Source organism: Scyliorhinus torazame, chromosome 22, assembly GCF_047496885.1.
Source record: "Scyliorhinus torazame isolate Kashiwa2021f chromosome 22, sScyTor2.1, whole genome shotgun sequence".
NCBI classification, from domain to species: Eukaryota; Metazoa; Chordata; class Chondrichthyes; order Carcharhiniformes; family Scyliorhinidae; genus Scyliorhinus; species Scyliorhinus torazame.
In genome coordinates, this window is record NC_092728.1 from 55,594 (window position 1) to 126,275 (window position 70,682).

Here is a 70,682-nt window from a genome sequence, read left to right on the forward strand (position 1 = left end):
ACTCCCCAAGACATCGATACAGAACTCCCCAAGGCATCGATACAGAACTCCCCAAGACATCGATACAGAACTCCCCAAGGCATCGATACAGAACTCCCCAAGACATCGATACAGAGCTCGCAAGGCATCGATACAGAACTCCCCAAGACATCGATACAGAACTCCCCAAGACATTGATACAGAACTCCCCAAGACATCGATACAGAACTCCCCAAGACATCGATACAGAACTCCCCAAGACATTGATACAGAACTCCCCAGGGCATCGATACAGAACCCCCCAAGGCATCGACACACCGCTCCCTCATTGCACCGACGCAGGACTCCCTCGTTGCACAGACGCAGGGCTCCATCATTGCACCGACGCAGGGCTCCCTCATTGCACCGACGCAGGCTCCCTCGTTGCACCGATGCAGGGCTCCCTCATTGCACAGACGCAGGGCTCCATCATTGCACAGACGCAGGGCTCCCTCGTTGCACAGACGCAGGGCTCCCTCATTGCACCGACGCAGGGCTCCCTCATTGCACCGACGCAGGGCTCCCTCGTTGCACCGATGCAGGGCTCCCTCATTGCACAGACGCAGGGCTCCCTCGTTGCACCGACGCAGGGCTCCCTCGTTGCACCGATGCAGGGCTCCCTCATTGCACAGACGCAGGGCTCCCTCATTGCACCGACGCAGGCTCCCTCATTGCACCGACGCAGGGCTCCCTCGTTGCACAGACGCAGGGCTCCCTCATTGCACAGACGCAGGCTCCCTCATTGCACCGATGCAGGGCTCCCTCATTGCACAGACGCAGGGCTCCCTCATTGCACAGACGCAGGGCTCCCTCGTTGCACAGACGCAGGGCTCCCTCATTGCACAGACGCAGGGCTCCCTCGTTGCACAGACGCAGGGCTCCCTCATTGCACCGACGCAGGGCTCCCTCATTGCACCGACGCAGGGCTCCCTCATTGCACAGACGCAGGGCTCCCTCGTTGCACAGACGCAGGGCTCCCTCATTGCACAGACGCAGGCTCCCTCATTGCACCGACGCAGGGTTCCCTCGTTGCACAGACGCAGGGCTCCCTCGTTGCACCGATGCAGGGCTCCCTCATTGCACAGACGCAGGCTCCCTCATTGCACCGATGCAGGGCTCCCTCATTGCACAGACGCAGGGCTCCCTCATTGCACCGACGCAGGGCTCCCTCGTTGCATAGACGCAGGGCTCCCTCGTTGCACAGACGCAGGGCTCCCTCATTGCACCGACGCAGGGCTCCCTCGTTGCATAGACGCAGGGCTCCCTCGTTGCACAGACGCAGGGCTCCCTCATTGCACCGACGCAGGGCTCCCTCATTGCAGAGACGCAGGGCTCCCTCGTTGCACAGACGCAGGGCTCCCTCATTGCACCGACGCAGGGCTCCCTCGTTGCACCGATGCAGGGCTCCCTCATTGCATAGACGCAGGGCTCCCTCGTTGCACCGACGCAGGGCTCCCTCGTTGCACAGACGCAGGGCTCCCTCGTTGCACAGACGCAGGGCTCCCTCGTTGCACAGACGCAGGGCTCCCTCGTTGCACAGACGCAGGGCTCCCTCGTTGCACCGACGCAGGGCTCCCTCGTTGCACCGACGCAGGGCTCCCTCGTTGCACCGAAGCAGGGCTCCCTCGTTGCACAGACGCAGGGCTCCCTCGTTGCACAGACGCAGGGCTCCCTCGTTGCACAGACGCAGGGCTCCCTCGTTGCACAGACACAGGGCTCCCTCGTTGCACAGACGCAGGGCTCCCTCGTTGCACCGACGCAGGGCTCCCTCGTTGCACCGACGCAGGGCTCCCTCATTGCACAGACGCAGGGCTCCCTCGTTGCACAGACGCAGGGCTCCCTCGTTGCACAGACGCAGGGCTCCCTCGTTGCACAGACGCAGGGCTCCCTCGTTGCACAGACGCAGGGCTCCCTCGTTGCACAGACGCAGGGCTCCCTCGTTGCACCGACGCAGGGCTCCCTCGTTGCACCGACGCAGGGCTCCCTCATTGCACCGACGCAGGGCTCCCTCATTGCACAGACGCAGGGCTCCCTCATTGCATAGACGCAGGGCTCCCTCGTTGCACAGACGCAGGGCTCCATCATTGCACAGACGCAGGGCTCCCTCATTGCATAGACGCAGGGCTCCCTCATTACACCGACGCAGGGCTCCCTTGTTACGTTCCACCATATCATTAACACAACCCCTGCCCCTGCCGTGGTGCACAGAGCTGCCATGGCCCAGCCTGCCCATGCTGCTCTCTTGAGCTGTGGTGAGAGAACTCACTCGCGGTGAATTGTAAGCCACGGGCGAGCAGGTTACTGTTCATGACTCAAATCTGCTCTAAGCGACTGTCCTACTGAAGCATCTTCGGTTTCAGTGTCGAGCCTTTCAACAAAAATCAGATATACTTTATAATAAAACACAGACGGGCATCTTGTGTTCAGGTGGCTGTGTTCAATTCCGGCTTTGGGGGGGGTGGGGTGGGGCAAGGCATTCGCGAGGAGGGGGTGGAGTGCAGCGCCGATCCCTCAATACCGCTCTGGGCGAGGACAGGCCACACAATGCGGGCTTGTGTTCCCTCGAATGTCGAAGATTTAGGAGGATGACAGAGGGGAAAGGGTGGTGGAAAGGGATAGAACACGTTCGTGAAAATAAACGATCTCTGATGCACTGGGATGACTTCCAGTTAATGTCTTTCTGAAGTTCAGGCTTTCGTTGTGGTACTTCCTTCGAGGCTTGAGTTGGTTTTCTCTGGCAAGGTTGTCTACCTTCTCTGCACACTCAGCATCAGTTCAGCTTCACACAAAGGATGTGCCAGGCGCTCACTGCTTTCAAAACAAGAGAGCAGTTCTTTCACTTCAAGCAGGCGAGAGGGAGAGTTCCTTTCACTTTCAAGGTCTAATCACTTCCGCTAAGTTCTCTCAGAAGGCAATCACTGACCGTTGTCAGGTAGAACACTATCCCTGGCCAACGCACCGATTGCCGGAAACGGCTTCCTCCAAAGTTGGTTCCATACCATTTTTGGCTCATTTCTGTAATACATTAGTCATTGGTACTGCTATGGCACTGAAGTTAGGTTCAAACTTTCTATAGAACCCGCACGTGCCTAAGAACCTCATAATCTCCCGTTGGGAATGGGGACATCTTGTAACTCCTTTACCTCGGCTGTTCTGAGTGCCACTTCTCCCTGTCCCACAATGTGCCCTAGGTAGGTGACCTTTGGAACATGAAACATATAATGCAGAAGGGGGCCATTCGGCACATCGAGTCTGCACCGACCCACTTAAGCCCTCACTTCCACCCTATCCCCCTAACCCAATAACCCCTCCTAACCTTTTTTTGGTCACTAAGGGCAATTATTGGGTATCCCTAATTGCCCTTGGGAGGGCAATTAAGAGTTAGCCACATTGTTGTGGGGTCTGGAGTCACATGTAGGCCAGACCAGGTAAGAACAGCTGACTTCCCTGTAGAATTGAGGCCCGGGAGACAGACCCAGAGTTACATCGATTAGCATAGTCGGCTCTCAAAGAACTTGAGGCCGAGGGGGAATTATCAACCCTGGTGACCAGTAGTAAAAAAATTCAATCCCTTGTCCCAATAGCTTGGACATTCATGGCCCCGAACCATGATTTTAGGAGTCTGATGATATCTAAATTATGAATTATACTCTGGAAAGTTTTAGACATAGAACTCTAGTCAGATTGTACTTCTTAATGGTAGGCCTCAGCGCATAAGAACTGCATCAATTTTCCACTACTACCTCAGCTGTAATTGTTCTTAAAGGTAAAGCTTCCCAAAATCGGGTGGTCATATTCGTGGCCATAAGAATGTACTGATGCCCTACCTTCATTTTAGGCAATGGTCCCACGCAATCTACTAGGTCAAGGTAATGTTGCCATTATAGAACATAGAACGATACAGCGCAGTACAGGCCCTTCGGCCCACGATGTTGCACCAAAACAAAAGCCATCTAACCTACACTCTGCCATTATCATCCATATGCTTATCCAATAAACGTTTAATGCCCTCAATGTTGGCGAGTTCACTACTGTTGCAGGTAGGGCATTCCACGGCCTCACTACTCTTTGCGTAAAGAACCTACCTCTGACCTCTGTCCTATATCTATTACCCCTCAGTTTAAAGCTATGTCCCCTCGTGCCAGCCATTTCCATCCGCGGGAGAAGGCTCTCACTGTCCACCCTATCTAACCCTCTGATCATTTTGTATGCCTCTATTAAGTCTCCTCTTAACCTTCTCTCCAATGAAAACAACCTCAAGTCCATCAGCCTTTCCTCATAAGATTTTCCCTCCATACCAGGCATCATCCTGGTAAATATGACCATAGGCTGCTTTCCTCTTTGAGGGGGAGAGGTGACTGGTGGTGATTTAACCTGAGGATCACCACACCTCAGGTGAGGGACATGGTTGAGAAGGCAGGCCTGCGGACGAGGAATGGATTATTGGCCATCAGATCGTGGTACTGCCCAAATATCATGGCGAAGTTCTGCGGATAGCACGAGATAGCAATTGCAGGACGCCTGGGAATTGGGAAAACTCAGGCCTCAGTCACCCACTGCTGCCTCATGAATAACTTCAGCCAGGGCATCAGCACATTCTCATGGCCACGAATGTGACCACCCGATTTTGGGAAGGTTCAGCCAGTATGGGAATTGAACCCGCACTGTTGGCCTCGCTCTGCGTCACGAACCAGCTGTCTAGCCAACTGAGCTAAATCTGACAGGTTCTACAGAATGCCTGATTTTTAAAATAAATTTAGAGTACCGAAGTCATTTTTTCCAATTAAGGGGCAATTTAGCGTGGCCAACCCACCTAGCCTGCACATCTTTGGGTTGTGGGGGCGAAACCCACGCAAACATGGGGAGAATGTGCAAACTCCACACGGACAGTGACCCAGAGCTGGGATCGAACCTGGGACCTCGGCGCCGTGAGGCAGCAGTGGAAAAATGCCTGTTGACTGAGGCCTGAGTTTTCCGAATTCCCAGATGTCCTGCAATTGGTATCTCGTGCTATCCACAGAACGTCAATACGCAGTACCACTATTTGATGGACAATCGTCCATTCCTCGTCCGCAGGCCTATGTGGATGTCTCCACTTCCTCATCAGAACTCTTAATGTAACTGCCCTCTGGAATCCCCTCAGCCTCGAGCTTTGTGAGAGCTGACTGTTCTAATCAATGTAACTCTGGGTCTGTCTCCCGGGTCTCAATTAATGATGCCCTACTAAACACTTCTTCGGAATTACCCTCGTCCTCCAGGATAGTTTTGGCTATTCTACCATATGATGGTGGGGTGACTTTAATCTCTGGTGGTGAACTTTGTCCAGCCATTGCCCTGGTCACCACACATGATGAAAAAATGTCTGAAAAGTGTTCCTCCAATTGTTCTGTCTCCTTATCTTCCCTCGGACTCTCTGTAATCATGGGTAGATACAACCTTCACTCCTGCCAATCATTCCCCAAAAGTAAGCTTACTCTGTCTACTGGTAACTTCTTAACCACTACCAACAACTACTGGACCTGACAAATCACACTCCAATTGTACTTTATATAATGTAACTGGAATATATTCTTCACTTATCCCATTCACTAATACCTCAGCTTTCATTGAACTCTCCAGAGTGAAAACCAAATCCCTCTCCAGTAAGAGAGCTTGTGTAGTACCTGTGTCCCTTAAAATTGTTATACGTTTGGCTACATCATTTGATGAGTATGGGGTGATTGTCCCTTTAGAAAAAAACCTTGCATATGCCCCATCTATCTCAATCAATATTTGCCACACCTGCCCCCACAGCAGTGTTTACCTCAGGTCTCCTAGTTCTAGCTAGAGCTAGTTTGTCCTGTAGTATTCTCTACTTTCATTCCCTTTTCAGAATCCTCCTGATAAACCCTCCAACAAGTCCCACGGGCTTTCCTTGCAACTTCCAACATTCTGAATGAACGTGTCCCAAATATATTGCAATAGTAACGTTTAGGCCTTTGAGTCGCACCTCCACCCTCAATCTCCTTCCTAGTCTGAGGAGGAGATCTCAGAGCATTCCCAGCTATCCATCCTTCCCTTGGCTACCTGCTTTCCTTTCAATCTCCCACTTTCTGTCCTTTTCAAAATTATGGAGTTGATGGAACAAAGGTTTAAATTTATGGATCAGCTCAAAATCATCAGCCATCATTGTTGCTCGTCTAGCAGCCATAACCCGTTGGTCTTCAACATGGGTTCTTCTCACAGAAGGTAATGAATTCTTAAATTCTTCCAAGAGAACAATCTCTCCGAGCCTCATAGGTAGTTTTAATTCCCAATGCTATTAAAATTGAAACTTTTGCCTATATGCCTCTGGAACGGATTCACCCAGAATAGTTTTTTTTAACCTCATCGTAGTTCTTAGACACCCCTCTGACAGGGAAGCGTAATCATCCTGAGCCCGCCCCATCAATTTATTTTGCACTTTTCCTTCAATTTGAGTTGCTGTTTTCTTAAATGCCATGAAGAATGCCTCTACATCCTGTTCCTCAAAGATTGGCAGGGCCTGTACATATTCAAACATATCTGGGCGGCACGTGGTGCAGTGGTTAGTACTGCGGCCTACGGCACTGAGGACCCGGGTTCAAATCATAGAATCACAGGGCAGCACGGTGGCGCAGTGGGTTAGCCCTGCAGCCTCACGGCACTGAGGTCCCCAGTTCGATCCTGGCTCTGGGTCACTGTCTGTGTGGAGTTTGCATATTCTCCCCATGTTTGCGTGGGTTTTGCCCCCACAACCCAAAGATGTGCAGGGTAGGTGGATTGGCCACGCTAAATTGCTCCTTAATTGGAAAAAATGAATTGGGTACTCTAAATTTATTTTTTTTAATCCCCCCCAAAAATCATAGAATCATAAAATCCCGGCTCTGGGTCACTGTCCGTGTGGAGTTTGCACATTTTCCCCGTGTTTGCGTGGATTTCACCCCCACAACATAAAGATGTGCAGGTGAGGTGGATTGGCCACGCTAAATTGTCCCTTAATTGGAAAAAAAATAATTGGGTACTCTAAATTTTAAAAAAATATTTAAACATTTCTCTACCAGGATTTGGACTTGGAAGGTTCCTCCTCCCACTTGACTTTCTTCAATTCCTCCTTAACTCCAACTTTTAAAGTTTTTTAAAAATAAATTTAGGGTATCCAATTCGTTTTTTTCCAATTAAGGGACAATTTAACGTGGCCAATCCACCTACCCTGCACATCTTTGGGTTGGGGTGAAACCCACGCAAACACGGGGAGAATGTGCAAACTCCACACGGACAGTGACCCAGAGCCGGGATCGAACCTGGGACCTCGGCGCCGTGAGGCAGCAGTGCTAACCACTGCACCACCGTGCTGCCCATCCAACTTTTAAAGTTGATGTTCTTTCTCATCTTTCCATTTCTACATCAAGTTTCCTCATTTCAATGTCCTTCAGAAAGCTTTCTTTTCCCACATCTCCATTTTAAAAAAATTCCGCCTCATGCTTGAACTGCAACCGAATTCTCTCCAGATCGGTTTCCCCACCAGAAAGTTGCTCTGATATTACACCACCTGGACTACTGTGTTTCTAATATACCGAAGCACTCAACTAATACATCTCTGCCTTCTTAGCTTCAACCGTACCTCTAGTTTAATTCACTTGCCAATTCAGTTAACTTGTTTTTTCGATGCCCCTTGTAAACCAAAGGCAGACTGAAGAAAACCCAAAGCAGCTTCCAGAGCCATCCTGTGATGCTATTGCAAAGCTGGTGCCTCATTAATATAGACTGCACCCCAAATGGTCGCTATCTGCGGTGTTGCTCTTTATAATGAGTGGAATACTATCCCACCAGCATCACCAATAATGTTGCCAATCGGCACCAGAGACGCCAATAATATTGCCAAGTCTGGGGTATCTACTTTAGTCAGATATTAGTCCGACCGTTATTAATGAGGATATTGCTTTCAGAGTCGCCAGGTATCAAATGATACCACCACAAGGTTCAACCGGATATCGATCAAAGACCCAACAACCAGTCAGTTCGTTCAAGTTCAATAATAGTTTATTTACACACGAGATTAACTCACACATGCAACATAAAAACACCACAAGCTAAATTATACCTAACACTACAACAACCTGTACTTAACGCAGCCGGCTTTGTCAGAGGAACAAGGCCATTGTTCGGATCTGGAGTGGCTGGGTTTGAAGAAGTAACTTCGGCTCTGCTGGGCTCATCCGTCTGGTAGCGGTCGTTGATCTTGAACCTGCTTCTGGTGGTGGTGCTGAAGGTGGCTTCAGGTGCAGGCCGGGCCGAAGAGTGTCGGTGTGCCAGGGCCAAAAGAGATCGAACACATGGCAGTGTCTCTCTTTATCCTTTGGGGGGTTTCATGCTCTTATGGGCGGTCCTTAGCTTTGGACCCAATAATTCGTCAGCTTCAATTACCGCCTTCGATTTGAGCCAAAAAAGGGGCGGGTGCCTTGATGGCTGGGCGTGTCCTGAGCGGTCACTGACCTTGGCTGTTTGGGCTTCCTGGGTGACGGGAGTGGCGCCGATGTGTCTGTATCTATCTGATACCTGAGTACCAGCCTTTTTTCCTGGGGAAATGGGCCATTAGAATGTAAATTGGCTGGGGGTTTCGATTGTGTCTGGTTCTCTAGTGACAAATATACATTTAAGCTCTGAGTTCGTCTGGATCCTGCATTGGTCATTTTTCCCTTGATTCTTTGCAAGTGGCCATATTTCCCTTTGTGGGTGGTATTCCCAGGTGGCTACAACGATTCCATAGATCCAGGACGAACCCCCAAATTATGTCAGGACCCTCTGGGCGAGTGAGCGTTCAATTACAGCCCCACTTAACCCCGAGTTACAACACAGGTGAAATTAGATTTTATTTAAAATAACCGAAGTCCCTGATTGAGCCAACAAACTACAGTCACCTGGTTTGTAACTTTAAAAAACACGTAACCTTTTATTATACACAGTATTATAAGAACTAGGAACAGGAGTAGGCCATCTGGCCCCTCGATTCAATGAGATCATGGCTGATCTTTGTGGACTCAGCTCCACTCTCCGGCCCGTACACCATATCCCCGAATCCCTTTATTCTTTAGAAAGGTATCTATCTTTTTCTTAAAAACATTTAATGAAGGAGCCTCAACTGCTTCACTGGGCAAGGAATTCCAGAGATTCACAACCCTTTGGGTGAAGAAGTTCCTCCTAAACTCGGTCCTAAATCTACTTCCCCTTATTTTGAGGCTATGCCCCCTAGTTCTGCTTTCCCGACCAGTGGAAACAACCTGCCCGCATCTATCCTATCAATTCCCTTCATAATTTTATATGTTTCAATAAGATCCACCCGCATCCTTCTAAACTCCACTGAGTACAGTCCCAGTCTACTCATTCTATTATAATAAATCTACTCTACTAAGTCTATTATAATAAAACGGACAGAAAATGTAACCAACAATCTATGACCACTTTCCCAGCCCCCTCTTTCTAACGCGCCCCACTCTCTACACACCCACACAGACAAACAACACAGAGGAGAAAGAGTTGTGGAAGGGGAAAGAACATTTTAATAAGAATAAAAGGATAAGGATCTCAGATGCATTGGAATGACTTCCAGTTAATGTCTTTCTGAAGTTCAGGCTTTTGTTTTGGTACTTAGACTTGAAGTGGTTTTCTCTGACAAGGTTGTCTACCTTCTCTGCAGACTCAGCATCATTTCAGGTTCACAGCAAAGAATGTGCCAGGGGATCACTGCTTTCAGAACAAGAGAGCCTTTCTTTCACTTCAGCAAGCGGGAGAGAGAGAGTTCCTTTCACTTCCAAGGTCTAAACACTTCTTCAACGCTCTCTCAAAAAGCATTATGCAGGAATCAATCACTGACTGTTGTCAGGCAGAACACTGTCCATGGCCAGCCCTCTGGTTGCCAGTTAACATATTGAACCGAGTCCCTCCAAGCCTAAGATCCACTCGGTGCTGAAGAGTCTGGCTTCTCCTTTCCAAACACAAACCCTGGGAACACCGTGTCCTGGCAAGCAGGCCGTTTTAACAGAGTCTTCTGCTTAAAGGCACATCCCGATAATGGGTCCACAGACTCAAAATGATAAAAGAAAGGAAATGAAATGTGAACAAAGGAAATGGAACAATTTGATTGGATTGAAGAGAGAAGCTGTTTCCTCTGTTTGGGCGTTTGAGTCCAGCACAAGTGGAGGGGGCAGAACCTTAAAACGGGAGCCAGGCTGTTCTGTGGGGATGTCAGAAAGCTCTTCCTCACACAGAGCAGAAATCTGGAACTTACTCTCCCCAAGTAGGTGTTGATGCTGCCGGAGGGCGTCAATAGGAGCACAGTGGTTACTGACCCTCCGACCAGGGCAGCACGGTGGGTAGCACTGTTGCTTCATAGCGCCAGGGTCCCAGGTTGGATTCCCGGCTTGGGTCATTGTCTGTGCGGAGACATCACATTCTCCCCGTGTCTGCGTGGGTTTCCTCCGCGTGCTCCGGTTTCCTCCCACATGTCCCGAAAGACGTGCTGTTAGGTAATTTGGAGATTCTGAATTCTCCCTCTGTGTACCGGAGTGTGGCGACTACGGGATTTTCACAGGAACTTCATTGCAGTGTTAATGTTATGGGCCAGGGTTTACAGAACACCAAAGTCTATCATGGAATTCACCTGACCCACAACTTTTAATAGATTGTGGTATGGGGAGCACAAGGGCCTACTTTACAGGTGTGATGCAACAGAGATCTAAAGTACTTTTAAAACAAAACAATGTTTATTTATGAATCCAGTTAACCCTTTATAAACCCACAGTAAACATCTTAACAACTATCAGCACCAATAATCCCCACAGATGCAATATTCTATAAGTAACCCTTCATAACTTTCCTAACAACATCCATAAGACCAAAAGACCCTTTTTGCAGAAGGACAGCAGGTTTAAATTCTCTACAGGAACAGGTATTACTTTGAAATCCTCAAATGATCTGGAGACAGTCTTTAGATTGCAGAGAGAGATCCTTATACAGCTGCTTGCTTTGCCTGCAGCTATCCAGCTCTGAAAACGAAATTAAAACACACTGTAGCTACCTGCTCAAAAACGAAAGTGAAAGACAGCCAGCCCAGCTCCACCCACACACTGACATCACTGCAGCTATTTGATAAACACCTTAATAACTACCCAAACAACATCCAGAAGACAAAAGAAACACCTTTTAACAGAAGCACATTAGGTTTACATTCACTACTGAGAACATTTATAATTCTGAATTCACCAAATGATCAAGAGATAGTCTTTTATGGCAGAGAGAACCGCAGTACACCTGCTTGGTCTGGCTTCAGCTCCAACACTCAAAACGAAACTAAAACACACCCTGCAGCAAACTGCCTAAAATGAAAGTAAAAAGCTGACAGACAGCGCAGCTCCTCCCACTCCCTGACATCACTGTAGTAGTAAACACACATTTCTTAAAGGTACTCTCACTACAGATATTTATATACACACCCATTTATAAACACCCATTTCTTAAAGGTACTCTCACATGACAGTGGGCACTGGGACACTGTGCAGCCATTCTCCAGTCAGAAGCCTGGATAATGCGCGCCAGCAGGCAATTTGACAGCAGGAGGCATCACAGGAGAGCTGCATCCTGCCCTTGGCCCCGCTGTCCATTTCCCTCATGCAAGCAGAGTGGCAAATACCAACGGAACGTGCTGGGAATTCTGAGCAGGTAAGGCAGCTACTGCAGTGAGTGAGAGAGAGAAAAAGCAGAGTTAACGTTTGTTTTAATCGTTTGATGGGTTTTAAGTGCACCCGGCAGCAGAGAGGGCAAAAAGGAAGGTTTGATAGGAGAGCTTAACCTACTGACAGGGATGATGCTGCCAAGCGAAAGGAGATGCTGACGGGATGCATGAAAGGGGACAGAGGAGGTGCGAATGGCGTGCTGCAGAACCATCGCCATCAGCTTCCAGCCGTCCGGGGCGGGGGCAGGAGGCAAGACCCAGATTCGGAGCACAGACTGTTGAGTCCGGAAGGGCAGTGACATCCCTCCTCAGAGGGTGGGGCGCTGTTCCTGCAGCTGACACTGAGCTTGATCAGCGCGGCATGGCAGAACAAGGACAGAGAGGTCGGAGCGAGGAACAAGGTGGTGAATTCAAACGGTGGGTGACGAGCTGGCAGGGCGGGGCGGGGGGGGTGACTGGTCACGCTTGGGCACGGAACAGATGCGTCCACTAAACGGTCGGCGAGTCTGTGTTGGTACCCTCCTTCCACCCCCACCCCCAGTGTGGAGGTGGATTAACTGAAAGCAGCCTCCACCCCCAGAGGGATCATTTGGGGCCATGGATGGTGAGCAGGGAGGAGAGGGCAAGGGGCTGCTTCATGACCTGATGAGTGGAGTGGACGTGGATGGAGGGGTTGAGAGGCAAATATTGGCCCCACCACACTGGGGGCAACCGCACACACTGGTCTTTTTCAACTATACAGATCAGAGAGGGAAGAAAAGGTCCTCGGGTACTGACAGTACTGACTCTGTTACAGCGCGGCGCTCCCTAAGTCCTGACCCTCTGACAGTGCGGTGCTCCCTCAGCACTGACCCTCCGACAGTGCGGCGCTCCCTAAGTCCTGACCCTCTGACAGTGCGGTGCTCCCTCAGCACTGACCCTCCGACAGTGCAGTGCTCCCTCAGCACTGACCCTCCGACAGTGCGGCGCTCCCTCAGTACTGACCCTCTGACAGTGCGGTGCTCCCTCAGCACTGACCCTCCGACAGTGCGGCGCTCCCTCAGCACTGACCCTCCGACAGTGCGGCGCTCCCTCAGCACTGACCCTCCGACAGTGCAGTGCTCCCTCAGCACTGACCCTCCAACAGTGCGATGCTCCCTCAGTACTGACCCTCTGACAGTGCGGCGCTCCCTAAGTCCTGACCCTCTGACAGTGCGGTGCTCCCTCAGCACTGACCCTCCGACAGCGCGGCGTCCCTCAGCACTGACCCTATGACAGCGTGGCGCTCCCTCAGCACTGACCCTCCGACAGCGCGGCACTCCCTCAGCACTGACCCTCCGACAGTGCGGCACTCCCTCAGCACTGACCCTCCGACAGTGCGGCGCTCCCTCAGCACTGATCCTCCCACAGTGCGGCACTCCCTCAGCACTGACCCTATGACAGTGCGGCGCTCCCTCAGCACTGACCCTCCGACAGTGCGGCACTCCCTCAGCACTGACCCTCCGACAGTGCGGCGCTCCCTCAGCACTGACCCTCCGACAGTGCGGCGCTCCCTCAGCACTGACCCTCCGACAGCGCGGCACTCCCTCAGCACTGACCCTCCGACAATGCGGCACTCCCTCAGCACTGACTCTCCGACAGTGCGGCGCACCCTCAGCACTGACCCTCCGACAGCGCGGCACTCCCTCAGCACTGATTCTCCCACAGTGCGGCGCTCCCTCAGCACTGACCCTATGACAGTGCGCCGCTCCCTCAGCACTGACCCTCTCACAGTGTGGCGCTCCCTCAGTACTGACCCTCTGACAGTGCGGCACTCCCTCAGCACTGACCCTCCAACAGTGCAGTGCTTCCTCAGCACTGTCCCTCCGACAGTGCGGCGCACCCTCAGCACTGACCCTCCGACAGCGCGGCACTCCTCAGCACTGATCCTCCCACAGTACGGCGCTCCCTCAGCACTGACCCTATGACAGTGCGGCGCTCCCTCAGCATTGACCCTCTCACAGTGTGGCGCTCCCTCAGTACTGACCCTCTGACAGAGCGATGATCCCTCAACACTGACCCTCCGGCAGGATTAGCGTGTGTATGTTTTTCCTGCAGTAATATATATTTCTGATGTTGGTGGCTGCAAAAGGTACAATTAAGATGTTGTAAACGTCGCTAGGAGCTGGGGAACCTTGCACAGACTTAATCTGACACGGCTGGTAGAACAAATGGAGGAGGACTTCAAGAGGTGGGACATGCAGCCTCTATCGCTGGTGGGCAGGGTGCAAGCAATTAAGATGATGGTCCTCCCGAGGTTCTTATTTGAATTTCAATGTCTCCCTATACTAATCACCAAGACCTTTTTTAATAAAATAGATAGGAGCATCACGAGCTTCGTGTGGGCAGGGAAAGTTCCGAGAGTAAGGAGGGGGTTCCTTCAGCGTAGTAGGGATAGAGGAGGACTGGCACTACCAAACTTGGGTGATTACTATTGGGCCGCCAATGTGGCAATGATACGTAGATGGATGATGGAGGGTGAGGGAGCGGCGTGGAAAAGACTGGAGAGAAAGTCCTGTAAAGGGACGAGTTTAGAGGCGCTGGTGACGGCGCCGCTACCGATCTCACCTAAAAAGTTTACCACGAACCCAGTGGTGGCGGCAACACTGAACATATGGGACAGTGGAGGCGACAGAGAGGGGTGCGGGGAGCCCTGGTGGGGTCCCCTATCAGGAACAACCATAGGTTCGCCCCAGGAAGAATGGATGGAGGATTTCAGAGCTGGTACCAGTTGGGAATTAGGAAGGTGGGAGATTTATTTATAGATGGGACTTTTGCGAGCTTGGGAGCATTGGAGGAAAAGTATAAGTTGCCCCGGGGAAATTTCCTGCGATATATGCACGTGAGGGCGTTTACTAGACAACAGGTGAGGGAATTTCCGTTGCTCCCGACACAGGGGATACAGGACAGGGTGCTTTCAGGGGTGTGGGTCGGAGAGGGAAAGGTGTCAGAGATTTATAGAGAGATGAGGGACGAGGGGGAGGAGTCGGTGGGTGAACTAAAAGGAAAGTGGGAAGAAGAATTAGGGGAGGAGATAGAGGAGGGTATGTGGGCTGATGCCCTAAGCAGGGTAAATTCCACTTCCTCATGCGCCAGGCTTAGCCTGATTCAATTTAAGGTGCTACATAGAGCACACATAACGAGGGCAAGATTGAGCAGGTTCTTTGGAGTGGAGGACAAATGTGGGAGGTGTGGCGGGAGCCTGGCAAACCACGCACATATGTTTTGGGCGTGCCCGACACTGGAAGGGTATTGGAAGGGAGTGACGGGAGTGATTTTGCAGGTGGTGAAGGCCCGGGTCAAACCAGGCTGGGGGTTAGCTCTATTTGGAGTTGCGGAAGAGCCGGGAGTGCAGGAGGCGAAAGAGGCCGATGTTGTGGCCTTTGCGTCCCTAGTAGCCCGGCGCAGGATCCTACTCATGTGGAAGGAGGCGAAACCCCCCGGACTGGAGGCCTGGGTAAACGATATGTCGGGGTTCATTAAACTGGAGCAGATAAAGTTTGCCCTGAGAGGATCGGCTCAAGGGTTCACCAGGCGGTGGCAGCCATTTCTCGACTACCTAGGGGAACGTTAGAGGGAAGACAGATGACCAGCAGCAGCAACCCAGGGGGAGGGGGGAGGGTTTAGTTTAGTTTAGGTCAATAGACAATGGGGTTTTGTTACCTGTGTATTGTAAAAAATTTATGTTTTGTTATTGTTTCGTTTGCTTTGTAAGAGGGAAAAATTGTTGTTTGGAAAAAATTTTCAATAAAATATATTTTAAAAAAAAAAGATGTTGTAAACGTGAGGTCATCATTATTTCAAGCCACATTTATATTTCCAAGGAGAGGCCTAATGGTTATGATTTTTGGGAAAAGGTAATTGGAGACATTGGCCGGAATTCTCTGGTACTCGGGATTCACTTTTCATGTTGGCAGTGCACTCACACTATCGGGTTTCGATGTGGCGTGCAGTGGCAGTACCTGCAAACGGCACATGGATGAGAAACACGTGGATGGGGGACCGAGGAATCTCGCCCATTGTGTTTAAACTTAAATAGGTCATGGGATTTGAGTGTAATAACAATGTTGTATGTAATGGGAGGAGCCAGGTCTATAGCAGGCAGTTTTTAGTTTTGGCTGGAAGCTGAGAGCTGAATTGCAGCTTCTGCAGAAGGCAGTCAGATTCGGCATTACTCTGACAGAATATCTCTCTCTCTTCCTCTCCAAGCAACCTTTCAAAGATCTCCGTACCTAGAGATCGTAAGTAATCCTGTGTTTGCGAGCTTCATTTAAAAGTGGGTTCTGGCCCTGTGATGGATTTTGCTTAAACGAGGTTTTGGTTAGAAATTAAAGTGTCTCTTTTTATGGTTAAGCATTGTTCAGCTGGTAATTGTAAGCAATATTTCTATGATGTTAAAGTAGACTAATACTGTGTTCATGACAATGTTTGTTTTTATATGACATATCCCGATTTTCTGAGTGGAATCACTCCTGGAGTGAAGTATCCTTCTCATAGAACATAGAATTTGCAGTGCAGAAGGAGGCCATTCAGCCCATCGAGTCTGCACCAGCTCTTTGGAAAGAGCAATCTACATAAGCCCACACGCCCACCGTATCCCTGTAACCCAGTAACCCCACCCAACCTTTTTGGACACTAAGGGCAATTTATCTTGGCCAATCCACCTAACCTGTGCATCTTTGGACCGTGGGAGGAAACCGGAGCACCCGGAGGAAACCCACACAGACACGGGGAGAACGTGCAGACTCCGCACAGACAGTGACCCAAGCCGGGAATCGAACCTGGGACCCTGGAGCTGTGAAGCAACTGTGCTAACCACTGTGCTGCCCCCCCCCCCCCCCTCTCCTCACAGTCTTGCAAATTTTTAAAAAAGTGTTTGGGATATCCTGTCCGGCAATTGTCGGTTACTGGTCTGTGATCCTTATAGCCTTCCTCCATGGCTCAGAGACATGGACCGTAGGTACGGCAGGCACCTTGAAGCCCAAGGAGAGGTGCCACTTAGCGCAGGCCCATACCAGACGCAGGAGCTGTCGTGAGCCAATCGGCCCGTCGACTCTGCTCTGCCATTCACCGAGGTGGGGCTGCGGCTGGGGGTGGGCTCACTCCACAGCCGGGAGGCAGCGCAGGACGGGATCCCTTTGGCCCATCTGTGCCACCCCACCAGAAGAACCCGTCCATTCTAAAACCAATTTTCCGGCATTTTGGATTGGAGTTGTTTATTGTCACGTGTACCGAGGTACAGTGAAAAGTATTTTTCTGCGAGCAGCTCAACAGATCATTAAGTACATGAGAAGAAAAGGGGATAAAAGAAAATACATAATAGGGCAACACAACATATACAATGTAACTACATAAGCACTGGCATCGGGTGAAGCATACAGGGTGTAGTGTTAATGTGGTCAGTCCATAAGAGGGTCATTTAGGAGTCTGGTGACAGTGGGGAAGAAGCTGTTTTTGAGTCTGTTCGTGTGTGTTCTCAGACTTCTGTATCTCCTGCTCGATGGAAGAAGTTGGAAGAGTGAGTAAGCCGGGTCGGAGGGGTCTTTGATTATGCTGCCCGCTTTCCCCAGGCAGCGGGAGGTGTAGATGGAGTCAATGGATGGGAGGCAGGTTCGTGTGATGGACTGGGCGGTGTTCACGACTCTGAAGTTTCCTGCGGTCCTGGGCCGAGCAGTTGCCGTACCAGGCTGTGATGCAGCCCGATAGGATGCTTTCTATGGTGCATCTGTAAAAGTTGGTAAGAGTCAATTTGGGCAGCACGGTAGCATTGTGGATAGCACAATTGCTTCACAGCTCCAGGGTCCCAGGTTCGATTCCGGCTTGGGTCACTGTCTGTGCGGAGTCTGCACATCCTCCCCGTGTGTGCGTGGGTTTTCTCCGGGTGTTCCGGTTTCCTCCCACAGTCCAAAGATGTGCAGGTTAGGTGGATTGGCCATGATACATTGCCCTTAATGTCCAAAATTGCCCTTAGTGTTGGGTGGGGTTGCTGGGTTATGGGGAAAGGGTGGAGGTGTGGACCTTGGGTAGGGTGCTCTTTCCAAGAGCCGGTGCAGACTCGATGGGCCGAATGGCCTCCTTCTGCACTGTATGATCTATGATCAATGTGGACATGCCGAATTTCCTTAGTTTCCTGAGGAAGTACAGGCGCTGTTGTGCTTTCTTGGTGGTAGCGTCGACGTGGGTGGACCAGGACAGATTTTTGGAGATGTGCACCCCTAGGAATTTGAAACTGCTAACCATCTCCACCTCGGCCCCGTTGATGCTGACAGGGGTGTGTACAGTACTTTGCTTCCTGAAGTCAATTACCAGCTCTTTAGTTTTGCTGGTATTGAGGGAGAGATTGTTGTCGCTACACCACTCCACTAGATTCTCTATCTCCCTCCTGTATTCTGACTCGTCGTTACTCGAGATCCGGCCCACTATGGTCGTGTCGTCAGCAAACTTGTAGATGGAGTTGGAACCAAGTTTTGCTATGCAGTTGTGTGTGTACAGGGAGTAGAGTAGGGGGCTAAGTACGCAGCCTTGCGGGGCGCCGGTGTTGAGGACTATTGTGGAGGAGGTGTTGTTGTTCATTCTTACTGATTGTGGTCTGTGGGTCAGAAAATCGAGGATCCAGTTGCAGAGGGAGGAGCCAAGTCCTAGGTTTTGGAGCTTTGATATGAGCTTGATATTTGACCCGGTGCGTTGCGCTGCTGCGAGTGCTCACACTTATTAGGCTGGGGGAAAGGTACGAAAGTGGGGGAAGACTGTGGGAGGGGGGGTCCAGTGGTGTTGCTAGGCACCAGATAAAATGCGAGATTTTTATTTCTGCTTGTGTGGGTTTCGCCCTCACAACCCAGATTGAACACGCAGAATTGCCCCTTAATTGAAACAAGTGAATTGGGTACTCTAAAATTTAAGAAGAAATTGGGGTTTATTTGTGGCGCTCCCGGGAGCCGGGACTCGAACCCGCGGTGCAGAGCGATGATGGCCCCGCCCCCCCTCGGCTCGCCGCGGGGAGGAGAGGGAAGGGGCGTGACTCCACGGTGATTGATGTGATGTTGGACCAATCCCGTGTCCCAACCCGTCGGCTCCATGAAGTCACAATGCGGAGTGGAGGGCGGGGCCACGAGTCCAATGGTTTATTCAAAGCGGCGGGTCGAGGTTGGTGATGGAATGTGATTGACAGGAGGGGGTGGGAAGCGGAAAGGGAGCTGGATCAATCCAGGGAGAGGGCGGGGCACGTCACGAGATGCTCACGTGATGATACCCGACGCCTGAGTGGGCGGGGCGCGCAGATGTTTGATTGACACCGGCCCCCCCTCCTACGGGGATGGGGGAAGGAAGGGAGGGGCAGATATGCGCCTCTGGTTGGGCGGCCGAGCGGCAGGACGTCACGGGGCGGAGACGGGACTGATGATTGACCGCGGCTGCGCCCAACCAGGAGCAGCGGCGGCGGAGGGGGGCGGGGAGAGGGATGATGGGCAGGCGGCCCGCCGGAACAGAGCATGCGCAGTCGAGGCGCCGGCGGAGCATCCACAAAATGGCGGCGGGAGTTTGGCTGGTGGCGGCAGCCCTGGGGGCAGCGCTGGGCCGGGGCAGGGGCACCGACCAGGTCCCGGTGCTGGCCTGGTCCACCGAGAGGTGAGTGCGGAGATCCGGGGGCAGAGTGAATCCCCCTCTACACTGTCCCCATCAAACACTCCCAGGACAGGTACAGCACGGGGTTAGATACAGAGTAAAGCTCCCTCTACACTGTCCGCATCAAACACTCCCAGGACAGGTACAGCACGGCGTTAGATACAGAGTAAAGCTCCCTCTACACTGTCCCCATCAAACACTCCAGGACAGGTACAGCACGGGGTTAGATACAGAGTAAAGCTCCCTCTACACTGTCCCCATCAAACACTCCAGGACAGGTACAGCACGGGGTTAGATACAGAGTAAAGCTCCCTCTACACTGTCCCCATCAAACACTCCCAGGACAGGTACAGCACGGCGTTAGATACAGAGTAAAGCTCCCTCTACACTGTCCCCATCAAACACTCCCAGGACAGCTACAGCACGGGGTTAGATACAGAGTAAAGCTCCCTCTACACTGTCCCCATCAAACACTCCCAGGACAGGTACAGCACGGGGTTAGATACAGAGTAAAGCTCCCTCTACACTGCCCCAACAAACACTCCCAGGACAGGTACAGCACGGGGTTAGATACAGAGTACAGCTCCCTCTACACTGTCCCCATCAAACACTCCCAGGACAGGTACAGCACTGGGTTAGATACAGAGTAAAGCTCCCTCTACACTGCCCCAACAAACACTCCCAGGACAGGTACAGCACGGGGTTAGATACAGAGTAAAGCTCCCTCGACACTGTCCCCATCAAACACTCCCAGGACAGGTACAGCACGGGGTTAGATACAGAGTACAGCTCCCTCTACACTGTCCCCATCAAACACTCCCAGGACAGGTACAGCACGGGGTTAGATACAGAGTAAAGCTCCCTCGACACTGTCCCCATCAAACACTCCCAGGACAGGTACAGCACGGGGTTAGATACAGAGTAAAGCTCCCTCGACACTGTCCCCATCAAACACTCTTAGGACAGGTACAGCACGGGGTTAGATACAGAGTAAAGCTCCCTCTACACTGTCCCCATCAAACACTCCCAGGACAGGTACAGCACGGGGTGAGATACAGAGTAAAGCTCCCTCTACACTGTCCCCATCAAACACTCCCAGGACAGGTACAGCACGAGGTTAGATACAGAGTAAAGCTCGTTCTACACTGTCCCCATCAAACACTCCCAGGACAGGTACAGCACGGGGTTAGATACAGAGTAAAGCTCGTTCTACACTGTCCCCATCAAACACTCCCAGGACAGGTACAGCACGGAGTTAGATACAGAGTAAAGCTCCCTCTACACTGTCCCCATCAAACACTCCCAGGACAGGTACAGCACGGGGTTAGATACAGAGTAAAGCTCGTTCTACATTGTCCCCATCAAACACTCCCAGGACAGGTCCAGCACGAGGTTAGATACAGAGTAAAGCTCGTTCTACACTGTCCCCATCAAACACTCCCAGGACAGGTACAGCACGGGGTTAGATACAGAGTAAAGCTCCCTCTACACTGTCCCCATCAAACACTCCCAGGACAGGTACAGCACGAGGTTAGATACAGAGTAAAGCTCGTTCTACACTGTCCCCATCAAACACTCCCAGGACAGGTACAGCACGGGGTTAGATACAGAGTAAAGCTCGTTCTACACTGTCCCCATCAAACACTCCCAGGACAGGTACAGCACGGGGTTAGATACAGAGTAAAGCTCCCTCTACACTGTCCCCATCAAACACTCCCAGGACAGGTACAGCACGGAGTTAGATACAGAGTAAAGCTCCCTCTACACTGTCCCCATCAAACACTCCCAGGACAGGTACAGCACGGGGTTAGATACAGAGTAAAGCTCGTTCTACACTGTCCCCATCAAACACTCCCAGGACAGGTACAGCACGGGGTTAGATACAGAGTAAAGCTCGTTCTACACTGTCCCCATCAAACACTCCCAGGACAGGTACAGCACGGGGTTAGATACAGAGTAAAGCTCCCTCTACACTGTCCCCATCAAACACTCCCAGGACAGGTACAGCACGGGGTTAGATACAGAGTAAAGCTCGTTCTACACTCTCCCCATCAAACACTCCCAGGACAGGTACAGCACGGGGTTAGATACAGAGTAAAGCTCCCTCTACACTGTCCCCATCAAACACTCCCAGGACAGGTACAGCACGGAGTAGATACAGAGTAAACCTCCGTCTACACTGTCCCCATCCATCACTCCCAGGACAGGTACAGCACGGAGTTAGATACAGAGTAAAGCTCCCTCTACACTGACCCCATCAAACACTCCCAGGACAGGTACAGCACGGGGTTAGATACAGAGTAAAGCTCCCTCTCCACTGTCCCCATCAAACACTCCCAGGACAGGTACAGCACGGGGGTAGATACAGAGTAAAGCTCCCTCTACACTGTCCCCATCAAACACTCCCAGGACAGGTACAGCACGGGGTTAGATACAGAGTAAAGCTCCCTCCACACTGTCCCCATCAAACACTCCCAGGACAGGTACAGCACGGGGTTAGATACAGAGTAAAGCTCGTTCTACACTGTCCCCATCAAACACTCCCAGGACAGGTACAGCACGGAGTTAGATACAGAGTAAAGCTCCCTCTACACTGACCCCATCAAACACTCCCAGGACAGGTACAGCACGGGGTTAGATACAGAGTAAAGCTCCCTCTACACTGTCCCCATCAAACACTCCCAGGACAGGTACAGCACGGAGTTAGATACAGAGTAAAGCTCCCTCTACACTGTCCCCATCAAACATTCCCAGGACAGATACAGCACGGGGTTAGATACAGAGTAAAGCTCCCTCTACACTGTCCCCATCAAACACTCCCAGGACAGGTACAGCACGGGGTTAGATACAGAGTAAAGCTCCCTCTACACTGTCCCCATCAAACACTCCCAAGACAGGTACAGCACGGGGTTAGATACAGAGTAAAGCTCCCTCTGCACTGCCCCATCAAACACTCCCAGGACAGGTACAGCACGGGGTTAGATACAGAGTAAAGCTCCCTCTGCACTGCCCCATCAAACACTCCCAGGACAGGTACAGCACGGGGTTAGATACAGAGTAAAGCTCCCTCTACACTGTCCCCAACAAACACTCCCCGGACAGGTACAGCACGGGGTTAGATACAGAGTAAAGCTCCTCTGCACTGCCCCATCAAACACTCCCAGGACAGGTACAGCACGGGGTTAGATACAGAGTAAAGCTCCCTCTGCACTGCCCCATCAAACACTCCCAGGACAGGTACAGCACGGGGTTAGATACAGAGTAAAGCTCCCTCTACACTGTCCCCATCAAACACTCTCAGGACAGGTACAGCACGGGGTGTGATACAGAGTAAAGCTCCCTCTCCACTGTCCCCATCAAACAGTCCCAGGACAGGTACAGCACGGGGTTAGATACAGAGTAAAGCTCCCTCTACACTGTCCCCATCAAACACTCCCAGGACAGGTACAGCACTGGGTTAGATACAGAGTAAAGCTCCCTCTACACTGTCCCCATCAAACACTCCCAGGACAGGAACAGCACGGGGTTAGATACAGAGTAAAGCTCCCTCTACTCTGTCCCCATCAAACACTCCCAGGACAGGTACAGCACGGGGTTAGATACAGAGTAAAGCTCCCTCTACACTGTCCCCATCAAACACTCCCAGGACAGGTACAGCACGGGGTTAGATACAGAGTAAAGCTCCCTCTACACTGTCCCCATCAAACACTCCCAGGACAGGTACAGCACGGGGTTAGATACAGAGTAAAGCTCCCTCTACACTGCCCCCATCAAACACTCCCAGGACAGGTACAGCACGGGGTGTGATACAGAGTAAACATCCCTCTACACTGTCCCCATCAAACACTCCCAGGACAGGAACAGCACGGGGTTAGATACAGAGTAAAGCTCCCTCTACACTGTCCACATCAAACATTCCCAGGACAGGCACAGCACGGGGTTAGATACAGAGTAATTCTCCCTCTACACTGTCCCCATCAAACACTCCCAGGACAGGTACAGCACGAGGTTAGATACAGAGTAATTCTCCCTCTACACTGTCCCCATCAAACACTCCCAGGACAGGTACAGCACGGGGGTAGATACAGAGTAAAGCTCCCTCTACACTGTCCCCATCAAACACTCCCAGGACAGGAACAGCACGGGGTTAGATACAGAGTAAAGCTCCCTCTACACTGCCCCCATCAAACACTCCCAGGACAGGTACAGCACGGGGTTAGATACAGAGTAAAGCTCCCTCTACACTGTCCCCATCAAACACTCCCAGGACAGGTACAGCACGGGGGTAGATACAGAGTAAAGCTCCCTCTACACTGTCCCCATCAAACATTCCCAGGACAGGCACAGCACGGGGTTAGATACAGAGTAAAGCTCCCTCTACACTGCCCCCATCAAACACTCCCAGGACAGGTACAGCACGGGGTTAGATACAGAGTAAAGCTCCCTCTACACTGTCCCCATCAAACACTCCCAGGACAGGTACAGCACGGGGTTAGATACAGAGTAAAGCTCCCTCTACACTGTCCCTATCAAACACTCCCAGGACAGGTACAGCACGGGGTGTGATACAGAGTAAAGCTCCCTCTCCACTGTCCCCATCAAACAGTCCCAGGACAGGTACAGCACGGGGTTAGATACAGAGTAAAGCTCCCTCTACACTGTCCCCATCAAACACTCCCAGGACAGGTACAGCACTGGGTTAGATACAGAGTAAAGCTCCCTCTACACTGCCCCCATCAAACACTCCCAGGACAGGTACAGCACGGGGTGTGATACAGAGTAAAGCTCCCTCTACACTGTCCCCATCAAACACTCCCAGGACAGGAACAGCACGGGGTTAGATACAGAGTAAAGCTCCCTCTACACTGTCCACATCAAACATTCCCAGGACAGGCACAGCACGGGGTTAGATACAGAGTAATTCTCCCTCTACACTGTCCCCATCAAACACTCCCAGGACAGGTACAGCACGAGGTTAGATACAGAGTAATTCTCCCTCTACACTGTCCCCATCAAACACTCCCAGGACAGGTACAGCACGGGGGTAGATACAGAGTAAAGCTCCCTCTACACTGTCCCCATCAAACACTCCCAGGACAGGAACAGCACGGGGTTAGATACAGAGTAAAGCTCCCTCTACACTGCCCCCATCAAACACTCCCAGGACAGGTACAGCACGGGGTTAGATACAGAGTAAAGCTCCCTCTACACTGTCCCCATCAAACACTCCCAGGACAGGTACAGCACGGGGGTAGATACAGAGTAAAGCTCCCTCTACACTGTCCCCATCAAACATTCCCAGGACAGGCACAGCACGGGGTTAGATACAGAGTAAAGCTCCCTCTACACTGCCCCCATCAAACACTCCCAGGACAGGTACAGCACGGGGTTAGATACAGAGTAAAGCTCCCTCTACACTGTCCCCATCAAACACTCCCAGGACAGGTACAGCACGGGGTTAGATACAGAGTAAAGCTCCCTCTACACTGTCCCTATCAAACACTCCCAGGACAGGTACAGCACGGGGTTAGATACAGAGTAAAGCTCCCTCTACACTGTCCCTATCAAACACTCCCAGGACAGGTACAGCATGGGGTTAGATACAGAGTAAAGCTCCCTCTACACTGTCCCTATCAAACACTCCCAGGACAGGTACAGCACGGGGTTAGATACAGAGTAAAGCTCCCTCGACACTGTCCCTATCAAACACACCCAGGAGAGGTACAGCACGGGGTTAGATACAGAGTAAAGCTCCCTCTACACTGTCCCTATCAAACACTCCCAGGACAGGTACAGCACGGGGTTAGATACAGAGTAAAGCTCCCTCTACACTGTCCCTATCAAACACTCCCAGGACAGGTACAGCACGGGGTTTGATACAGAGTAAAGCTCCCTCTACACTGTCCTCATCAAAGACTCCCAGGACAGGTACAGCACGGGGTAAGATACAGAGTAAAGCTCCCTCTACACTGTCCACATCAAACATTCCCAGGACAGGCACAGCACGGGGTTAGATACAGAGTAATTCTCCCTCTACACTGTCCCCATCAAACACTCCCAGGACAGGTACAGCACGAGGTTAGATACAGAGTAATTCTCCCTCTACACTGTCCCCATCAAACACTCCCAGGACAGGTACAGCACGGGGGTAGATACATAGTAAAGCTCCCTCTACACTGTCCCCATCAAACACTCCCAGGACAGGAACAGCACGGGGTTAGATACAGAGTAAAGCTCCCTCTACACTGCCCCCATCAAACACTCCCAGGACAGGTACAGCACGGGGTTAGATACAGAGTAAAGCTCCCTCTACACTGTCCCCATCAAACACTCCCAGGACAGGTACAGCACGGGGGTAGATACAGAGTAAAGCTCCCTCTACACTGTCCCCATCAAACATTCCCAGGACAGGCACAGCACGGGGTTAGATACAGAGTAAAGCTCCCTCTACACTGCCCCCATCAAACACTCCCAGGACAGGTACAGCACGGGGTTAGATATAGAGTAAAGCTCCCTCTACACTGTCCCCATCAAACACTCCCAGGACAGGTACAGCACGGGGTTAGATACAGAGTAAAGCTCCCTCTACACTGTCCCTATCAAACACTCCCAGGACAGGTACAGCACGGGGTTAGATACAGAGTAAAGCTCCCTCTACACTGTCCCTATCAAACACTCCCAGGACAGGTACAGCATGGGGTTAGATACAGAGTAAAGCTCCCTCTACACTGTCCCTATCAAACACTCCCAGGACAGGTACAGCACGGGGTTAGATACAGAGTAAAGCTCCCTCGACACTGTCCCTATCAAACACACCCAGGACAGGTACAGCACGGGGTTAGATACAGAGTAAAGCTCCCTCTACACTGTCCCTATCAAACACTCCCAGGACAGGTACAGCACGGGGTTAGATACAGAGTAAAGCTCCCCCTACACTGTCCCCATCAAACACTCCCAGGACAGGTACAGCACGGGGTTAGATACAGAGTAAAGCTCCCTCTACACTGTCCTCATCAAAGACTCCCAGGACAGGTACAGCACGGGGTAAGATACAGAGTAAAGCTCCCTCTACACTGTCCCCATCAAACACTCCCAGGACAGGTACAGCACGGAGTTAGATACAGAGTAAAGCTCCCTCTACACTGTCCCCATCAAACACTCTCAGGACAGGTACAGCACGGGGTGTGATACAGAGTAAAGCTCCCTCTACACTGTCCCCATCAAACACTCCCAGGACAGGAACAGCACGGGGTTAGATACAGAGTAAAGCTCCCTCTACTCTGTCCCCATCAAACACTCCCAGGACAGGTACAGCACGGGGTTAGATACAGAGTAAAGCTCCCTCTACACTGTCCCCATCAAACACTCCCAGGACAGGTACAGCACGGGGTTAGATACAGAGTAAAGCTCCCTCTACACTGCCCCCATCAAACACTCCCAGGACAGGTACAGCACGGGGTGTGATACAGAGTAAAGCTCCCTCTACACTGTCCCCATCAAACACTCCCAGGACAGGAACAGCACGGGGTTAGATACAGAGTAAAGCTCCCTCTACACTGTCCACATCAAACATTCCCAGGACAGGCACAGCACGGGGTTAGATACAGAGTAATTCTCCCTCTACACTGTCCCCATCAAACACTCCCAGGACAGGTACAGCACGAGGTTAGATACAGAGTAATTCTCCCTCTACACTGTCCCCATCAAACACTCCCAGGACAGGTACAGCACGGGGGTAGATACAGAGTAAAGCTCCCTCTACACTGTCCCCATCAAACACTCCCAGGACAGGAACAGCACGTGGTTAGATACAGAGTAAAGCTCCCTCTACACTGCCCCCATCAAACACTCCCAGGACAGGTACAGCACGGGGTTAGATACAGAGTAAAGCTCCCTCTACACTGTCCCCATCAAACACTCCCAGGACAGGTACAGCACGGGGGTAGATACAGAGTAAAGCTCCCTCTACACTGTCCCCATGAAACACTCCCAGGACAGGAACAGCACGGGGTTAGATACAGAGTAAAGCTCCCTCTAAACTGTCCCCATCAAACATTCCCAGGACAGGCACAGCACGGGGTTAGATACAGAGTAAAGCTCCCTCTACACTGCCCCCATCAAACACTCCCAGGACAGGTACAGCACGAGGTTAGATACAGAGTAAAGCTCCCTCTACACTACATTAAACACTCCCAGGACAGGTACAGCACGGGGTTAGATACAGAGTAAAGCTCCCTCTACACTGTCCCTATCAAACACTCCCAGGACAGGTACAGCACGGGGTTAGATACAGAGTAAAGCTCCCTCTACACTGTCCCTATCAAACACTCCCAGGACAGGTACAGCACGGGTTTAGATACAGAGTAAAGCTCCCTCTACACTGTCCCCATCAAACACTCCCAGGACAGGTACAGCACGGGGTTAGATACAGAGTAAAGCTCCCTCTACACTGTCCCCATCAAACACTCCCAGGACAGGTACAGCACGGGGTTAGATAGAGAGTAAAGCTCGCTCTACACTGTCCCCATCAAACACTCCCAGGACAGGGACAGCACGGGGTTAGATACAGAGAAAAGCTCCCTCTACACTGACCCCATCAAACACTCCCAGGATAGGTACAACACGGGGTTAGATACAGAGTAAAGCTCCCTCTACACTGTCCACATCAAACACTCCCAGCACAGGTACAGCACGGGGTTAGATACAGAGTAAAGCTCCCTCTACACTGTCCCCATCAAACACTCCCAGGACAGGTACAGCACGGGGTTAGATACAGAGTAAAGCTCCCTCTACACTATCCCCATCAAACACTCCCAGGACAGGGACAGCACGGGGTTAGATACAGAGTAAAGCTCCCTCTGCACTGCCCCATCAAACACTCCCAGGACAGGTACAGCACGGGGTTAGATACAGAGTAAAGCTCCCTCTACACTGTCCCCATCAAACACTCTCAGGACAGGTACAGCACGGGGTGTGATACAGAGTAAAGCTCCCTCTCCACTGTCCCCATCAAACAGTCCCAGGACAGGTACAGCACGGGGTTAGATACAGAGTAAAGCTCCCTCTACACTGTCCCCATCAAACACTCCCAGGACAGGTACAGCACTGGGTTAGATACAGAGTAAAGCTCCCTCTACACTGTCCCCATCAAACACTCCCAGGACAGGAACAGCACGGGGTTAGATACAGAGTAAAGCTCCCTCTACTCTGTCCCCATCAAACACTCCCAGGACAGGTACAGCACGGGGTTAGATACAGAGTAAAGCTCCCTCTACACTGTCCCCATCAAACACTCCCAGGACAGGTACAGCACGGGGTTAGATACAGAGTAAAGCTCCCTCTACACTGTCCCCATCAAACACTCCCAGGACAGGTACAGCACGGGGTTAGATACAGAGTAAAGCTCCCTCTACACTGCCCCCATCAAACACTCCCAGGACAGGTACAGCACGGGGTGTGATACAGAGTAAAGCTCCCTCTACACTGTCCCCATCAAACACTCCCAGGACAGGAACAGCACGGGGTTAGATACAGAGTAAAGCTCCCTCTACACTGTCCACATCAAACATTCCCAGGACAGGCACAGCACGGGGTTAGATACAGAGTAATTCTCCCTCTACACTGTCCCCATCAAACACTCCCAGGACAGGTACAGCACGAGGTTAGATACAGAGTAATTCTCCCTCTACACTGTCCCCATCAAACACTCCCAGGACAGGTACAGCACGGGGGTAGATACAGAGTAAAGCTCCCTCTACACTGTCCCCATCAAACACTCCCAGGACAGGAACAGCACGGGGTTAGATACAGAGTAAAGCTCCCTCTACACTGCCCCCATCAAACACTCCCAGGACAGGTACAGCACGGGGTTAGATACAGAGTAAAGCTCCCTCTACACTGTCCCCATCAAACACTCCCAGGACAGGTACAGCACGGGGGTAGATACAGAGTAAAGCTCCCTCTACACTGTCCCCATCAAACATTCCCAGGACAGGCACAGCACGGGGTTAGATACAGAGTAAAGCTCCCTCTACACTGCCCCCATCAAACACTCCCAGGACAGGTACAGCACGGGGTTAGATACAGAGTAAAGCTCCCTCTACACTGTCCCCATCAAACACTCCCAGGACAGGTACAGCACGGGGTTAGATACAGAGTAAAGCTCCCTCTACACTGTCCCTATCAAACACTCCCAGGACAGGTACAGCACGGGGTTAGATACAGAGTAAAGCTCCCTCTACACTGTCCCTATCAAACACTCCCAGGACAGGTACAGCATGGGGTTAGATACAGAGTAAAGCTCCCTCTACACTGTCCCTATCAAACACTCCCAGGACAGGTACAGCACGGGGTTAGATACAGAGTAAAGCTCCCTCGACACTGTCCCTATCAAACACACCCAGGACAGGTACAGCACGGGGTTAGATACAGAGTAAAGCTCCCTCTACACTGTCCCTATCAAACACTCCCAGGACAGGTACAGCACGGGGTTAGATACAGAGTAAAGCTCCCTCTACACTGTCCCTATCAAACACTCCCAGGACAGGTACAGCACGGGGTTTGATACAGAGTAAAGCTCCCTCTACACTGTCCTCATCAAAGACTCCCAGGACAGGTACAGCACGGGGTAAGATACAGAGTAAAGCTCCCTCTACACTGTCCACATCAAACATTCCCAGGACAGGCACAGCACGGGGTTAGATACAGAGTAATTCTCCCTCTACACTGTCCCCATCAAACACTCCCAGGACAGGTACAGCACGAGGTTAGATACAGAGTAATTCTCCCTCTACACTGTCCCCATCAAACACTCCCAGGACAGGTACAGCACGGGGGTAGATACAGAGTAAAGCTCCCTCTACACTGTCCCCATCAAACACTCCCAGGACAGGAACAGCACGGGGTTAGATACAGAGTAAAGCTCCCTCTACACTGCCCCCATCAAACACTCCCAGGACAGGTACAGCACGGGGTTAGATACAGAGTAAAGCTCCCTCTACACTGTCCCCATCAAACACTCCCAGGACAGGTACAGCACGGGGGTAGATACAGAGTAAAGCTCCCTCTACACTGTCCCCATCAAACATTCCCAGGACAGGCACAGCACGGGGTTAGATACAGAGTAAAGCTCCCTCTACACTGCCCCCATCAAACACTCCCAGGACAGGTACAGCACGGGGTTAGATACAGAGTAAAGCTCCCTCTACACTGTCCCCATCAAACACTCCCAGGACAGGTACAGCACGGGGTTAGATACAGAGTAAAGCTCCCTCTACACTGTCCCTATCAAACACTCCCAGGACAGGTACAGCACGGGGTTAGATACAGAGTAAAGCTCCCTCTACACTGTCCCTATCAAACACTCCCAGGACAGGTACAGCATGGGGTTAGATACAGAGTAAAGCTCCCTCTACACTGTCCCTATCAAACACTCCCAGGACAGGTACAGCACGGGGTTAGATACAGAGTAAAGCTCCCTCGACACTGTCCCTATCAAACACACCCAGGACAGGTACAGCACGGGGTTAGATACAGAGTAAAGCTCCCTCTACACTGTCCCTATCAAACACTCCCAGGACAGGTACAGCACGGGGTTAGATACAGAGTAAAGCTCCCCCTACACTGTCCCCATCAAACACTCCCAGGACAGGTACAGCACGGGGTTAGATACAGAGTAAAGCTCCCTCTACACTGTCCTCATCAAAGACTCCCAGGACAGGTACAGCACGGGGTAAGATACAGAGTAAAGCTCCCTCTACACTGTCCCCATCAAACACTCCCAGGACAGGTACAGCACGGAGTTAGATACAGAGTAAAGCTCCCTCTACACTGTCCCCATCAAACACTCTCAGGACAGGTACAGCACGGGGTGTGATACAGAGTAAAGCTCCCTCTACACTGTCCCCATCAAACACTCCCAGGACAGGAACAGCACGGGGTTAGATACAGAGTAAAGCTCCCTCTACTCTGTCCCCATCAAACACTCCCAGGACAGGTACAGCACGGGGTTAGATACAGAGTAAAGCTCCCTCTACACTGTCCCCATCAAACACTCCCAGGACAGGTACAGCACGGGGTTAGATACAGAGTAAAGCTCCCTCTACACTGCCCCCATCAAACACTCCCAGGACAGGTACAGCACGGGGTGTGATACAGAGTAAAGCTCCCTCTACACTGTCCCCATCAAACACTCCCAGGACAGGAACAGCACGGGGTTAGATACAGAGTAAAGCTCCCTCTACACTGTCCACATCAAACATTCCCAGGACAGGCACAGCACGGGGTTAGATACAGAGTAATTCTCCCTCTACACTGTCCCCATCAAACACTCCCAGGACAGGTACAGCACGAGGTTAGATACAGAGTAATTCTCCCTCTACACTGTCCCCATCAAACACTCCCAGGACAGGTACAGCACGGGGGTAGATACAGAGTAAAGCTCCCTCTACACTGTCCCCATCAAACACTCCCAGGACAGGAACAGCACGGGGTTAGATACAGAGTAAAGCTCCCTCTACACTGCCCCCATCAAACACTCCCAGGACAGGTACAGCACGGGGTTAGATACAGAGTAAAGCTCCCTCTACACTGTCCCCATCAAACACTCCCAGGACAGGTACAGCACGGGGGTAGATACAGAGTAAAGCTCCCTCTACACTGTCCCCATGAAACACTCCCAGGACAGGAACAGCACGGGGTTAGATACAGAGTAAAGCTCCCTCTAAACTGTCCCCATCAAACATTCCCAGGACAGGCACAGCACGGGGTTAGATACAGAGTAAAGCTCCCTCTACACTGCCCCCATCAAACACTCCCAGGACAGGTACAGCACGAGGTTAGATACAGAGTAAAGCTCCCTCTACACTACATTAAACACTCCCAGGACAGGTACAGCACGGGGTTAGATACAGAGTAAAGCTCCCTCTACACTGTCCCTATCAAATACTCCCAGGACAGGTACAGCACGGGGTTAGATACAGAGTAAAGCTCCCTCTACACTGTCCCTATCAAACACTCCCAGGACAGGTACAGCACGGGTTTAGATACAGAGTAAAGCTCCCTCTACACTGTCCCTATCAAACACTCCCAGGACAGGTACAGCACGGGTTTAGATACAGAGTAAAGCTCCCTCTACACTGTCCCCATCAAACACTCCCAGGACAGGTACAGCACGGGGTTAGATACAGAGTAAAGCTCCCTCTACACTGTCCCCATCAAACACTCCCAGGACAGGTACAGCACGGGGTTAGATAGAGAGTAAAGCTCGCTCTACACTGTCCCCATCAAACACTCCCAGGACAGGGACAGCACGGGGTTAGATACAGAGAAAAGCTCCCTCTACACTGACCCCATCAAACACTCCCAGGATAGGTACAACACGGGGTTAGATACAGAGTAAAGCTCCCTCTACACTGTCCACATCAAACACTCCCAGCACAGGTACAGCACGGGGTTAGATACAGAGTAAAGCTCCCTCTACACTGTCCCCATCAAACACTCCCAGGACAGGTACAGCACGGGGTTAGATACAGAGTAAAGCTCCCTCTACACTATCCCCATCAAACACTCCCAGGACAGGGACAGCACGGGGTTAGATACAGAGTAAAGCTCCCTCTGCACTGCCCCATCAAACACTCCCAGGACAGGTACAGCACGGGGTTAGATACAGAGTAAAGCTCCCTCTACACTGTCCCCATCAAACACTCTCAGGACAGGTACAGCACGGGGTGTGATACAGAGTAAAGCTCCCTCTCCACTGTCCCCATCAAACAGTCCCAGGACAGGTACAGCACGGGGTTAGATACAGAGTAAAGCTCCCTCTACACTGTCCCCATCAAACACTCCCAGGACAGGTACAGCACTGGGTTAGATACAGAGTAAAGCTCCCTCTACACTGTCCCCATCAAACACTCCCAGGACAGGAACAGCACGGGGTTAGATACAGAGTAAAGCTCCCTCTACTCTGTCCCCATCAAACACTCCCAGGACAGGTACAGCACGGGGTTAGATACAGAGTAAAGCTCCCTCTACACTGTCCCCATCAAACACTCCCAGGACAGGTACAGCACGGGGTTAGATACAGAGTAAAGCTCCCTCTACACTGTCCCCATCAAACACTCCCAGGACAGGTACAGCACGGGGTTAGATACAGAGTAAAGCTCCCTCTACACTGCCCCCATCAAACACTCCCAGGACAGGTACAGCACGGGGTGTGATACAGAGTAAAGCTCCCTCTACACTGTCCCCATCAAACACTCCCAGGACAGGAACAGCACGGGGTTAGATACAGAGTAAAGCTCCCTCTACACTGTCCACATCAAACATTCCCAGGACAGGCACAGCACGGGGTTAGATACAGAGTAATTCTCCCTCTACACTGTCCCCATCAAACACTCCCAGGACAGGTACAGCACGAGGTTAGATACAGAGTAATTCTCCCTCTACACTGTCCCCATCAAACACTCCCAGGACAGGTACAGCACGGGGGTAGATACAGAGTAAAGCTCCCTCTACACTGTCCCCATCAAACACTCCCAGGACAGGAACAGCACGGGGTTAGATACAGAGTAAAGCTCCCTCTACACTGCCCCCATCAAACACTCCCAGGACAGGTACAGCACGGGGTTAGATACAGAGTAAAGCTCCCTCTACACTGTCCCCATCAAACACTCCCAGGACAGGTACAGCACGGGGGTAGATACAGAGTAAAGCTCCCTCTACACTGTCCCCATCAAACATTCCCAGGACAGGCACAGCACGGGGTTAGATACAGAGTAAAGCTCCCTCTACACTGCCCCCATCAAACACTCCCAGGACAGGTACAGCACGGGGTTAGATACAGAGTAAAGCTCCCTCTACACTGTCCCCATCAAACACTCCCAGGACAGGTACAGCACGGGGTTAGATACAGAGTAAAGCTCCCTCTACACTGTCCCTATCAAACACTCCCAGGACAGGTACAGCACGGGGTTAGATACAGAGTAAAGCTCCCTCTACACTGTCCCTATCAAACACTCCCAGGACAGGTACAGCATGGGGTTAGATACAGAGTAAAGCTCCCTCTACACTGTCCCTATCAAACACTCCCAGGACAGGTACAGCACGGGGTTAGATACAGAGTAAAGCTCCCTCGACACTGTCCCTATCAAACACACCCAGGACAGGTACAGCACGGGGTTAGATACAGAGTAAAGCTCCCTCTACACTGTCCCTATCAAACACTCCCAGGACAGGTACAGCACGGGGTTAGATACAGAGTAAAGCTCCCTCTACACTGTCCCTATCAAACACTCCCAGGACAGGTACAGCACGGGGTTTGATACAGAGTAAAGCTCCCTCTACACTGTCCTCATCAAAGACTCCCAGGACAGGTACAGCACGGGGTAAGATACAGAGTAAAGCTCCCTCTACACTGTCCACATCAAACATTCCCAGGACAGGCACAGCACGGGGTTAGATACAGAGTAATTCTCCCTCTACACTGTCCCCATCAAACACTCCCAGGACAGGTACAGCACGAGGTTAGATACAGAGTAATTCTCCCTCTACACTGTCCCCATCAAACACTCCCAGGACAGGTACAGCACGGGGGTAGATACAGAGTAAAGCTCCCTCTACACTGTCCCCATCAAACACTCCCAGGACAGGAACAGCACGGGGTTAGATACAGAGTAAAGCTCCCTCTACACTGCCCCCATCAAACACTCCCAGGACAGGTACAGCACGGGGTTAGATACAGAGTAAAGCTCCCTCTACACTGTCCCCATCAAACACTCCCAGGACAGGTACAGCACGGGGGTAGATACAGAGTAAAGCTCCCTCTACACTGTCCCCATCAAACATTCCCAGGACAGGCACAGCACGGGGTTAGATACAGAGTAAAGCTCCCTCTACACTGCCCCCATCAAACACTCCCAGGACAGGTACAGCACGGGGTTAGATACAGAGTAAAGCTCCCTCTACACTGTCCCCATCAAACACTCCCAGGACAGGTACAGCACGGGGTTAGATACAGAGTAAAGCTCCCTCTACACTGTCCCTATCAAACACTCCCAGGACAGGTACAGCACGGGGTTAGATACAGAGTAAAGCTCCCTCTACACTGTCCCTATCAAACACTCCCAGGACAGGTACAGCATGGGGTTAGATACAGAGTAAAGCTCCCTCTACACTGTCCCTATCAAACACTCCCAGGACAGGTACAGCACGGGGTTAGATACAGAGTAAAGCTCCCTCGACACTGTCCCTATCAAACACACCCAGGACAGGTACAGCACGGGGTTAGATACAGAGTAAAGCTCCCTCTACACTGTCCCTATCAAACACTCCCAGGACAGGTACAGCACGGGGTTAGATACAGAGTAAAGCTCCCCCTACACTGTCCCCATCAAACACTCCCAGGACAGGTACAGCACGGGGTTAGATACAGAGTAAAGCTCCCTCTACACTGTCCTCATCAAAGACTCCCAGGACAGGTACAGCACGGGGTAAGATACAGAGTAAAGCTCCCTCTACACTGTCCCCATCAAACACTCCCAGGACAGGTACAGCACGGAGTTAGATACAGAGTAAAGCTCCCTCTACACTGTCCCCATCAAACACTCTCAGGACAGGTACAGCACGGGGTGTGATACAGAGTAAAGCTCCCTCTACACTGTCCCCATCAAACACTCCCAGGACAGGAACAGCACGGGGTTAGATACAGAGTAAAGCTCCCTCTACTCTGTCCCCATCAAACACTCCCAGGACAGGTACAGCACGGGGTTAGATACAGAGTAAAGCTCCCTCTACACTGTCCCCATCAAACACTCCCAGGACAGGTACAGCACGGGGTTAGATACAGAGTAAAGCTCCCTCTACACTGCCCCCATCAAACACTCCCAGGACAGGTACAGCACGGGGTGTGATACAGAGTAAAGCTCCCTCTACACTGTCCCCATCAAACACTCCCAGGACAGGAACAGCACGGGGTTAGATACAGAGTAAAGCTCCCTCTACACTGTCCACATCAAACATTCCCAGGACAGGCACAGCACGGGGTTAGATACAGAGTAATTCTCCCTCTACACTGTCCCCATCAAACACTCCCAGGACAGGTACAGCACGAGGTTAGATACAGAGTAATTCTCCCTCTACACTGTCCCCATCAAACACTCCCAGGACAGGTACAGCACGGGGGTAGATACAGAGTAAAGCTCCCTCTACACTGTCCCCATCAAACACTCCCAGGACAGGAACAGCACGGGGTTAGATACAGAGTAAAGCTCCCTCTACACTGCCCCCATCAAACACTCCCAGGACAGGTACAGCACGGGGTTAGATACAGAGTAAAGCTCCCTCTACACTGTCCCCATCAAACACTCCCAGGACAGGTACAGCACGGGGGTAGATACAGAGTAAAGCTCCCTCTACACTGTCCCCATGAAACACTCCCAGGACAGGAACAGCACGGGGTTAGATACAGAGTAAAGCTCCCTCTAAACTGTCCCCATCAAACATTCCCAGGACAGGCACAGCACGGGGTTAGATACAGAGTAAAGCTCCCTCTACACTGCCCCCATCAAACACTCCCAGGACAGGTACAGCACGAGGTTAGATACAGAGTAAAGCTCCCTCTACACTACATTAAACACTCCCAGGACAGGTACAGCACGGGGTTAGATACAGAGTAAAGCTCCCTCTACACTGTCCCTATCAAATACTCCCAGGACAGGTACAGCACGGGGTTAGATACAGAGTAAAGCTCCCTCTACACTGTCCCTATCAAACACTCCCAGGACAGGTACAGCACGGGTTTAGATACAGAGTAAAGCTCCCTCTACACTGTCCCCATCAAACACTCCCAGGACAGGTACAGCACGGGGTTAGATACAGAGTAAAGCTCCCTCTACACTGTCCCCATCAAACACTCCCAGGACAGGTACAGCACGGGGTTAGATAGAGAGTAAAGCTCGCTCTACACTGTCCCCATCAAACACTCCCAGGACAGGGACAGCACGGGGTTAGATACAGAGAAAAGCTCCCTCTACACTGACCCCATCAAACACTCCCAGGATAGGTACAACACGGGGTTAGATACAGAGTAAAGCTCCCTCTACACTGTCCACATCAAACACTCCCAGCACAGGTACAGCACGGGGTTAGATACAGAGTAAAGCTCCCTCTACACTGTCCCCATCAAACACTCCCAGGACAGGTACAGCACGGGGTTAGATACAGAGTAAAGCTCCCTCTACACTATCCCCATCAAACACTCCCAGGACAGGGACAGCACGGGGTTAGATACAGAGTAAAGCTCGCTCTACACTGTCCCCATCAAACACTCCCAGGACAGGGACAGCACGGGGTTAGATACAGAGAAAAGCTCCCTCTACACTGACCCCATCAAACACTCCCAGGATAGGTACAACACGGGGTTAGATACAGAGTAAAGCTCCCTCTACACTGTCCACATCAAACACTCCCAGGACAGATACAGCACGGGGTTAGATACAGAGTAAAGCTCCCTCTACACTGTCCCCATCAAACACTCCCAGGACAGGTACAGCACGGGGTTAGATACAGAGTAAAGCTCCCTCTACACTGTCCCCATCAAACACTCCCAGGACAGGTACAGCACGGGGTTAGATACAGAGAAAAGCTCGCTCTACACTGTCCCCATCAAACACTCCCAGGACAGGTACAGCACAGGGTTAGATACAGAGTAAAGCTCCCTCTACACTGTCCCCATCAAACACTCCCAGGACAGGTACAGCACAGGGTTAGATACAGAGTAAAGCTCCCTCTACACTGTCCCCATCAAACACTCTCAGGACAGGTACAGCACGGGGTGTGATACAGAGTAAAGCTCCCTCTACACTGTCCCCATCAAACACTCCCAGGACAGGAACAGCACGGGGTTAGATACAGAGTAAAGCTCCCTCTACTCTGTCCCCATCAAACACTCCCAGGACAGGTACAGCACGGGGTTAGATACAGAGTAAAGCTCCCTCTACACTGTCCCCATCAAACACTCCCAGGACAGGTACAGCACGGGGTTAGATACAGAGTAAAGCTCCCTCTACACTGCCCCCATCAAACACTCCCAGGACAGGTACAGCACGGGGTGTGATACAGAGTAAAGCTCCCTCTACACTGTCCCCATCAAACACTCCCAGGACAGGAACAGCACGGGGTTAGATACAGAGTAAAGCTCCCTCTACACTGTCCACATCAAACATTCCCAGGACAGGCACAGCACGGGGTTAGATACAGAGTAATTCTCCCTCTACACTGTCCCCATCAAACACTCCCAGGACAGGTACAGCACGAGGTTAGATACAGAGTAATTCTCCCTCTACACTGTCCCCATCAAACACTCCCAGGACAGGTACAGCACGGGGGTAGATACAGAGTAAAGCTCCCTCTACACTGTCCCCATCAAACACTCCCAGGACAGGAACAGCACGTGGTTAGATACAGAGTAAAGCTCCCTCTACACTGCCCCCATCAAACACTCCCAGGACAGGTACAGCACGGGGTTAGATACAGAGTAAAGCTCCCTCTACACTGTCCCCATCAAACACTCCCAGGACAGGTACAGCACGGGGGTAGATACAGAGTAAAGCTCCCTCTACACTGTCCCCATGAAACACTCCCAGGACAGGAACAGCACGGGGTTAGATACAGAGTAAAGCTCCCTCTAAACTGTCCCCATCAAACATTCCCAGGACAGGCACAGCACGGGGTTAGATACAGAGTAAAGCTCCCTCTACACTGCCCCCATCAAACACTCCCAGGACAGGTACAGCACGAGGTTAGATACAGAGTAAAACTCGCTCTACACTACATTAAACACTCCCAGGACAGGTACAGCACGGGGTTAGATACAGAGTAAAGCTCCCTCTACACTGTCCCTATCAAACACTCCCAGGACAGGTACAGCACGGGGTTAGATACAGAGTAAAGCTCCCTCTACACTGTCCCTATCAAACACTCCCAGGACAGGTACAGCACGGGTTTAGATACAGAGTAAAGCTCCCTCTACACTGTCCCCATCAAACACTCCCAGGACAGGTACAGCACGGGGTTAGATACAGAGAAAAGCTCCCTCTACACTGACCCCATCAAACACTCCCAGGATAGGTACAACACGGGGTTAGATACAGAGTAAAGCTCCCTCTACACTGTCCACATCAAACACTCCCAGCACAGGTACAGCACGGGGTTAGATACAGAGTAAAGCTCCCTCTACACTATCCCCATCAAACACTCCCAGGACAGGGACAGCACGGGGTTAGATACAGAGTAAAGCTCCCTCTGCACTGCCCCATCAAACACTCCCAGGACAGGTACAGCACGGGGTTAGATACAGAGTAAAGCTCCCTCTACACTGTCCCCATCAAACACTCTCAGGACAGGTACAGCACGGGGTGTGATACAGAGTAAAGCTCCCTCTCCACTGTCCCCATCAAACAGTCCCAGGACAGGTACAGCACGGGGTTAGATACAGAGTAAAGCTCCCTCTACACTGTCCCCATCAAACACTCCCAGGACAGGTACAGCACTGGGTTAGATACAGAGTAAAGCTCCCTCTACACTGTCCCCATCAAACACTCCCAGGACAGGAACAGCACGGGGTTAGATACAGAGTAAAGCTCCCTCTACTCTGTCCCCATCAAACACTCCCAGGACAGGTACAGCACGGGGTTAGATACAGAGTAAAGCTCCCTCTACACTGTCCCCATCAAACACTCCCAGGACAGGTACAGCACGGGGTTAGATACAGAGTAAAGCTCCCTCTACACTGTCCCCATCAAACACTCCCAGGACAGGTACAGCACGGGGTTAGATACAGAGTAAAGCTCCCTCTACACTGTCCCCATCAAACACTCCCAGGACAGGTACAGCACGGGGGTAGATACAGAGTAAAGCTCCCTCTACACTGTCCCCATGAAACACTCCCAGGACAGGAACAGCACGGGGTTAGATACAGAGTAAAGCTCCCTCTAAACTGTCCCCATCAAACATTCCCAGGACAGGCACAGCACGGGGTTAGATACAGAGTAAAGCTCCCTCTACACTGCCCCCATCAAACACTCCCAGGACAGGTACAGCACGAGGTTAGATACAGAGTAAAGCTCCCTCTACACTACATTAAACACTCCCAGGACAGGTACAGCACGGGGTTAGATACAGAGTAAAGCTCCCTCTACACTGTCCCTATCAAATACTCCCAGGACAGGTACAGCACGGGGTTAGATACAGAGTAAAGCTCCCTCTACACTGTCCCTATCAAACACTCCCAGGACAGGTACAGCACGGGTTTAGATACAGAGTAAAGCTCCCTCTACACTGTCCCCATCAAACACTCCCAGGACAGGTACAGCACGGGGTTAGATACAGAGTAAAGCTCCCTCTACACTGTCCCCATCAAACACTCCCAGGACAGGTACAGCACGGGGTTAGATAGAGAGTAAAGCTCGCTCTACACTGTCCCCATCAAACACTCCCAGGACAGGGACAGCACGGGGTTAGATACAGAGAAAAGCTCCCTCTACACTGACCCCATCAAACACTCCCAGGATAGGTACAACACGGGGTTAGATACAGAGTAAAGCTCCCTCTACACTGTCCACATCAAACACTCCCAGCACAGGTACAGCACGGGGTTAGATACAGAGTAAAGCTCCCTCTACACTGTCCCCATCAAACACTCCCAGGACAGGTACAGCACGGGGTTAGATACAGAGTAAAGCTCCCTCTACACTATCCCCATCAAACACTCCCAGGACAGGGACAGCACGGGGTTAGATACAGAGTAAAGCTCGCTCTACACTGTCCCCATCAAACACTCCCAGGACAGGGACAGCACGGGGTTAGATACAGAGAAAAGCTCCCTCTACACTGACCCCATCAAACACTCCCAGGATAGGTACAACACGGGGTTAGATACAGAGTAAAGCTCCCTCTACACTGTCCACATCAAACACTCCCAGGACAGATACAGCACGGGGTTAGATGCAGAGTAAAGCTCCCTCTACACTGTCCCCATCAAACACTCCCAGGACAGGTACAGCACGGGGTTAGATACAGAGTAAAGCTCCCTCTACACTGTCCCCATCAAACACTCCCAGGACAGGTACAGCACGGGGTTAGATACAGAGAAAAGCTCGCTCTACACTGTCCCCATCAAACACTCCCAGGACAGGTACAGCACAGGGTTAGATACAGAGTAAAGCTCCCTCTACACTGTCCCCATCAAACACTCCCAGGACAGGTACAGCACAGGGTTAGATACAGAGTAAAGCTCCCTCTACACTGTCCCCATCAAACACTCTCAGGACAGGTACAGCACGGGGTGTGATACAGAGTAAAGCTCCCTCTACACTGTCCCCATCAAACACTCCCAGGACAGGAACAGCACGGGGTTAGATACAGAGTAAAGCTCCCTCTACTCTGTCCCCATCAAACACTCCCAGGACAGGTACAGCACGGGGTTAGATACAGAGTAAAGCTCCCTCTACACTGTCCCCATCAAACACTCCCAGGACAGGTACAGCACGGGGTTAGATACAGAGTAAAGCTCCCTCTACACTGCCCCCATCAAACACTCCCAGGACAGGTACAGCACGGGGTGTGATACAGAGTAAAGCTCCCTCTACACTGTCCCCATCAAACACTCCCAGGACAGGAACAGCACGGGGTTAGATACAGAGTAAAGCTCCCTCTACACTGTCCACATCAAACATTCCCAGGACAGGCACAGCACGGGGTTAGATACAGAGTAATTCTCCCTCTACACTGTCCCCATCAAACACTCCCAGGACAGGTACAGCACGAGGTTAGATACAGAGTAATTCTCCCTCTACACTGTCCCCATCAAACACTCCCAGGACAGGTACAGCACGGGGGTAGATACAGAGTAAAGCTCCCTCTACACTGTCCCCATCAAACACTCCCAGGACAGGAACAGCACGTGGTTAGATACAGAGTAAAGCTCCCTCTACACTGCCCCCATCAAACACTCCCAGGACAGGTACAGCACGGGGTTAGATACAGAGTAAAGCTCCCTCTACACTGTCCCCATCAAACACTCCCAGGACAGGTACAGCACGGGGGTAGATACAGAGTAAAGCTCCCTCTACACTGTCCCCATGAAACACTCCCAGGACAGGAACAGCACGGGGTTAGATACAGAGTAAAGCTCCCTCTAAACTGTCCCCATCAAACATTCCCAGGACAGGCACAGCACGGGGTTAGATACAGAGTAAAGCTCCCTCTACACTGCCCCCATCAAACACTCCCAGGACAGGTACAGCACGAGGTTAGATACAGAGTAAAGCTCCCTCTACACTACATTAAACACTCCCAGGACAGGTACAGCACGGGGTTAGATACAGAGTAAAGCTCCCTCTACACTGTCCCTATCAAACACTCCCAGGACAGGTACAGCACGGGGTTAGATACAGAGTAAAGCTCCCTCTACACTGTCCCTATCAAACACTCCCAGGACAGGTACAGCACGGGTTTAGATACAGAGTAAAGCTCCCTCTACACTGTCCCCATCAAACACTCCCAGGACAGGTACAGCACGGGGTTAGATACAGAGTAAAGCTCCCTCTACACTGTCCCCATCAAACACTCCCAGGACAGGTACAGCACGGGGTTAGATAGAGAGTAAAGCTCGCTCTACACTGTCCCCATCAAACACTCCCAGGACAGGGACAGCACGGGGTTAGATACAGAGAAAAGCTCCCTCTACACTGACCCCATCAAACACTCCCAGGATAGGTACAACACGGGGTTAGATACAGAGTAAAGCTCCCTCTACACTGTCCACATCAAACACTCCCAGCACAGGTACAGCACGGGGTTAGATACAGAGTAAAGCTCCCTCTACACTGTCCCCATCAAACACTCCCAGGACAGGTACAGCACGGGGTTAGATACAGAGTAAAGCTCCCTCTACACTATCCCCATCAAACACTCCCAGGACAGGGACAGCACGGGGTTAGATACAGAGTAAAGCTCCCTCTGCACTGCCCCATCAAACACTCCCAGGACAGGTACAGCACGGGGTTAGATACAGAGTAAAGCTCCCTCTACACTGTCCCCATCAAACACTCTCAGGACAGGTACAGCACGGGGTGTGATACAGAGTAAAGCTCCCTCTCCACTGTCCCCATCAAACAGTCCCAGGACAGGTACAGCACGGGGTTAGATACAGAGTAAAGCTCCCTCTACACTGTCCCCATCAAACACTCCCAGGACAGGTACAGCACTGGGTTAGATACAGAGTAAAGCTCCCTCTACACTGTCCCCATCAAACACTCCCAGGACAGGAACAGCACGGGGTTAGATACAGAGTAAAGCTCCCTCTACTCTGTCCCCATCAAACACTCCCAGGACAGGTACAGCACGGGGTTAGATACAGAGTAAAGCTCCCTCTACACTGTCCCCATCAAACACTCCCAGGACAGGTACAGCACGGGGTTAGATACAGAGTAAAGCTCCCTCTACACTGTCCCCATCAAACACTCCCAGGACAGGTACAGCACGGGGTTAGATACAGAGTAAAGCTCCCTCTACACTGCCCCCATCAAACACTCCCAGGACAGGTACAGCACGGGGTGTGATACAGAGTAAACATCCCTCTACACTGTCCCCATCAAACACTCCCAGGACAGGAACAGCACGGGGTTAGATACAGAGTAAAGCTCCCTCTACACTGTCCACATCAAACATTCCCAGGACAGGCACAGCACGGGGTTAGATACAGAGTAATTCTCCCTCTACACTGTCCCCATCAAACACTCCCAGGACAGGTACAGCACGAGGTTAGATACAGAGTAATTCTCCCTCTACACTGTCCCCATCAAACACTCCCAGGACAGGTACAGCACGGGGGTAGATACAGAGTAAAGCTCCCTCTACACTGTCCCCATCAAACACTCCCAGGACAGGAACAGCACGGGGTTAGATACAGAGTAAAGCTCCCTCTACACTGCCCCCATCAAACACTCCCAGGACAGGTACAGCACGGGGTTAGATACAGAGTAAAGCTCCCTCTACACTGTCCCCATCAAACACTCCCAGGACAGGTACAGCACGGGGGTAGATACAGAGTAAAGCTCCCTCTACACTGTCCCCATCAAACATTCCCAGGACAGGCACAGCACGGGGTTAGATACAGAGTAAAGCTCCCTCTACACTGCCCCCATCAAACACTCCCAGGACAGGTACAGCACGGGGTTAGATACAGAGTAAAGCTCCCTCTACACTGTCCCCATCAAACACTCCCAGGACAGGTACAGCACGGGGTTAGATACAGAGTAAAGCTCCCTCTACACTGTCCCTATCAAACACTCCCAGGACAGGTACAGCACGGGGTGTGATACAGAGTAAAGCTCCCTCTCCACTGTCCCCATCAAACAGTCCCAGGACAGGTACAGCACGGGGTTAGATACAGAGTAAAGCTCCCTCTACACTGTCCCCATCAAACACTCCCAGGACAGGTACAGCACTGGGTTAGATACAGAGTAAAGCTCCCTCTACACTGTCCCCATCAAACACTCCCAGGACAGGAACAGCACGGGGTTAGATACAGAGTAAAGCTCCCTCTACTCTGTCCCCATCAAACACTCCCAGGACAGGTACAGCACGGGGTTAGATACAGAGTAAAGCTCCCTCTACACTGTCCCCATCAAACACTCCCAGGACAGGTACAGCACGGGGTTAGATACAGAGTAAAGCTCCCTCTACACTGTCCCCATCAAACACTCCCAGGACAGGTACAGCACGGGGTTAGATACAGAGTAAAGCTCCCTCTACACTGCCCCCATCAAACACTCCCAGGACAGGTACAGCACGGGGTGTGATACAGAGTAAAGCTCCCTCTACACTGTCCCCATCAAACACTCCCAGGACAGGAACAGCACGGGGTTAGATACAGAGTAAAGCTCCCTCTACACTGTCCACATCAAACATTCCCAGGACAGGCACAGCACGGGGTTAGATACAGAGTAATTCTCCCTCTACACTGTCCCCATCAAACACTCCCAGGACAGGTACAGCACGAGGTTAGATACAGAGTAATTCTCCCTCTACACTGTCCCCATCAAACACTCCCAGGACAGGTACAGCACGGGGGTAGATACAGAGTAAAGCTCCCTCTACACTGTCCCCATCAAACACTCCCAGGACAGGAACAGCACGGGGTTAGATACAGAGTAAAGCTCCCTCTACACTGCCCCCATCAAACACTCCCAGGACAGGTACAGCACGGGGTTAGATACAGAGTAAAGCTCCCTCTACACTGTCCCCATCAAACACTCCCAGGACAGGTACAGCACGGGGGTAGATACAGAGTAAAGCTCCCTCTACACTGTCCCCATCAAACATTCCCAGGACAGGCACAGCACGGGGTTAGATACAGAGTAAAGCTCCCTCTACACTGCCCCCATCAAACACTCCCAGGACAGGTACAGCACGGGGTTAGATACAGAGTAAAGCTCCCTCTACACTGTCCCCATCAAACACTCCCAGGACAGGTACAGCACGGGGTTAGATACAGAGTAAAGCTCCCTCTACACTGTCCCTATCAAACACTCCCAGGACAGGTACAGCACGGGGTTAGATACAGAGTAAAGGTCCCTCTACACTGTCCCTATCAAACACTCCCAGGACAGGTACAGCATGGGGTTAGATACAGAGTAAAGCTCCCTCTACACTGTCCCTATCAAACACTCCCAGGACAGGTACAGCACGGGGTTAGATACAGAGTAAAGCTCCCTCGACACTGTCCCTATCAAACACACCCAGGACAGGTACAGCACGGGGTTAGATACAGAGTAAAGCTCCCTCTACACTGTCCCTATCAAACACTCCCAGGACAGGTACAGCACGGGGTTAGATACAGAGTAAAGCTCCCTCTACACTGTCCCTATCAAACACTCCCAGGACAGGTACAGCACGGGGTTTGATACAGAGTAAAGCTCCCTCTACACTGTCCTCATCAAAGACTCCCAGGACAGGTACAGCACGGGGTAAGATACAGAGTAAAGCTCCCTCTACACTGTCCACATCAAACATTCCCAGGACAGGCACAGCACGGGGTTAGATACAGAGTAATTCTCCCTCTACACTGTCCCCATCAAACACTCCCAGGACAGGTACAGCACGAGGTTAGATACAGAGTAATTCTCCCTCTACACTGTCCCCATCAAACACTCCCAGGACAGGTACAGCACGGGGGTAGATACAGAGTAAAGCTCCCTCTACACTGTCCCCATCAAACACTCCCAGGACAGGAACAGCACGGGGTTAGATACAGAGTAAAGCTCCCTCTACACTGCCCCCATCAAACACTCCCAGGACAGGTACAGCACGGGGTTAGATACAGAGTAAAGCTCCCTCTACACTGTCCCCATCAAACACTCCCAGGACAGCTACAGCACGGGGGTAGATACAGAGTAAAGCTCCCTCTACACTGTCCCCATCAAACATTCCCAGGACAGGCACAGCACGGGGTTAGATACAGAGTAAAGCTCCCTCTACACTGCCCCCATCAAACACTCCCAGGACAGGTACAGCACGGGGTTAGATACAGAGTAAAGCTCCCTCTACACTGTCCCCATCAAACACTCCCAGGACAGGTACAGCACGGGGTTAGATACAGAGTAAAGCTCCCTCTACACTGTCCCTATCAAACACTCCCAGGACAGGTACAGCACGGGGTTAGATACAGAGTAAAGCTCCCTCTACACTGTCCCTATCAAACACTCCCAGGACAGGTACAGCATGGGGTTAGATACAGAGTAAAGCTCCCTCTACACTGTCCCTATCAAACACTCCCAGGACAGGTACAGCACGGGGTTAGATACAGAGTAAAGCTCCCTCGACACTGTCCCTATCAAACACACCCAGGACAGGTACAGCACGGGGTTAGATACAGAGTAAAGCTCCCTCTACACTGTCCCTATCAAACACTCCCAGGACAGGTACAGCACGGGGTTAGATACAGAGTAAAGCTCCCCCTACACTGTCCCCATCAAACACTCCCAGGACAGGTACAGCACGGGGTCAGATACAGAGTAAAGCTCCCTCTACACTGTCCTCATCAAAGACTCCCAGGACAGGTACAGCACGGGGTAAGATACAGAGTAAAGCTCCCTCTACACTGTCCCCATCAAACACTCCCAGGACAGGTACAGCACGGAGTTAGATACAGAGTAAAGCTCCCTCTACACTGTCCCCATCAAACACTCTCAGGACAGGTACAGCACGGGGTGTGATACAGAGTAAAGCTCCCTCTACACTGTCCCCATCAAACACTCCCAGGACAGGAACAGCACGGGGTTAGATACAGAGTAAAGCTCCCTCTACTCTGTCCCCATCAAACACTCCCAGGACAGGTACAGCACGGGGTTAGATACAGAGTAAAGCTCCCTCTACACTGTCCCCATCAAACACTCCCAGGACAGGTACAGCACGGGGTTAGATACAGAGTAAAGCTCCCTCTACACTGCCCCCATCAAACACTCCCAGGACAGGTACAGCACGGGGTGTGATACAGAGTAAAGCTCCCTCTACACTGTCCCCATCAAACACTCCCAGGACAGGAACAGCACGGGGTTAGATACAGAGTAAAGCTCCCTCTACACTGTCCACATCAAACATTCCCAGGACAGGCACAGCACGGGGTTAGATACAGAGTAATTCTCCCTCTACACTGTCCCCATCAAACACTCCCAGGACAGGTACAGCACGAGGTTAGATACAGAGTAATTCTCCCTCTACACTGTCCCCATCAAACACTCCCAGGACAGGTACAGCACGGGGGTAGATACAGAGTAAAGCTCCCTCTACACTGTCCCCATCAAACACTCCCAGGACAGGAACAGCACGGGGTTAGATACAGAGTAAAGCTCCCTCTACACTGCCCCCATCAAACACTCCCAGGACAGGTACAGCACGGGGTTAGATACAGAGTAAAGCTCCCTCTACACTGTCCCCATCAAACACTCCCAGGACAGGTACAGCACGGGGGTAGATACAGAGTAAAGCTCCCTCTACACTGTCCCCATGAAACACTCCCAGGACAGGAACAGCACGGGGTTAGATACAGAGTAAAGCTCCCTCTAAACTGTCCCCATCAAACATTCCCAGGACAGGCACAGCACGGGGTTAGATACAGAGTAAAGCTCCCTCTACACTGCCCCCATCAAACACTCCCAGGACAGGTACAGCACGAGGTTAGATACAGAGTAAAGCTCCCTCTACACTACATTAAACACTCCCAGGACAGGTACAGCACGGGGTTAGATACAGAGTAAAGCTCCCTCTACACTGTCCCTATCAAACACTCCCAGGACAGGTACAGCACGGGGTTAGATACAGAGTAAAGCTCCCTCTACACTGTCCCTATCAAACACTCCCAGGACAGGTACAGCACGGGTTTAGATACAGAGTAAAGCTCCCTCTACACTGTCCCCATCAAACACTCCCAGGACAGGTACAGCACGGGGTTAGATACAGAGTAAAGCTCCCTCTACACTGTCCCCATCAAACACTCCCAGGACAGGTACAGCACGGGGTTAGATAGAGAGTAAAGCTCGCTCTACACTGTCCCCATCAAACACTCCCAGGACAGGGACAGCACGGGGTTAGATACAGAGAAAAGCTCCCTCTACACTGACCCCATCAAACACTCCCAGGATAGGTACAACACGGGGTTAGATACAGAGTAAAGCTCCCTCTACACTGTCCACATCAAACACTCCCAGCACAGGTACAGTACGGGGTTAGATACAGAGTAAAGCTCCCTCTACACTGTCCCCATCAAACACTCCCAGGACAGGTACAGCACGGGGTTAGATACAGAGTAAAGCTCCCTCTACACTATCCCCATCAAACACTCCCAGGACAGGGACAGCACGGGGTTAGATAGAGAGTAAAGCTCGCTCTACACTGTCCCCATCAAACACTCCCAGGACAGGGACAGCACGGGGTTAGATACAGAGAAAAGCTCCCTCTACACTGACCCCATCAAACACTCCCAGGATAGGTACAACACGGGGTTAGATACAGAGTAAAGCTCCCTCTACACTGTCCACATCAAACACTCCCAGGACAGATACAGCACGGGGTTAGATACAGAGTAAAGCTCCCTCTACACTGTCCCCATCAAACACTCCCAGGACAGGTACAGCACGGGGTTAGATACAGAGTAAAGCTCCCTCTACACTGTCCCCATCAAACACTCCCAGGACAGGTACAGCACGGGGTTAGATACAGAGAAAAGCTCGCTCTACACTGTCCCCATCAAACACTCCCAGGACAGGTACAGCACAGGGTTAGATACAGAGTAAAGCTCCCTCTACACTGTCCCCATCAAACACTCCCAGGACAGGTACAGCACAGGGTTAGATACAGAGTAAAGCTCCCTCTACACTGTCCCCATCAAACACTCCCAGGACAGGTACAGCACGGTGTTAGATACAGAGTAAAGCTCCCTCTACACTGTCCCGATCAAACACTCCCAGGACAGGTACAGCACGGGGTTAGATACAGAGTAAAGCTCCCTCTACACTGTCCCCATCAAACACTCCCAGGACAGGTACAGCACGGGGTTAGATACAGAGTAAAGCTCCCTCTACACTGTCCCGATCAAACACTCCCAGGACAGGTACAGCACGGGGTTAGATACAGAGTAAAGCTCGCTCTACACTGTCCTCATCAAACGGTACATGGGATGTGAGGACTGACAGATAGGAGCTGGTATCTGAGAGGCTGATTTGAAGCCAGTGCCGACACATTTGCCTAATGCTGTATTTCCTTGCCACAGAGCACATTTTCACTTCCTCGATTAAGCCGTCCTTCTTTCCCGTCTCGGCCGCTAAGTGTCTCGAAGCAGGCGGGCAGGTTTGCAGTGTGGCAGGTGGTGGCCCAGTGTTATTGTCACTGGGCCAGTGATCCCGAGGCGCAGGGTAAGATCACGGCACCCAGCTTCAAACCCTGTCATGGCAGGTGGTGAAAACCTGTTTTCAATGAAAATCTGGAAGTGAAAGCCTGATGATGACCTTGAAGCCCTTGTCGTCTTGCTTCACATGGTGTCCTTTTAAGGAAGGAACCCTGATTGACTCTTAACTGCCCTGGGAAATGGAGGGCAATTGGGAACGGGCAATAAATGAGGGCCCAACCCAGTGACGCTGGCATCCCATAAATAAAACTTAAAAACACCTTGCATTTTCATAATGCATTTAACCCAGTCAAACCTCCCCCCCCCCCCCCCCCCCCCCCCCCCCCCCCGAGGCGTTTCACAGGAGGAAATATCAGGCAGAATCTGACCCACGAGCAACAGATGGAGATATCAGGGACGGCGAACAAAAGCCCGTCAAAACGATTAGTTTTCAAGTCGCATCGTAAAGGAGAGATGGGTGGAAATGGAGCCAGCTCACACAGGAAGGTAGGGAGGGGAAGAGGGGCTGGAGGAGGTTACAGAGATCGGGACGGTTGTAGGGGCTGGATGAGGTTAGAGATAGGGAGGGTTGTAGGGACTAGAGGAGGTTACAGAGATGGGGAGGGTTGTAGGGGCTGGAGGAGGTTACAGAGATGGGGAGGGTTGTAGGGATTGGAGGAGGTTACAGAGATAGGGAGGGTTTTGGGGCTGGAGGAGGTTACAGAGATAGAGGGGGTTGTAGGGATTGGAGGAGGTTGCAGAGATAGGGCGGGTTGTCGGGACTGGAGGAGGTTAGAGATAGGGAGGGTTATAGGAGCTGGAGGAGGTTACAGAGATAGGGAGGGTTGTAGGGGCTGGAGGAGGTTACAGAGATAGGGAGGGTTGTCGGGACTGGAGGAGGTTACAGAGATAGGGAGGGTTGTAGGAGCTGGAGGAGGTTACAGAGATGGGGAGGGTTGTAGGGATTGGAGGAGGTTGCAGAGATAGGGAGGGTTGTCGGGACTGGAGGAGGTTAGGTATAGGGAGGGTTATAGGAGCTGGAGGAGGTTACAGCGATAGGGAGGGTTGTAGGGACTGGAGGAGGTTAGAGATAGGGAGGGTTATAGGGACTGGTGGAGGTTACAGAGATAGGGAGGGTTGTAGGGACTGGTGGAGGTTACAGAGATAGGGAGGGTTGTCGGGACTGGAGGAGGTTACAGAGATAGGGAGGGTTGTAGGAGCTGGAGGAGGTTACAGAGATGGGGAGGGTTGTAGGGATTGGAGGAGGTTGCAGAGATAGGGAGGGTTGTCGGGACTGGAGGAGGTTAGGTATAGGGAGGGTTATAGGAGCTGGAGGAGGTTACAGCGATAGGGAGGGTTGTAGGGACTGGAGGAGGTTAGAGATAGGGAGGGTTATAGGGACTGGTGGAGGTTACAGAGATAGGGAGGGTTGTAGGGACTGGTGGAGGTTACAGAGATGGGGAGGGTTGTAGGGACTGGTGGAGGTTACAGAGATAGGGAGGGTTGTAGGGACTGGTGGAGGTTACAGAGATAGGGAGGGTTGTAGGGACTGGAAGAGGTTACAGTGATAAGGGGGGGGGTTAATGGAGGGATTTCTCTACAAGGATATGGTTAGCACTGCTGTCACACAGGACCAGGGACCCAGTTTGGGGTGAGCTGAAGATTCCCTAGGATTGGATTGGATTTGTTTATTGTCATGTGTACCGAGGTACAGTGAAAAGTATTTTTCTGCGAGCAGCTCAACAGATCATTAAGTACATGAGAAGAAAAGGGATTAAAAGAAAATACATAATAGGGCAACACAACATATACAATGTAACTACACAAGCACTGGCATCGGGTGAAGCATACAGGGTGTAGTGTTAATGTGGTCAGTCCATAAGAGGGTCATTTAGGAGTCTGGTGACAGTGGGGAAGAAGCTGTTTTTGAGTCTGTTCGTGCGTGTTCTCAGACTTCTGTATCTCCTGCCCGATGGAAGAAGTTGGAAGAGTGAGTAAGCCGGGTGGGAGGGGTCTTTGATTATGCTGCCCGCTTTCCCCAGGGTAGATGGATGGGAGGCAGGTTCGTGTGATGGACTGGGCGGTGTTCACGACTCTGAAGTTTCTTGCGGTCCTGGGCCGAGCAGTTGCCATACCAGGCTGTGATGCAGCCCGATAGGATGCTTTCTATGGTGCATCTGTAAAAGTTGTTAAGAGTCAATGTGGACATGCCGAATTTCCTTAGTTTCCTGAGGAAGTATCGGCGCTGTTGTGCTTTCTTGGTGGTAGCGTCGACGTGGGTGGACCAGGACAGATTTTTGGAGATGTGCACCCCTAGGAATTTGAAACTGCTAACCATCTCCACCTCGGCCCCGTTGATGCTGACAGGGGTGTGTACAGTACTTTGCTTCCTGAAGTCAATTACCAGCTCTTTAGTTTTGCTGGTATTGAGGGAGAGATTGTTGTCGCTGCACCATTCCACTAGGTTCTCTATCTCCCTCCTGTATTCGGACTCGTCGTTATTCGAGATCCGGCCCACTATGGTCGTATCGTCAGCAAACTTGTAGATGGAGTTGGAACCAAGTTTTGCCACGCAGTTGTGTGTGTACAGGGAGTAGAGTAGGGGGCTAAGTACGCAGCCTTGCGGGGCGCCGGTGTTGAGGACTATTGTGGAGGAGGTGTTGTTGTTCATTCTTACTGATTGTGGTCTGTTGGTCAGAAAATCGAAGATCCAGTTGCAGAGTGGGGAGCCAAGTCCTAGGTTTTGGAGCTTTGATATGAGCTTGGCTGGGATTATGGTGTTGAAAGCGGAGCTGTAGTCAATAAATAGGAGTCTAATGTAGGAGTCCTTGTTTTCGAGATGCTCTAGGGATGAGTGTAGGGCCAGGGAGATGGCGTCTGATGTGGACCGGTTGCAGCGGTATGCGAATTGCAGTGGATCAAGGCGTTCTGGGAGTATGGAGGTGATGCGCTTCATGATCAACCTCTCGAAGCACTTCATTACGACTGAAGTCAGGGCCACTGGTCGGTAGTCATTGAGGCACGTTGCCTGGTTCTTCTTTGGTACCGGTATGATGGTGGTCTTCTTGAAGCAGGTGGGGACCTCGGAGTGGAGTAGGGACAGGTTAAAGATGTCCGTGAATACCTCTGCCAGCTGGGCCGCGCAGGCTCTGAGTGCACGACCAGGGATCCCGTCCGGGCCCGTCGCCTTCCGAGGGTTCACTTTCAGGAAGGCCAATCTGACTTCGGAAGCTGTGATGGTGGGTATGGGTGAATTATGGGCTGCTGGGGTAGACTGAGAGCGCGACAGAATAGTGGAGTGTGGTGGTAACGAAGGTGCGGCTGAGGGCTCCCACAGCGGATGTGTTGAGACGGGGGGGGGGGGTGGAGTTGGGCGACGTTACGCGGGGGGGCGGTCTTGGTGATGGTGCAGGCATGAGGTCAGAAACCCATCTCGGGGGTCAACCGTGACACCGAGGTTGTGAATGGACTGGCTTCACCTCCGAGTCTTACCCGGGAGCGGCGTGGTCGGTCGTTATGGAAACGGTCTGAACCGCGATCATGTCGTCGGTCTATGCAATGTTCAGTTGGAGGGAAATTACCGAGTTTGAAGGGAGGACCATAAAATTATTGCTTCCCTCTTCCCAATATTCCGTTGGGAATTTCTGCTCCTGTGTGTTGGATGGGCAGATGGATAATTAACACAATGGCATCTTTGGAGAGAGAGGTGGGAGGGTGAGAGCAGCACATTAGCACAGTGGTTAGCACCGTCGCCTCACAGCGCCAGGGTCCCAGGTTCGATTCCCGCTTGGGTCACTGTCTGTGCGGAGTCTGCACGTTCTCCCCGTGTCTGCGTGGGTTTCCTCCGGGTGCTCCGGTTTCCTCCCACAAGTCCCGAAATACGTGCTGTTAGGTGAATTGGACACTCTGAATTCTCCCTCTGTAGACCGGAACAGGCGCCGGAATGTGGCGACTAGGGGATTTACACAGTAACTCCATTGCAGTGTGAATGCGAGCCTACTTGTGGATTATTTTTTAAAAATTATTAATTAGAACCGGGGAATGTCACTGTCAAAGTGTGCTCGAATGGAGTCCGCGGAGAGAGGCAGATGCTGAGTTAGCCCTTTGTTTAAACTCTTGTGTGTGTGTTTTCCCAGCTCCCTCTGGCGTCCACAGGACTCTCCGAATGAAGGTCATATCCTCTCAAGTGTCCAGCTCTCCTCCTACCTGAATCCAGCTCTCAACAAAGGCCCCAAGACTGTCGTTTTATTCCTGCAGGACAAGGTGAGCGAGCTGGCGCGTGCCGGCCGGCCGGTGGAGAATTCCACGCTGTCAGCTCGCCTCAGACCGCTGACCGTTTTTGTTTTGTCCTTGTTCCCAGCTCAGCGTTGACGATTTCACCGTCTATGGAGGGGCGTACGGCAACAAGCAAGAAAATGCCTTCCCCAACGTACAGGTACCAGCATCTGTCACTACATAACACTGGGGTACATTATTGGTGGGTCGGGTCATCACTGTATAACACTGGGTACAGTACTGGTGGGGACGGGTCTGTCACTGTATAACACTGGGGTACAGTACTGGTGGGGACGGGTCTATCACTGTATAACACTGGGGTACAGTACTGGTGGGGACGGGTCTGTCACTGTATAACACTGGGTTACAGTACTGGTGGGGACGGGTCTGTCACTGTTTAACACTGGGGTACAGTACTGGTGGGGACGGGTCTGTCACTGTATAACACTGGGGTACAGTACTGGTGGGGACGGGTCTGTCACTGTATAACACTGGGGTACAGTACTGGTGGGGACGGGTCTGTCACTGTGTAACACTGGGGTACAGTACTGGTGGGGACGGGTCTGTCACTATAACACTGGGGCACAGTACTGGTGGGGACGGGTCTGTCACTGTATAACACTGGGGTACAGTACTGGTGGGAACGGGTCTGTCACTGTATAACACTGGGGGACAGTACTGGTGGGGACGGGTCTGTCACTGTTTAACACTGGGGTACAGTACTGGTGGGGACGGGTCTGTCACTGTTTAACACTGGGGTACAGTACTGGTGGGGACGGGTCTGTCACTGTATAACACTGGGTTACAGTACTGGTGGGGACGTGTCTGTCACTGTATAACACTGGGGTACAGTACTGGTGGGACGGGTCTGTCACTGAATAACACTGGGGTACAGTACTGGTGGGGACGGGTCTATCACTGTTTAACACTGGGGTACAGTACTGGTGGGGACGGGTCTGTCACTGTTTAACACTGGGGTACAGTACTGGTGGGGACGGGCCTGTCACTGTTTAACACTGGGTACAGTACAGGTGGGGATGGGTGTCTCACTGTATAACACTGGAGTACAGTACTGGTGGAGACGGGTCTGTCACTGTATAACACTGGAGTACAGTGCTGGTGTGGACAAGTCTGTTACTGTATAACACGAGTACAGTACTGGTGGGGATGGGTCAGTCACGGTATAACACTGGGGTACAGTACTGGTGAGGATGGGTCTGTCACTGTATAACGCTGGGGTACAGTACTGGTGGGGACGGGTCTGTCACTGTATAACACTGGGGTACAGTACTGGTGGGGACGGGTCTGTCACTGTTTAACACTGGGGTACAGTACTCGGGACCGGTCTGTCACTGTTAAACACTGGGGTACAGTACTGGTGGGGACCGGTCTCACTATAACACTGGGGTACAGTACTGGTGGGGATGGGTGTCTCACTGTATAACACTGGGGTACAGTACTGGTGGGGGCGGGTGTCTCTCTATAACACTGGGGTACAGTACTGGTGGGGATGGGTCTGTCACTGTATAACACTGGGGTACAGTACTGGTGGGGATGGGTCTGTCACTGTATAACACTGGGGTACAGTACTGGTGGGGATGGGTCTGTCACTGTATAACACTGGGGTACAGTACTGGTGGGGATGGGTCTGTCAATGTGTAACACTGGGATACAGTACTGGTGGGGACGGGTGTCTCTATAACACTGGGGTACAGTACTGGTGGGGACGGGTGTCTCACTGTATAACACTGGGGTACAGTACTGGTGGGGATGGGTCTGTCACTGTATAACACTGGGGTACAGTACTGGTGGGGACGGGTGTCTCACTGTATAACACTGGGGTACAGTACTGGTGGGGACGGGTCTGTCACTGTTTAACACTGGGGTACAGGACTGGTGGGACGGGTCTGTCACTGTTTAACACTGGGTACAGTACTGGTGGGGATGGGTGTCTCACTGTATAACACTGGAGTACAGTACTGGTGTGGACAAGTCTGTTACTGTATAACACTGGAGTACAGTACTGGTGGGGACGGGTGTCTCTCTATAACACTGGGGTACAGTACTGGTGGGGATGGGTCTGTCACTGCATAACACTGGGGTACAGTACTGGTGGGGACGGGTCAGTCACGGTATAACACTGGGGTACAGTACTGGTGAGGATGGGTCTGTCACTGTATAACGCTGGGGTACAGTACTGGTGGGGACGGGTCTGTCACTGTATAACACTGGGGTACAGTACTGGTGGGGACGGGTCTATCACTGTTTAACACTGGGGTACAGTACTCGGGACCGGTCTGTCACTGTTTAACACTGGGGTACAGTACTGGTGGGGACCGGTCTGTCACTGTTTAACACTGGGATACAGTACTGGTGGGACGGGTCTCACTATAACACTGGGTACAGTACTGGTGGGGATGGGTGTCTCACTGTATAACACTGGGGTACAGTACTGGTGGGGACGGGTGTCTCTCTATAACACTGGGGTACAGTACTGGTGGGGATGGGTCTGTCACTGTATAACACTGGGGTACAGTACTGGTGGGGATGGGTCTGTCACTGTATAACACTGGGGTACAGTACTGGTGGGGATGGGTCTGTCACTGTATAACACTGGGGTACAGTACTGGTGGTGTTGGGTCTGTTACTGCATAACATTGGGGTACAGTACTGGTGGGGATGGGTCTGTCACTGTGTAACACTGGGATACAGTACTGGTGGGGACGGGTGTCTCTATAACACTGGGGTACAGTACTGGTGGGGACGGGTGTCTCACTGTATAACACTGGGGTACAGTACTGGTGGGGATGGGTCTGTCACTGTATAACACTGGGGTACAGTACTGGTGGGGACGGGTGTCTCACTGTATAACACTGGGGTACAGTACTGGTGGGGACGGGTCTGTCACTGTTTAACACTGGGGTACAGGACTGGTGGGACGGGTCTGTCACTGTTTAACACTGGGTACAGTACTGGTGGGGATGGGTGTCTCACTGAATAACACTGGAGTACAGTACTGGTGGAGACGGGTCTGTCACTGTATAACACTGGAGTACAGTGCTGGTGTGGACAAGTCTGTTACTGTATAACACTGGAGTACAGTACTGGTGGGGACGGGTCTGTCTCTCTATAACACTGGGGTACAGTACTGGTGGGGACGGGTCTGTCACTGTATAACACTGGGGTACAGTACTGGTGGGGATGGGTCTGTCACTGCATAACACTGGGGTACAGTACTGGTGGGGACGGGTCAGTCACGGTATAACACTGGGGTACAGTACTGGTGGGGATGGGTCTGTCACTGTGTAACACTGGGATACAGTACTGGTGGGGACGGGTGTCTCACTGTATAACACTGGGGTACAGTACTGGTGGGGATGGGTCTGTCACTGTATAACACTGGGGTACAGTTCTGGTGGGGACGGGTGTCTCACTGTATAACACTGGGGTACAGTACTGGTGGGGACGGGTCTGTCACTGTATAACACTGGGGTACAGTACTGGTGGGGACGGGTGTCTCTCTATAACATTGGGGTACAGTACTGGTGGGGACGGGTCTGTCACTGTATAACACTGGGGTACAGTACTGGTGGGGACGGGTCTGTCACTGTTTAACACTGGGGTACAGTACTCGGGACCGGTCTGTCACTGTTTAACACTGAGATACAGTACTGGTGGGACGGGTCTCACTATAACACTGGGTACAGTCCTGGTGGGGATGGGTGTCTCACTGTATAACACTGGGGTACAGTACTGGTGGGGACGGGTGTCTCTCTATAACACTGGGGTACAGTACTGGTGGGGATGGGTCTGTCACTGTATAACACTGGGGTACAGTACTGGTGGGGATGGGTCTGTCACTGTATAACACTGGGGTACAGTACTGGTGGGGATGGGTCTGTGACTGTATAACACTGGGGTACAGTACTGGTGGGGACGGGCCTGTCACTGTATAACACTGGGGTACAGTACTGGTGGGGATGGGTCTGTCACTGTGTAACACTGGGGTACAGTACTGGTGGTGTTGGGTCTGTTACTGCATAACATTGGGGTACAGTACTGGTGGGGATGGGTCTGTCACTGTGTAACACTGGGATACAGTACTGGTGGGGACGGGTCTGTCACTGTATAACACTGGGGTACAGTACTGGTGGGGATGGGTGTCTCTATAACACTGGGGTACGGTACTGGTGGGGATGGGTCTGTCACTGTATAACACTGGGGTACAGTACTGGTGGGGACGGGTGTCTCACTGTATAACACTGGGGTACAGTACTGGTGGGGATGGGTCTGTCACTGTATAACACTGGGGTACAGTACTGGTGGGGACGGGTGTCTCACTGTATAACACTGGGGTACAGTACTGGTGGGGACGGGTCTGTCACTGTTTAACACTGGGGTACAGGACTGGTGGGACGGGTCTGTCACTGTTTAACACTGGGTACAGTACTGGTGGGGACGGGTGTCTCACTGTATAACACTGGGGTAGAGTACTGGTGGGGACGGGTCTGTCACTGTATAACACTGGGGTACAGTACTGGTGGGGATGGGTCTGTCACTGCATAACACTGGGGTACAGTACTGGTGGGGACGGGTCAGTCACGGTATAACACTGGGGTACAGTACTGGTGAGGATGGGTCTGTCACTGTTTAACACTGGGGTACAGTACTCGGGACCGGTCTGTCACTGTTTAACACTGGGGTACAGTACTGGTGGGGACCGGTCTGTCACTGTTTAACACTGGGATACAGTACTGGTGGGACGGGTCTCACTATAACACTGGGTACAGTACTGGTGGGGATGGGTGTCTCACTGCATAACACTGGGGTACAGTACTGGTGGGGACAGGTGTCTCTCTATAACACTGGGGTACAGTACTGGTAAGGATGGGTCTGTCACTGTATAACGCTGGGGTACAGTACTGGTGGGGATGGGTCTGTCACTGTATAACACTGGGGTACAGTACTGGTGGTGTTGGGTCTGTTACTGCATAACATTGGGGTACAGTACTGGTGGGGATGGGTCTGTCACTGTATAACACTTGGGTACAGTACTGGTGGGGATGGGTCTGTCACTTTGTAACACTGGGGTACAGTACTGGGGGGGACGGGTGTCTCTATAACACTGGGGTACAGTACTGGTGGGGACGGGTGTCTCACTGTATAACACTGGGGTACAGTACTGGTGGGGATGGGTCTGTCACTGTATAACACTGGGGTACAGTACTGGTGGGGACGGGTGTCTCACTGTATAACACTGGGGTACAGTACTGGTGGGGATGGGTCTGTCACTGTATAACACTGGGGTACTGTACTGGTGGGGACGGGTGTCTCACTGTATAACACTGGGGTACAGTACTGGTGGGGATGGGTTTGTCACTGTATAACACTGGGGTACAGTACTGGTGGGGACGGGTCTGTCCCTGTATAACACTGGGGTACTGTACAGATGGGGACGGGTCTGTCACTGTATAACACTGGTGTACAGTACTGGTGGGAACGGGTCTGTCACTGTATAACACTGGGGTACAGTACTGGTGGGGATGGGTCTGTCACTGTATAACACTGGGGTACAGTACTGGTGGGAACGGGTCTGTCATTGTATAACTCTGGGGTACAGTACTGGTGGGGATGGGTCTGTCACTGTATAACACTTGGGTACAGTGCTGGTGGGGACGGGTCTGTCATTGTATAACACTGGGGTACAGTACTGGTGGGGACAGGTGTCTCTCTATAACACTGGGGTACAGTACTGGTGGGGATGGGTCTGTCACTGTATAACACTGGGGTACAGTACTGGTGGGGATGGGTCTGTCACTGTATAACACTGGGGTACAGTACTGGTGGGGATGGGTCTGTCACTGTATAACACTGGGGTACAGTACTGGTGGTGTTGGGTCTGTTACTGCATAACATTGGGGTACAGTACTGGTGGGGATGGGTCTGTCACTGTATAACACTTGGGTACAGTACTGGTGGGGACAGGTATCTCTCTATAACACTGGGGTACAGTACTGGTGGGGATGGGTCTGTCACTGTGTAACACTGGGATACAGTACTGGTGGGGACGGTTGTCTCTCTATAACACTGGGGTACAGTACTGGTGGGGACGGGTGTCTCACTGTATAACACTGGGGTACAGTACTGGTGGGGATGGGTCTGTCACTGTATAACACTGGGGTACAGTACTGGTGGGGACGGGTGTCTCACTGTATAACACTGGGGTACAGTACTGGTGGGGACGGGTGTCTCACTGTATAACACTGGGGTACAGTACTGGTGGGGACGGGTCTGTCACTGTATAACACTGGGGTACAGTACTGGTGGGGACGGGTGTCTCTCTATAACATTGGGGTACAGTACTGGTGGGGACGTGTCTTTCACTGTATAACACTGGGGTACAGTACTGGTGGGAACGGGTCTGTCATTGTATAACTCTGGGGTACAGTACAGGTGGGGAAGGGACTGTCAATGTATAACACTGGGGTACAGTGCTGGTGGGGACGGGTCTGTCATTGTATAACACAGGGGTACAGTACTGGTGGGGACGGGTCTGTCACTGTGTAACACTGGGTTACAGTACTGGTGGGGACGGGTCTGTCACTGTATAACACTGGGGTACAGTACTGCTGGGGACGGGTCTGTCACTGTATAACACTGGGGTACAGTACTGGTGGGGATGTATCTGTCACTGTATAACACTGGGGTACAGTACTGGTGGGGACGGGTGTCTCACTGTATAACACTGGGGTACAGTACTGGTGGGGACGGGTCTGTCGCTGTATAACACTGGGGTACTGTACAGATGGGGACGGGTCTGTCACTGTATAACACTGGGGTACAGGACTGGTGGGGACGGATCTGTCACTGTATAACACGGGTACAGTACTGGTGGGGACGGATTTGTCACTGTATAACACTGGGGTACAGTACTGGTGGGGACGGGTCTGTCACTGTATAACATTGGGGTACAGTACTGGTGGGGACGTGTCTTTCACTGTATAACACTGGGGTACAGTACTGGTGGGAACGGGTCTGTCATTGTATAACTCTGGGGTACAGTACTGGTGGGGACGGGACTGTCACTGTATAACACTGGGTTACAGTACTGGTGGGGACGGGTCTGTCACTGTATAACACTGGGGTACAGTACTGGTGGGGACACGTCTGTCACTGTATAACACTGGGATACAGTACTGGTGGGGACGGGTCTGTCACTGTATAACACTGGGGTACAGTACTGGTGGGGATGGGTCTGTCACTGTATAACACTGGGGTACAGTACTGGTGGGGACGGGTGTCTCACTGTATAACACTGGGGTACAGTACTGGTGGGGACGGGTCTGTCACTGTATAACACTGGGGTACAGTACTGGTGGGGACGGTGTCTCTCTATAACATTGGGGTACAGTACTGGTGGGGACGGGTCTGTCACTGTATAACACTGGGGTACAGTACTGGTGGGGACGGGTCTGTCACTGTTTAACACTGGGGTACAGTACTCGGGACCGGTCTGTCACTGTTAAACACTGGGGTACAGTACTGGTGGGGACCCGTCTGTCACTGTTTAACACTGGGATACAGTACTGGTGGGACGGGTCTCACTATAACACTGGGTACAGTACTGGTGGGGACAGGTATCTCTCTATAACACTGGGGTACAGTACTGGTGGGGATGGGTCTGTCACTGTGTAACACTGGGATACAGTACTGGTGGGGACGGTTGTCTCTCTATAACACTGGGGTACAGTACTGGTGGGGACGGGTGTCTCACTGTATAACACTGGGGTACAGTACTGGTGGGGATGGGTCTGTCACTGTATAACACTGGGGTACAGTACTGGTGGGGACGGGTGTCTCACTGTATAACACTGGGGTACAGTACTGGTGGGGACGGGTGTCTCACTGTATAACACTGGGGTACAGTACTGGTGGGGACGGGTCTGTCACTGTATAACACTGGGGTACAGTACTGGTGGGGACGGGTGTCTCTCTATAACATTGGGGTACAGTACTGGTGGGGACGTGTCTTTCACTGTATAACACTGGGGTACAGTACTGGTGGGAACGGGTCTGTCATTGTATAACTCTGGGGTACAGTACAGGTGGGGAAGGGACTGTCAATGTATAACACTGGGGTACAGTGCTGGTGGGGACGGGTCTGTCATTGTATAACACAGGGGTACAGTACTGGTGGGGACGGGTCTGTCACTGTGTAACACTGGGTTACAGTACTGGTGGGGACGGGTCTGTCACTGTATAACACTGGGGTACAGTACTGCTGGGGACGGGTCTGTCACTGTATAACACTGGGGTACAGTACTGGTGGGGATGTATCTGTCACTGTATAACACTGGGGTACAGTACTGGTGGGGACGGGTGTCTCACTGTATAACACTGGGGTACAGTACTGGTGGGGACGGGTCTGTCGCTGTATAACACTGGGGTACTGTACAGATGGGGACGGGTCTGTCACTGTATAACACTGGGGTACAGGACTGGTGGGGACGGATCTGTCACTGTATAACACGGGTACAGTACTGGTGGGGACGGATTTGTCACTGTATAACACTGGGGTACAGTACTGGTGGGGACGGGTCTGTCACTGTATAACATTGGGGTACAGTACTGGTGGGGACGTGTCTTTCACTGTATAACACTGGGGTACAGTACTGGTGGGAACGGGTCTGTCATTGTATAACTCTGGGGTACAGTACTGGTGGGGACGGGACTGTCACTGTATAACACTGGGTTACAGTACTGGTGGGGACGGGTCTGTCACTGTATAACACTGGGGTACAGTACTGGTGGGGACACGTCTGTCACTGTATAACACTGGGATACAGTACTGGTGGGGACGGGTCTGTCACTGTATAACACTGGGGTACAGTACTGGTGGGGATGGGTCTGTCACTGTATAACACTGGGGTACAGTACTGGTGGGGACGGGTGTCTCACTGTATAACACTGGGGTACAGTACTGGTGGGGACGGGTCTGTCACTGTATAACACTGGGGTACAGTACTGGTGGGGACGGTGTCTCTCTATAACATTGGGGTACAGTACTGGTGGGGACGGGTCTGTCACTGTATAACACTGGGGTACAGTACTGGTGGGGACGGGTCTGTCACTGTTTAACACTGGGGTACAGTACTCGGGACCGGTCTGGCACTGTTAAACACTGGGGTACAGTACTGGTGGGGACCCGTCTGTCACTGTTTAACACTGGGATACAGTACTGGTGGGACGGGTCTCACTATAACACTGGGTACAGTACTGGTGGGGATGGGTGTCTCACTGTATAACACTGGGGTACAGTACTGGTGGGGACGGGTGTCTCTCTATAACACTGGGGTACAGTACTGGTGGGGATTGGTCTGTCACTGTATAACACTGGGGTACAGTACTGGTGGGGATGGGTCTGTCACTGTATAACACTGGGGTACAGTACTGGTGAGGATGGGTCTGTCACTGTATAACACTGGGGTACAGTACTGGTGGGGATGGGTCTGTCACTGTAACACTGGGATACAGTACTGGTGGGGACGGGTCTGTCACTGTATAACACTGTGGTACAGTACTGGTGGGGACGGGTCTGTCACTGTATAACACTGGGGTACAGTACTGGTGGGGACGGGTCTGTCACTGTATAACACTGGGGTACAGTACTGGTGGGGACGGGTGTCTCACTGTATAACACTGGGGTACAGTACTGGTGGGGATGAGTCTGTCACTGTATAACACTGGGGTACAGTACTGGTGGGGACGGGTGTCTCACTGTATAACACTGGGGTACAGTACTGGTGGGGACGGGTCTGTCACTGTTTAACACTGGGGTACAGGACTGGTGGGACGGGTCTGTCACTGTTTAACACTGGGTACAGTACTGGTGGGGATGGGTGTCTCACTGTATAACACTGGAGTACAGTACTGGTGGAGACGGGTCTGTCACTGTATAACACTGGAGTACAGTGCTGGTGTGGACAAGTCTGTTACTGTATAACACTGGAGTACAGTACTGGTGGGGACGGGTGTCTCTCTATAACACTGGGGTACAGTACTGGTGGGGACGGGTCTGTCACTGCATAACACTGGGGTACAGTACTGGTGGGGATGGGTCTGTCACTGTATAACGCTGGGGTACAGTACTGGTGTTGACGGGTCTGTCACTGTTTAACACTGGGGTACAGTACTGGTGGGGACGGGTCTGTCACTGTTTAACACTGGGGTACAGTACTCGGGACCGGTCTGTCACTGTTTAACACTGGGGTACAGTACTGGTGGGGACGGGTCTGTCACTGTTTAACACTGGGGTACAGTACTCGGGACCGGTCTGTCACTGTTTAACACTGGGGTACAGTACTGGTGGGGACGGGTCTGTCACTGTTTAACACTGGGGTACAGTACTCGGGACCGGTCTGTCACTGTTTAACACTGGGGTACAGTACTGGTGAGGATGGGTCTGTCACTGTATAACGCTGGGGTACAGTACTGGTGGGGATGGGTCTGTCACTGTATAACACTGGGGTACAGTACTGGTGGTGTTGGGTCTGTTACTGCATAACATTGGGGTACAGTACTGGTGGGGATGGGTCTGTCACTGTATAACACTTGGGTACAGTACTGGTGGGGATGGGTCTGTCACTTTGTAACACTGGGGTACAGTACTGGGGGGGACGGGTGTGTCTATAACACTGGGGTACAGTACTGGTGGGGACGGGTGTCTCACTGTATAACACTGGGGTACAGTACTGGTGGGGATGGGTCTGTCACTGTATAACACTGGGGTACAGTACTGGTGGGGACGGGTGTCTCACTGTATAACACTGGGGTACAGTACTGGTGGGGATGGGTCTGTCACTGTATAACACTGGGGTACTGTACTGGTGGGGACGGGTGTCTCACTGTATAACACTGGGGTACAGTACTGGTGGGGATGGGTTTGTCACTGTATAACCCTGGGGTACAGTACTGGTGGGGACGGGTCTGTCACTGTATAACACTGGGGTACTGTACAGATGGGGACGGGTCTGTCACTGTATAACACTGGTGTACAGTACTGGTGGGGACGTGTCTTTCACTGTATAACACTGGGGTACAGGACTGGTGGGGACGGATCTGTCACTGTATAACACGGGTACAGTACTGGTGGGGACGGATTTGTCACTGTATAACACTGGGGTACAGTACTGGTGGGGACGGGTCTGTCACTGTATAACACTGGGGTACAGTACTGGTGGGGACGGGTGTCGCTCTATAACACTGGGGTACAGTACTGGTGGGGACGGGTCTGTCACTGTATAACACTGGGGTACAGTACTGGTGGGGACGGGTGTCTCTCTATAACACTGGGGTACAGTACTGGTGGGGACGGGTCTGTCACTGTATAACATTGGGGTACAGTACTGGTGGGGACGTGTCTTTCACTGTATAACACTGGGGTACAGTACTGGTGGGGACGTGTCTTTCACTGTATAACACTGGGGTACAGGACTGGTGGGGACGGGTCTGTCACTGTATAACTCTGGGGTACAGTACTGGTGGGAACGGGTCTGTCATTGTATAACTCTGGGGTACAGTACTGGTGGGGACGGGACTGTCAGTGTATAACACTGGGGTACAGTGCTGGTGGGGACGGGTCTGTCATTGTATAACATTGGGGTACAGTACTGGTGGGGACAGGTGTCTCTCTATAACACTGGGGTACAGTACTGGTGGGGATGGGTCTGTCACTGTATAACACTGGGGTACAGTACTGGTGGGGATGGGTCTGTCACTGTATAACACTGGGGTACAGTACTGCTGGGGACGGGTCTGTCACTGTATAACACTGGGGTACAGTACTGGTGGGGATGTATCTGTCACTGTATAACACTGGGGTACAGTACTGGTGGGGACGGGTGTCTCACTGTATAACACTGGGGTACAGTACTGGTGGGGACGGGTCTGTCGCTGTATAACACTGGGGTACTGTACAGATGGGGACGGGTCTGTCACTGTATAACACTGGGGTACAGGACTGGTGGGGACGGATCTGTCACTGTATAACACGGGTACAGTACTGGTGGGGACGGATTTGTCACTGTATAACACTGGGGTACAGTACTGGTGGGGACGGGTCTGTCACTGTATAACATTGGGGTACAGTACTGGTGGGGACGTGTCTTTCACTGTATAACACTGGGGTACAGTACTGGTGGGAACGGGTCTGTCATTGTATAACTCTGGGGTACAGTACTGGTGGGGACGGGACTGTCACTGTATAACACTGGGTTACAGTACTGGTGGGGACGGGTCTGTCACTGTATAACACTGGGGTACAGTACTGGTGGGGGCGCGTCTGTCACTGTATAACACTGGGATACAGTACTGGTGGGGACGGGTCTGTCACTGTATAACACTGGGGTACAGTACTGGTGGGGATGGGTCTGTCACTGTATAACACTGGGGTACAGTACTGGTGGGGACGGGTGTCTCACTGTATAACACTGGGGTACAGTACTGGTGGGGACGGGTCTGTCACTGTATAACACTGGGGTACAGTACTGGTGGGGACGGTGTCTCTCTATAACATTGGGGTACAGTACTGGTGGGGACGGGTCTGTCACTGTATAACACTGGGGTACAGTACTGGTGGGGACGGGTCTGTCACTGTTTAACACTGGGGTACAGTACTCGGGACCGGTCTGTCACTGTTAAACACTGGGGTACAGTACTGGTGGGGACCCGTCTGTCACTGTTTAACACTGGGATACAGTACTGGTGGGACGGGTCTCACTATAACACTGGGTACAGTACTGGTGGGGATGGGTGTCTCACTGTATAACACTGGGGTACAGGACTGGTGGGGACGGGTGTCTCTCTATAACACGGGTACAGTACTGGTGGGGATGGGTCTGTCACTGTATAACACTGGGGTACAGTACTGGTGGGGATGGGTCTGTCACTGTATAACACTGGGGTACAGTACTGGTGAGGATGGGTCTGTCACTGTATAACACTGGGGTACAGTACTGGTGGGGACGGGCCTGTCACTGTATAACACTGGGGTACAGTACTGGTGGGGATGGGTCTGTCACTGTATAACACTGGGGTACAGTACTGGTGGTGTTGGGTCTGTTACTGCATAACATTGGGGTACAGTACTGGTGGGGATGGGTCTGTCACTGTGTAACACTGGGATACAGTACTGGTGGGGACGGGTCTGTCACTGTATAACACTGGGGTACAGTATTGGTGGGGACGGGTCTGTCACTGTATAACACTGGGGTACAGTACTGGTGGGGACGGGTCTGTCACTGTATAACACTGGGGTACAGTACTGGTGGGGACGGGTGTCTCACTGTATAACACTGGGGTACAGTACTGGTGGGGATGAGTCTGTCACTGTATAACACTGGGGTACAGTACTGGTGGGGACGGGTGTCTCACTGTATAACACTGGGGTACAGTACTGGTGGGGACGGGTCTGTCACTGTTTAACACTGGGGTACAGGACTGGTGGGACGGGTCTGTCACTGTTTAACACTGGGTACAGTACTGGTGGGGATGGGTGTCTCACTGTATAACACTGGAGTACAGTACTGGTGGAGACGGGTCTGTCACTGTATAACACTGGAGTACAGTGCTGGTGTGGACAAGTCTGTTACTGTATAACACTGGAGTACAGTACTGGTGGGGACGGGTGTCTCTCTATAACACTGGGGTACAGTACTGGTGGGGACGGGTCTGTCACTGCATAACACTGGGGTACAGTACTGGTGGGGATGGGTCTGTCACTGCATAACACTGGGGTACAGTACTGGTGGGGACGGGTCAGTCACGGTATAACACTGGGGTACAGTACTGGTGAGGATGGGTCTGTCACTGTATAACGCTGGGGTACAGTACTGGTGTTGACGGGTCTGTCACTGTATAACACTGGGGTACAGTACTGGTGGGGACGGGTCTGTCACTGTTTAACACTGGGGTACAGTACTCGGGACCGGTCTGTCACTGTTTAACACTGGGGTACAGTACTGGTGGGGACGGGTCTGTCACTGTTTAACACTGGGGTACAGTACTCGGGACCGGTCTGTCACTGTTTAACACTGGGGTACAGTACTGGTGGGGACCGGTCTGTCACTGTTTAACACTGGGATACAGTACTGGTGGGACGGGTCTCACTATAACACTGGGTACAGTACTGGTGGGGATGGGTGTCTCACTGTATAACACTGGGGTACAGTACTGGTGGGGACAGGTGTCTCTCTATAACACTGGGGTACAGTACTGGTGAGGATGGGTCTGTCACTGTATAACGCTGGGGTACAGTACTGGTGGGGATGGGTCTGTCACTGTATAACACTGGGGTACAGTACTGGTGGTGTTGGGTCTGTTACTGCATAACATTGGGGTACAGTACTGGTGGGGATGGGTCTGTCACTGTATAACACTGGGTTACAGTACTGGTGGGGACGGGTCTGTCACTGTATAACACTGGGGTACAGTACTGGTGGGGACGCGTCTGTCACTGTATAACACTGGGATACAGTACTGGTGGGGACGGGTCTGTCACTGTATAACACTGGGGTACAGTACTGGTGGGGATGGGTCTGTCACTGTATAACACTGGGGTACAGTACTGGTGGGGACGGGTGTCTCACTGTATAACACTGGGGTACAGTACTGGTGGGGACGGGTCTGTCACTGTATAACACTGGGGTACAGTACTGGTGGGGACGGTGTCTCTCTATAACATTGGGGTACAGTACTGGTGGGGACGGGTCTGTCACTGTATAACACTGGGGTACAGTACTGGTGGGGACGGGTCTGTCACTGTTTAACACTGGGGTACAGTACTCGGGACCGGTCTGTCACTGTTAAACACTGGGGTACAGTACTGGTGGGGACCCGTCTGTCACTGTTTAACACTGGGATACAGTACTGGTGGGACGGGTCTCACTATAACACTGGGTACAGTACTGGTGGGGATGGGTGTCTCACTGTATAACACTGGGGTACATGTACTGGTGGGGACGGGTGTCTCTCTATAACACTGGGGTACAGTACTGGTGGGGATGGGTCTGTCACTGTATAACACTGGGGTACAGTACTGGTGGGGATGGGTCTGTCACTGTATAACACTGGGGTACAGTACTGGTGAGGATGGGTCTGTCACTGTATAACACTGGGGTACAGTACTGGTGGAGGGGACGGGCCTGTCACTGTATAACACTGGGGTACAGTACTGGTGGGGATGGGTCTGTCACTGTATAACACTGGGGGTACAGTACTGGTGGTGTTGGGTCTGTTACTGCATAACATTGGGGTACAGTACTGGTGGGGATGGGTCTGTCACTGTGTAACACTGGGATACAGTACTGGTGGGGACGGGTCTGTCACTGTATAACACTGGGGTACAGTACTGGTGGGGACGGGTCTGTCACTGTATAACACTGGGGTACAGTACTGGTGGGGACGGGTCTGTCACTGTATAACACTGGGGTACAGTACTGGTGGGGACGGGTGTCTCACTGTATAACACTGGGGTACAGTACTGGTGGGATGAGTCTGTCACTGTATAACACTGGGGTACAGTACTGGTGGGGACGGGTGTCTCACTGTATAACACTGGGGTACAGTACTGGTGGGGACGGGTCTGTCACTGTTTAACACTGGGGTACAGGACTGGTGGGACGGGTCTGTCACTGTTATAACACTGGGTACAGTACTGGTGGGGATTGGGTGTCTCACTGTATAACACTGGAGTACAGTACTGGTGGAGACGGGTCAGTCACGGTATAACACTGGGGTACAGTACTGGTGAGGATGGGTCTGTCACTGTATAACGCTGGGGTACAGTACTGGTGTTGACGGGTCTGTCACTGTATAACACTGGGGTACAGAACTGGTGGGGACGGGTCTGTCACTGTTTAACACTGGGGTACAGTACTCGGGACCGGTCTGTCACTGTTTAACACTGGGGTACAGTACTGGTGGGGACGGGTCTGTCACTGTTTAACATCTGGGGTACAGTACTCGGGACCAGGTCTGTCACTGTTTAACACTGGGGTACAGTACTGGTGGGGACCGGTCTGTCAC

At 52.0% G+C, this 70,682-nt stretch overlaps 1 protein-coding gene across 1 annotated transcript; it reads left to right on the forward strand.

Moving 5' to 3' along the window:
* Nucleotides 1-19,236: 19,236 nt before the first annotated feature.
* LOC140399395 (V-type proton ATPase subunit S1-like) lies at nucleotides 19,237-54,783 on the forward strand. The gene is made up of 3 exons (XM_072488974.1): nucleotides 19,237-19,387; nucleotides 54,461-54,587; nucleotides 54,685-54,783. The coding sequence occupies exons 1-3, from the start codon at nucleotides 19,287-19,289 to the stop codon at nucleotides 54,781-54,783; spliced, it is 327 nt and encodes a 108-aa protein (XP_072345075.1). The 5' UTR covers nucleotides 19,237-19,286.
* The last annotated feature ends 15,899 nt before the right edge of the window (nucleotides 54,784-70,682 follow it).

Coding starts and splice junctions, on each gene's coding strand:
- LOC140399395 (XM_072488974.1), top strand. CDS start 19,287: ATGGCGGCGGGAGTTTGGCTGGTGGCGGCAGCCCTGGGGGCAGCGCTG. Junction 19,388..54,460: donor CTGGCCTGGTCCACCGAGAG/GTGAGTGCGGAG, acceptor GTGTTTTCCCAG/CTCCCTCTGGCGTCCACAGG. Junction 54,588..54,684: donor TTTTATTCCTGCAGGACAAG/GTGAGCGAGCTG, acceptor CCTTGTTCCCAG/CTCAGCGTTGACGATTTCAC.